Source organism: Symphodus melops (genome assembly GCF_947650265.1).
Source record: "Symphodus melops genome assembly, chromosome: 1".
Lineage (NCBI taxonomy): Eukaryota > Metazoa > Chordata > Actinopteri > Labriformes > Labridae > Symphodus > Symphodus melops.
This window is the reverse complement of record NC_136691.1, coordinates 2,425,782-2,486,729: the sequence shown is the minus strand read 5'-3', so window position 1 is coordinate 2,486,729 and position 60,948 is coordinate 2,425,782. Positions and strand designations below refer to the sequence as shown.

General features: G+C 41.3%; 3 protein-coding genes and 1 long non-coding RNA gene across 4 annotated transcripts; all 4 read right to left on the bottom strand.

Moving 5' to 3' along the window:
* Nucleotides 1-1,140: 1,140 nt before the first annotated feature.
* On the bottom strand, nt 1,141-8,504 carry smpdl3a (sphingomyelin phosphodiesterase acid like 3A). The gene is made up of 8 exons (XM_079369661.1): nt 8,292-8,504; nt 7,535-7,748; nt 5,367-5,511; nt 4,752-4,848; nt 3,841-4,004; nt 3,569-3,749; nt 2,897-3,021; nt 1,141-1,816 (listed from the first exon to the last, which is right to left on the bottom strand). The coding sequence occupies exons 1-8, from the start codon at nt 8,380-8,382 to the stop codon at nt 1,511-1,513; spliced, it is 1,323 nt and encodes a 440-aa protein (XP_079225787.1). The 5' UTR covers nt 8,383-8,504; the 3' UTR covers nt 1,141-1,510.
* A 779-nt stretch (nt 8,505-9,283) lies between these two features.
* On the bottom strand, nt 9,284-11,492 carry LOC306832283 (fatty acid-binding protein, brain). Its single transcript, XM_079356842.1, has 4 exons — nt 11,346-11,492; nt 10,988-11,160; nt 10,442-10,543; nt 9,284-9,572 (listed from the first exon to the last, which is right to left on the bottom strand). The coding sequence occupies exons 1-4, from the start codon at nt 11,416-11,418 to the stop codon at nt 9,522-9,524; spliced, it is 399 nt and encodes a 132-aa protein (XP_079212968.1). The 5' UTR covers nt 11,419-11,492; the 3' UTR covers nt 9,284-9,521.
* A 17,638-nt stretch (nt 11,493-29,130) lies between these two features.
* LOC306831712 lies at nt 29,131-30,277 on the bottom strand. The gene is made up of 3 exons (XR_013780111.1): nt 30,176-30,277; nt 30,056-30,084; nt 29,131-29,960 (listed from the first exon to the last, which is right to left on the bottom strand). It is a non-coding gene; the product is annotated as an uncharacterized lncRNA (long non-coding RNA).
* A 25,566-nt stretch (nt 30,278-55,843) lies between these two features.
* On the bottom strand, nt 55,844-59,147 carry LOC306833383 (uncharacterized protein; the record flags this gene model as incomplete). The annotated part of the gene is made up of 6 exons (XM_079358621.1): nt 55,844-56,115; nt 56,225-56,311; nt 56,494-56,586; nt 57,541-57,807; nt 57,892-58,197; nt 59,087-59,147. The coding sequence occupies 6 exons, from the start codon at nt 59,145-59,147 to the stop codon at nt 56,108-56,110; spliced, it is 822 nt and encodes a 273-aa protein (XP_079214747.1). The 3' UTR covers nt 55,844-56,107.
* Nucleotides 59,148-60,948: the final 1,801 nt, after the last annotated feature.

The following is a 60,948-nucleotide window of genomic DNA, read 5'->3' as shown; positions in this document are numbered from 1 at the left end:
GGATGAAGGTGGGAGGGTTGAAGTGAGAGGGTCAGATGAGGTTGTCGTGGTTCCCGTCCCCCTCCTCCTCCTCCTCCTGCAGAGACAAACGAGCCTGCACAGAGTTTCACCCTGGACTCAGAGTCAGATACTCTGAAACAAAGGACGTGGTTTCAACACGTTGACTTAATCGAGATTTTTATTCAGTAGAAAAATAATCTGTAAAAGTCAAACTAAGAGAGCCTCTTTGAGATGCTGCGTCATTTTTGTCCGTGTTCATATTTCTACAACATCTGCAGACAAAACAATTATTGCATGTTACCTCCGCTTGACATTTCTCACGTTTGATGCATACCTCGTAGTTCACAGCAACACTGCAGCAAGATCTGAATCTTATATTCAAAAAATCACTCATGGAAGTCACATTTCATTTAAACTCAACAGAATTCATGAGCTCTACAGACGTGCAAACTTAACAAAGTTGTTAACAAGAAATAAATCACATCATGGAAGACATAGAAGCGACTTCATTATTATTTGGTATTTAGAAAAATGCTGTATAAAAAAAAAAAAAAAAAGACAGACTGATCGACAGCCGACTCAAAGTGAAGCCAAAATATTTAGAGCTCCCCCTGCTGACTGGCTGTGGTATATTAAACAAAAAACAAAAAAAACGCTGGCTGTGCGCAAACAGAGCGCTCGGAGGAAGTTGGTTGAACACTGAGAATAGAAAACGACGCACACGTGCCTCGTCTCCATGACAACGGTCGCTATGGTAACACTCTCTTGACAACGGCCGCAGAGCTTGGTTGTTCCCTGAATGTTTTACATTTGCATCAAACGGTGGGATTACTAGCCATCCTACTTTGATGATGAAAAATACAGACAGCGCCGCCATCATGGCTTCCGGAGAAATGACCACGAGCTGATCAGTAGAGGATTAAAAACATGCGGAAAATCATTGGCTGGTTGAGAAGAGTGCTGATGATGTCAAAAAAAACTGTTTTAGCTGCTCATCCCTCGTACTGACCTGAGGGACCTTTGATGTTTTTTACCTGAATTAAAAATGTTCAAATCTCAAACATGAGTAAAAATTGCACTCAAAGTAATAAATGTCCTCCTGGTCTAAAAGTTATTTCTATATTTGCATAATTAGGAGGTGTGGTCGAGTCGACAGGAAGTCCTGCCTAAGCTCCGCCTCTTTTCCTGCATCTGGACGAGTCCAACATTTGGCTTCACTTTGCCTTTTCAGATACCCAAAATGGATGACGTCCATGTTTTATACAGTCTATGTTCTCAAGCAGAGGTTACAGGTCATTTCCTCTTTATCTCAAGTTCTTATTTCAGGTAGTTCAGTTTATTTATTTTTTGGTCGCGTCTGGATGACTTTGGATACCAGAAAGTAACATTAAAGATAAAAATAAAAGAATTTCAGTCTTTTTATGAAGTCAGCAAAGTGGGAATTAAAAAAACAAAAAAAAACAAAAACAGAATCCTGAGAAAAATCCGACTCCCCTGACATGAAGATGTCCTACCACTCTCCCTGTCCCACACACTCAGAGTAGGACAGCTGGTCCAGGTAGAGCACAGCACACACCTGGCTGAGCTTACAGTCCCCTTCACAGCTGATGCTGCTGTTATATCCCACCATGTAGTGAGTGAAGTACGTATCGAAGGCTTTGCTCTGAGGCAGCCTGAAGCTCAGCCCCAGCTGGAGCAGGCTCAGCGGCCGCAGGTCAGTCAGTCCAAAAGCTTCAGTCATGATGTATTCAAGCCGCCAGTCGGATCTTTGTTTCTCGTTGGCTTCCGTCAGATTCAGATAGTACTGCCAGATATCCTTTAGAGGAGGAGAGGAAAAGCACCAGAGAAGGACGAGAGAGAGAGAGAGAGAAAAGAGTTTTTGAATGGCAGAAAAGCTGTTTTTGTTTCCTGACTGACAGCGTGATTAATCATCAAGAGAGACTTTCTTCTTTCTGTCGCTGATCGGAGTCTGGGCAGAACTTTTTCAGATTGTATTGTGAAAAGTTCCAGGAAGCACTCCTTTTTATTTTTATCTTCTTAAAGATGGAGTCAGTAGCTTTATCTTTAAATATAAACACAGACTTATACGGACGTGAGGTCGTTGAGTCGTGACTGGAGTTTGCTATCTTTTTTTGGGTTTGTTTTGATTGACGCTTCCTCCAGCCAATGAGGATGAGGGATACGATTCAGTAAGTTTTAAGCTAGCAAACATGACGGATGTTGACGAAGCCTCAGAGAAGAGAAAATATAATCACAGTGATGGAAAACGCCATGTGTCGGCTTTCACCCGGGGATGTGGAGTTGGCCTACACTAGCGCTTAGCTTGCGCTAACACGCGTTAGCTTGCTGTGGAGGTACAAGCTTGTAGCCTACATCCTGCAGCGAGTGTGCACTTCAGGAGGCGGGGCCTAGTTTGGATGCGTTTACAAGCTGACTCCACCCTCTTATGTTTATTTATTCTGACAAACTCAAGATCTCCTCAGATGCTAAAAAATCGTGTCCTTAAAATCTGACATTAATTATCCAGAGATTTAACCGACCAGGACACAAACTAAATCTTGTTTCTTCATTTTAAAAAGTTGAACATTTGGGCTTGACATTTTTTTTTTTTTAAATAAAATAAAGTCTATTTTTTGCAGCGTTGTTTTAATCTCCTCTGGCAGGAATTATAGAGAAACTAGACAGAATAATCTCAAAGTCTTCTCTCTGTAAAAATCAGCACGCACACACACACACACACACACACACACACACACACACACACACACACACACACACACACACACACACACACACACACACACACACACACACACACACACACACACACACACACACACACACACACACACACACACACACACACACACACACACACACACACGTCGCTCCTCACCATCACGCCGTAGTCCTCGGGGTCGTACAGGTACACGCGGAAGGCCGGGTTGTTGGAGTACGGCTCCAGGACGTGTTTGATGGGAGTGACAGCCGGAGCCACGAACAGAGAATTCACAGGTTTACCTTCAGGAAGCACAAAACACATGACATCACTCAGACGCACCGATCGACGAGTCCGACTCAGGCACATTTTATACTTTCTCATGTTCTCTTAATGGTTGTTGATCTGCTTTAACTTCTGTGTCCTTCAGATTCTCTTTTCATGAATGAATCGACGATGTTTAGAAACTTGTAGCTCGAAGTCTTTGACATAAAAATGTGATTAATTAGGAAGAGACTTGGGCCAATTTATGGTTATCCATCGATCCATTATCTGCTTTTCATGTTCGGGATCGGAGGGGGGCTGGAGCCAATCCCAGCTGTTATTTGGCGAGGGGGCGGGGCTACACCCTGGACCGTTCGCCTGTCAATCACAGAACTGACACATAGGTGCAGACGACCAGTTAAGATAAGGAGCATGTCTTTGGACTGTAGGAGGCAGCCGGAGCACTCGGAGAGAACCCACACATGCACCCGACATTCATGCTCCCGTCTGACGGGGAGTTGAACCAGCAACCTCCCGGCTGTCATCGTGCTCGACGTGCATCCTTCAGCTGGTTTGGTTTCTTACCTTGGAGGTCCAGCAGCACCATGACGCTATCTCGGTGTGTGTGGCCGTAGAAATGTCCGGCGACGACGTGACTGTACTTCCTGAAGATGGCGACCAGCCATTCGTTGTGGATCTTTCTCATAGCAGTGGTGTTTCTGGCGAAGGCGAGGAAGCCCACAGGAACGTGGGCGATGACGTAAACCTGGATTGGACAAGACAACGACCTGAACGATCAAACATGGCGGCCTGTAACGTCAGGATGTGAGACATAAAGACGGAGACGTGCGAGAGACCTTCTCCAGGTTCTGAGCGGATTTCTCCAGAGTTTTCTCGAGCCACTCAAACTGTCCCGCCGGGTCCGTCATGTTCTCGGTGGCTTTATCAGGACCGTAGTAAAGGATGGTGTTCAGACTCAAGACCCTCAGACCGGGCTTCACCAGCTGGGAGTAAAAACCTCCTGCAGGGAAGGAACAAAGGGAGAGGAGCGTGAGCAGAACATGCTTCAGCTTCAATGTGTCGGTTCTATCGTTTCCCCTTTAAATGCAGCAGGGAAGCAGTTGGCAGCAGGCCCGGTTCTACAGTTCTTACGTTGCACCCTCATGTTAGATTTCTGCACCCTCATCTGACTGGATGCAAATTATATATATATATATATTTATTTATTTATTTTTTTTTTTTTGGGGGGGGGATTATTATCAGTAAAAAAGGCTTTCAAATGACAACAGTGACTCACATCATGTTAGCTACATGCATAATCTGACCCGGGACCACCTGCAGGATCCAGAACACCCAAAGCACCATAAGCCATCTTGTTCTGGAGGGCCGGGGTCTGATCTTCATGTTAGAATAACAACCGACAGTTCCTGTTTGTGCTGCAGAGCTGAGATCATGCAGTGTCTCCGGTTTACACTTTTATTATATCAAAAAAATAAAAGACAACATTAAATATTCACCTGCTAAACATTCAAACAGCAACGTGTGAGGTGAAGATAGAAGAGTTCTGGCGATATGAAACGAGGAGCATGTGACAGAAACAGCGTTTTTAACCCTTTACAGACTGATGCTTTAAAGCTGCTATAAACAACCCTGCTTGTCTTCCAACTGAGTGCTGCACAGGTTAATATGTGATCTCAATTCTGCACAGTCCCCAGTGTGTGTGTGTGTGTGTGTGTGTGTGTGTGTGTGTGTGTGTGTGAGATGCCACCTTGTGAGAGAGTGAGCAGAGCTTCAGGCTGCAGCCAGACTTTCCACAGCTGAGCAGCAGCTTTGTAGATGGCATTGGTGGTGGCCGGCATCTGGTCCTGGAAAAGAAGTCCAAGCAGAAACACAGTGAAAAATACAACAGAGATGAGTGTGTCCGATCATGGACTCCCAGCTACACGGCCTACAGGGATCATGTTACCTCCCTCCTCCAGACAGCAGTCTGCAGAATTAAAGACCCACTACTAGCATTACATGTCTCGAATGAAAATACAGCCGTTCAACCGGGGAAGGAAGATCGATCAACGCTCCTTAACGGGGAGGTTCCACATCTGCTGTTAGCAGTTCAGCTCCTGATGTTCCAGAATCATCAGTGAAGCCTGATGACCCTGCGTCCTGCACGATGGACCCAGCTACCTGAGCTCACATCTCACAGCTCATCTCAGCATTAGATGAAAAATGCTCTTTGATCTGAGATGATGTTGACATCATGTCGTGTCTTTCACTCTTATTCTGAAGTCTATTGTTGCAGTTTCACATATCACATCATCATATTCTTCCCTCGTCGTGTTTTTTTATAACTTCTTACAAACTTCGAGGGCGGAGAATAAAAAGTTACCTGAGGCCAGAAGTCGTGGTTTCCCAGCGCGGGATAGACGGTGAGGTTGGGGAAGTTCTGTCTGATGCTCAGGGTCATGTTACTGATCAGCTGGATCACCAGCTCTGTGGACAGCTCGCCTGCAGGGACATGAGGGGGGCTGTCTCTGTAACACACGGGAAAGAAAACAACGCTGTCAGACTCTCAGACATCCCATCATCGTCTCTGGATAGACAGACGACTTCCACGTCACCATGCTCGTGTGCTGAATGTGAGATCTTGATGTGTTTACATCGAAGGCAGAGTCATGAGTTACAGTCACTGGAGAAGTCCAGGAAAACCCTTCTGTTCTCATGTCAGAGTTTCTGTTACGTTGCAGAAATGAAGCTAATTCCAGTCTATGATGGATTTCCCCTTTTGGTTGGAAAAGCAAACCGGTGCTACAAAGAACCCTGAACAAAGTACAGATCTGCTCGCACACTGACTTAAACACTCCCTGCAGTGAAGGATTAAGTGCTGAGTCGTGCTATGAAGCATTTTTAATTAAACCATGAATTCGGATCCTGTTCTGCTGATTTCCGGTTCAGTAAAAGAGAAACAAACGGGGAAGTGGAACTTTGTAAACTTGCTGACACACACTTCTGTACTTTTACAGGGAAACAAGTTCACATCCAAGCTCGGCCATCATCATGACATTAAAGGGGACATTTTCTCCCCCCGTCTCAAACAGCCCCCCCCCCTGTGCTCTAAATGAAACGTGTGTTTCTGTGCTTTGGTCCAAATATAACATGAGTCAAGCAGCAGAGGAGGTTTGTGAGCCTGTAGAAACCAGCTCTCTCAGAACGCTCCGTTTTGGTGTGTGTCTCTTTAAATGCAATAAGCCCCGCCCCCCCGAGTTTTCCCAGCAGACATCACTCTCTCCTCTGTAGAGACAGGAGTCATGTCCCTGACATTTCCCAGTGAAGATGAGACGCCACAGAGGCGTGAACGTCACGTCTGGAACGGCCAATCAGAAACAACATTCATCCGTTGTCATAAAACCAGAGGGAGAGACAACACAACAACAACACGCACACAGTGTTAAACAACACAGAGACCGACAGTCAAACGCAAGTTCTTCTTCTACGCTGCCACTTTTGGTAGAAAACAAACAAACATGTTTTGCAAAAGCTTCTCAAAGGTCAAAACTATGCTAACAGCAGCGACAGGAGATAGTCTGTGTCCGAGCTGCGTTTTCAGATCACACTCAATGTTTAATAGAACTAGAATTAGCACTACGGGTGAAAATTAGCAATTGTGCTAACTCCGGCATTTTTTACATTTCTGCTTTATGCTGACATGTTAGTGAATATGCAAAGTCCTAATTCAAATAAATAAAAAAAATATATAAAAAATAAAAGTTTGATTTGTCATTGTGTTGACTATCTTTGTAAATTCACCCAAACTGTTGTCCAACTGTTTCAGCCCGCTCGGACCGAGTCGCCCCCCACAAACACCGGCGTCCTCATGCATGCACGCCGTGCTCCGACCTCCACCTCAGCAGAGAGGAAGCGTGGACAGCAGGACCGTGAGGAACACAGAGGAGAAATCCATCCTGCAGATAATCCCCATGTGATCTTTCTGTTTTGGTGCTTTAAAAATAATGATTAATTGATTGATTGATTTTCGGCCTGCTGCTGTGTGTGCGTGGACATGCGTGTCTAATTTGTGTAAATTGTGCATGGTAAAAAAATATGCTGTGTAAAGCACTTTGAGTCGGCCGTTGTCTGAAAGGTGCGATACAAATAAACTCGCCTTTGCCTGAACTGTAAAAGTCTGGTGTTGCTACATGATACGAGGCGGTTTCTACAAGTTCATCCAAAACATCCTGTGGTGAAGTGTTATCACTGCTTTAACAGCTTGTTTTCAGTGCGGCTGAACCACAAAGTACTTACAGGAGGAAGTGGGGAAGATTCAAGAGGGGACACTTCCTCATTCTTGTGTGGTTTGATGATGATATATAAAAACATTCACACTTACGCAATAAGAGTTTACAAGTTTTCACGTCCGCTTAAAGAACAGGAAATGAAACGGTAACAGTGACACCAAGTTTACTGCCCAACTGAGCTCACCAGATGCATGATCAATTACATGCAACAAATTGTAAATGATTCTGTGTTTGGACTCAACACCACCATTAGCATACTGACCCGGTCCAGATGATGAAGTCGTCTTGCTGTGTGAGCGGAGCCATGTGAGAGAAGGCTGACTGGATTAGGCGGTAGGGAGAGTCACACAGAAAGTCTCCGTACACGCCGGCCTTGGTAGTGGGGACTCCTTTGGAGGAGAAGCACACCTTGGTGGGGTCTGGGTTCAGGTGGTAGGTGGGGTCCAGGTGGAGGTCGGTGATGTGCCAGAACCGGCCTGAATACACGGAGGGAAAGAAAATAATATGTCACCATTAAAGGTCACATATTCTCCTCCTCTTTCTAGTTGTTGTTACTAACATTAGTCATGCTTGTTTGTATATTTTCTTGAATAAATTTAAATACTACCTCTCTACTAATGATGATGTAAAGAAACTACTCTACTTTCTTTGAAGAAAAAAAAGAAAAACTCATAAACAGCGTGTGAGGCCGAACTCTGTCTGAAATACTCTAAATTTACTTTTTTATATATAATTTACAGCACATTGTAACTTTAAAAGGTTCACTATTTAACTTAATATTAATTCTCTTTATCTGAAGGTTAATTCGGCCAATAATAAAACCACAAACACGAATAACATTCATGAAAATATCGATTTAAACATCTGTATCTCAAAGCATGTTTCACGATATTCAGACTGATTATGACGTTTAGAGGATGAAGCGGACCTCCCCGGTGTGTTAAAGCGAGTCTTTTGCAGAGGATAGACACACGGTGGGTTGTGAATGTCAGCTGTCATCAGCGGGAGTTTGTACTCACCTGTACCCGGCAGGTAGCTTCTTCCAGCGGGAGCCGCGTGCAGGAGAGCCGCTCCGAGCAGCAGAAACAACAAACTCACAAGTGTTTCCATGTCTGACTGTTAAAATAATGTGCTGTATCACACAGCCAAGATATGAAGTAAAGCTCAAACCACTGGGTGTCATTCCCCTCTGATGTAAACAGGAAGTGTTTGAGGTGATTACGTAAGCACAGGAGGGGGAGGGGCTTAACAGATCAAAGTATTTTGGAGGAAGCCGGCGACTGTAGTTTATTTTAACACAAAGAGCCTGCTTAAATTTAGTATTCAAAGTTCAAGCAGTTGTATAGCTTACTCATAATCAATTAATTGACCAAACAATAACACATAAACAGGCTTTTATGTACTTATTTTTTATCAATGTAATATTTTGACTGTCTTTATTCAATTTGAGTTTTACCTGTGGACTCCAACGGAAGCCCTGAGTGGACATACCATGTTACTTTTCACTCAACTTGTCTGTAGTGATAATTCTGTTACACTGTACATAACTATTTTTATTCTTGTCTGTTACTTTCTGACGTTTGTTTTGTTCTTTCTGTGCACTTTGGATGTAAAGTGCTTTATAAATAAAGTTGAGTTCTTGCATGGTGGACGTCTCGGTCTGCTGCTGAAGGAGCTGCTCAGTGCGGTAAAAGATATCTAATGACCTCTTTAAGAACTTTAGTAATGGAGCAAATGAGGACTGCAGAAGTCCTTACAACTATGTCAGGGGTAGGGTGGGTACAATTTGTGACCTTTCGTTTGTTTCCATGGTGATAGAGAATAAGAGGAGTGGGTCATTTTAAGGTCACATGCAGAGAGAGTTAATGTCGCCCTCCTTTCGTAAGGTCAGAGGTCGGACCAGATAGACTAGACAAGACTTTTAAATGGTCTCAGCTGTGTATCTCTTCTCCACCATGATGAATGACGGAGTAGTTATAACGTATGAGAAACACCAGAAACGAGACAAGTGTTTACTCTGTGTTTTTTTTTATTTTATTTCATGTTTTCACACAAAGTATCAAAGATGATCCATCCATCACGACAGAAATGCTTTCATGTAAAAAAAAAAAATCTTACAAAACATTTGCAGCCTGCAGGGGGCGCACATGTGGAGGATGATGAAGTGCAAAGAGGAAGCATACAGTCAAATAATTAATTATAAAATCAACACTTCTTGGCCGGTTTTTGGACGCCATCAGTCAGAGCTCTCATGCCTTCTCGTAGCTACGCACCGCGTGGATGTCTTCAAAGGTCAGATTCTGCAGAGGAGAGGAGACGGTTACCATGGCAGCGAGGAAAGGATTCACAAACATGCTTACTTTTGGAACAAATAGCTAACTTTTACAACCAACAGGGTTCCCCTGAGCACTGCGGCAGGCCTGCAGATCATCTGAAGTGACGGCCTGTGTTTTGGACTTTGCATCATTTTTTTTGCATTTGTAGCAAATTTCATGTAATGGCAATTTTTTTGCAGCATTATTTTCTATTTGATATTATTATTGTTACTTTTTTGGGGGGTGGGGGCGGGGTTATATACTTTATCAATAGGGAGGTAAAAGAAGGTTGGTTATCCTTGTCGGTCAACTTGTTATAATCTGTACATTAGTAATTATAGATAATCTATTTTGACTGTTAAATTGTAGAAAATAATACGTGGTAAGAAAATAGAGTCAAACTGATTCTATCTGGCTACTATAAGAGCTATAAGAAAATCGGCCTTGAGTTGTTTTTTTGTCCCAAAAGAGACCGTATAAAAAAAAAGGTTTCTAAATAGAATTGAAGTCGTGAAGGGAATTGAAAAAAGAGAGGAAATAATACATTTTCCCCCACGGCATACAGAAACAGATTTTTTTCTTCACAACAACACTTTTATATTTTGGACTCACCATGATATTTGAGAAGGAAAAAAAAGTTGTATTAAACATTAAAAGAGCTCCTCAAATTGTCAAAATGAGGATTTAATCTGCTGTATTTTTTGTTCAGGGTCAAGTTGTAAGATTATGTATATATTTGTATTTATTCTATTGATTTTAAATCACGCATATTGCTCAAACTAAACAGAAGTCAGAGAATCGTGTGAGTGTGTTTGTGTGTGTGTGTTTGTGTGATCTGAGTGCATTCGTCTCACCATGACCATTTTGCCGTCCTTGATCTCTCTGACGAACTTGGTCTCTTTGCCGTCCCACTTCTGGACGTGGACCAGCTTGTCTCCGTCCATTGTGACTGTGGACTGAGAGACAAAAGAAAAGCGTATTTTTATTTCGACCAAGCGAGGTGGAAAATTTGCGCGTAATGAGGCTGCCAAACGCTGGTTCCATTTCCGGAGATCGTGAAGATGCCAAATCCTGTCAATGACCCCAATAATGGAAACAAAGAAACACCCCCGAACAATCAGACGGCAGGTTTGTGCAAAAACCTCATTCAGAAAAATGTGCTTCTAAAATTACAATCTGCTACAGTATAAACACAAACTTTACATTTTAATGAGTTTAATGAAACTGAAGTTTAACATTAAAGCAAACTTTAGCAGCAGATGATCCCCAAACTGGTCTGTGACAGATCTTGTAGTTACATCAAACATGTAAATGCTTTGTTTGGTCTCTCCTTCTTCTGCGTCAGTGATCTTTTTTTAATGAGAAACAAACTAGAATAAAGGCTTCAGGTGTCCTCTTACTTTGCAGTTCCTGTCATCGGCGGTGGTTTCGTCAAACTCCTCTCCCAGCTTGAAGGAGATCTCTGTGTTTTTGAAGGTGCTCTGGGTGCGGACCACCACCTTGTCGCCCTCCTGGCTGATGATCACGGTGGGCTTGGTTACATTTCCAACCTGTCGGGTGGCGAAACCAACACCTGGTGCAAAAAAATATAAAATAAAAAACATGGGTGAAAAAAAAGTTGGTTGTTATTGACCAGAATCTCTGAACATCTCAAGAAAGCGTCTTCAGGGTTGGACATGAAGAGTTCAGCCTGGATTTATTGTCTTTACAGGTCAATTTAAAGAAAAACAGAAAAAGAAATGAAATGTTTTTACTCACCGAGAGCTTTCATGTACTCATCAAAGTTCTCGCTGTCGATCAGTTTCCAAGTGGCACAGAAGGCGTCGACCATGGTGGCGGTTTGCAGAGAGGCAGAGTAATGTCCAAAGTGAAGTGAGCAGGCTGCAGCTTCTGCAAGTGTCCCCCCCTGGAGTTATTATTCTCTTGCTTATTAGTATGCATCAAAGGTGGGCGGAGCCATGCAGTCCATTGGCTCAGGAGATTCTCTCTGAGTTTTAATTGGAGGTTTGAACTGGGTCACGGTCTTAGGGACCCCTTTAGAGAAAAGACTTAAATTAGCTCATTTGTGGGAGTAATGATGTAATTACTCTGCTTTACGGGTGTCACTCGGGTTTGTAAGGGATGAAGTTTGGAGTTTGTAAGACAAAGAAAATTCACTTTTATGAGCTTCATAAATGTTCCTTTAATAAATCTCACCTTTGCATTTTGTTTAGTTGTGTTTTAAACACATTTAATTTTAGGCACTTAATGTGTGTGTTTCTGTGTCTTTAAAATTTAAGTTCTTTTTTGTAATTTACAGAGTTGTAGGAATAAAAATGTCACTAAAAAAACAGATCATTAAATAAATAAATGTAAAAAGATTCAGATGACAGAGGGAATGAATAAAACGTAGGATATTTATGAACAAATGTGTAAATATAAAGAGATTTTAAAGGCTTGACTGATTTCATTTGAGTTTAAAATTCAACAAATTACAAAAATGATTGCAAATCAAAAAACGTAAAAAATACAACATTTAGTCCTGACTGAGCGTTCTGATTGGATGAAAGGCTTTCCCAGAGTGACAGCACACAGAACTATACTGTACAGGACTTTTAAATACAATCATCACAGCAGTTTGTCTTTAAAAATAAATAAACTAGTTTGGTAGTTGAACTGTTGTCAGATCAGCTCGAGATGTTGTTCTAAATCATTCATCATCATCAATCATCATTTTTGGACTTTTTGATGCCGTTGTTGGAGTCACAGGACCGAAATCAGGGAGAGAGAGAGATAGAGAGAGAGAGCGCACAAACTATCCACATGTCTTGATTTTAATGTATTTTTACTCACATGTCGAGCACCTTGACCAACATAGTGCTCGTAATGATAACACCGATAACGCAGCTTTCCCTCATACTGTACGATATCAAAGGTTTAATCAATATTTATCAGAAACAAAAGGATTTAAAACGACAGAAAGAGCAGGAGCTACTACTAAAGGAGCTTGAAGTTGGCTTTTTTATTCCTTACAACAGTCAGGAAAGTTTTTTTTCAGTGACAGCAGGAGCTTATTAATGTGTGTGTTTTAGTAACTTTTTAATCCTCTGTCAGCGACGGGCCGAGCGTCTGCTGTGAGGAATGTGTCCTGTAGGGAGCGTCAGTGAAGCAGAATCACTTTGTTTGACAGCTCTTTGTCCTGAACATGCATTAACAACCCCCTCCTATACTGCAATTCCTTCATGCTCAACACACACACTAATTAACAAATGTGTGTGTGTGTTTCTCACACAGGGTAAATGTATAGTGGAAGTGTCATGCCTGACCTCGAGCTTTCTATAGAGGAACGTTTGTTCTGTTGTCATTAAAGGAAGCAGAAGTTTACGTTGCTCTATTAGACCACTTGCATCCGTTGCTGTAGACCATGTCGTCTTTTGCAGGTGATTTAAAGAGACAGTACCTATTTGTAAAACACCTTGAAGTCACTCATTAGCATCGACTTGACTTGATTCTTTGGGGGGTTCATGCAAAAGTGTTTTCTCTTGTGCTTTCAGGCACATTCGCAGGATTTTCGACAGGTGTCATTTTTATGTTCTCATGTTTGGACCCTTCGGGGGCTACTGTCACTTTTCTTATGGACACATGGACCACTAAAATGTAGTTGAACAAGTATATAACTAGAGGATTTCCCCGACCAAACAATTATATGCTGTATTTTCTGAACGTTATTTAGAGGTTAAAAATGGCTCTCTGGACTCTGTCTGGAGCTATAAATAAAAAAGCAACCAGGAGAGTTATGGCTTCACTGAACTTCTCGTATCTTCAAACAGTGTTTCATTGACGAAATGTTCCTCTGAGGACAGTTTGTGTTTACAGTTATAAACATTTACCACAGAATCTGTACACTTCTCCAACTTTCACATTCCTCTCCAAAAACTCCTGAGTGCATCTAAAAAGCGTCTTAACTTTTGAGTTAAAGTCAAATTTTACAGTGTCAGTAGGAAACCTCTGTAAGGTGGCCCCACCTGACAGTACCTGCTGAACATCACATGAAATCATTAGAAAATATTCAAATTCGAACAGGTATAATAAAGTAAAACTACGCCCACTGCAAATGATATTAAACCCATATAAGGAGGGAAGCATTAAATAATCACCAGAGGTAAAATACACATCATGACTCCTACAGTGAGATTAATTTTCTGTTTTACTGTCCCGTCTGAGATGATATAAGAGATGCACGTTTAAGTCAAATGTCTTCCATTAACATTGAGTTTGATAAACTTGACTCAGGCTTCAGAAGAGGAACTTTCTGCAACGTGAGAAAAAAAAGGAAAGATATACTTCCATTAGCTTCTGAATTTTTAAATGAAGTAATATTGGTTTATTATCTGTCTCAGTTCTCTGTCTGAAAATTTTATGCTGCTGTCTCTTTTCAGGACTCTCTTTACAAAGAGATCTTTCATCTCCTTCATCTTTTTTCCTGGTACATCCAAAAGGGTTCTGTATTTTGTGTGCATGACAGTCAATCAAATTCTTATGTTAAACTATGTAAGAGTTATCCAAAAAATAATGATCTGAGTGCTTGTTGCCTGGAAGATATGTCATGAAGATAGTCAAGAAGCATGAATACATGGAGTGAGCTCATTGTGCTGTGAAGGATCTCTGCTGCCCCCCTCTGGAGACAAGCAGAAAATAGCAACACTGTGCATAAATTTTTTTCTGTTTCTTGGAGGCTGTTGCTTCATCTGATGATCTCCCTGTTTTTTTTAATCTCATGACAGAAATTAAAGTTGTCATTTTTATTATGCAAGCTGATTCATGTTTTTTTTTATAAAAAAAAATTAGTTACAACTCTGCTTTTAAAGGGCACATATTCTCCTCCTCTTCATCTAGTGTAAAAAAGTCTCAGAGCTCATCTATTTCAGCCCTGCTCAGAACAGGCTGTTTCTGTGTCTATAGCTTTAAATATGTAAATGAGCTGTGTCTGACCACGCCCCAAGTTTCGGCGGTCTGAAAACACCTTGAATGACGTTAACACAAACATTTTATGTCATTTGACTTTATTAAGCAGTGAGCTCTTTAAACATTTATCCGAAAGCTTTCCAGAGAGATGAAGAGTTAATTTGACAAAACCTCAGTAAGATCTAAAACTTGTCATTAATTGATTCTGTTCAACAATAAAGGAAGAAGGTGTGACTTTTTAAACCAGTAGATGTCGCCCTTGAGCACCAGCATGAAACCAAAACAAAGTTCTGTTTGGCCACGCCTCCTCCATACCGAAGCGTACCGAAGGCATGATGGAGTTAAGTGTAAGCAGACCAAATTGTTGTGTTAGCAAGCTAATGTTTGCACGCTAACGTGACGTTTAAATAATCAGTGAGTATGTTCTTCTTCTTGACTAAAACAGCTTTTGTACACAAGGGGAGGAGCCGGCTGTCCCGTCCATGTAAACACAGCTCTGACAACAACACAGCCAGCAGGACTCCAGCTTCGTCCTCACTGTAGACAGTCAGGACAGTCACACATTCTTCCTTTACTCTTACAGGTAAATGACGCTCATCATTCACATTAATGCAAACACAAAATATCTTTTTAAAGGAAACACATCATTAGATTAACAACACAAACGTAGCTGCCTCGATATGTTCCAGGATTTAAACGTTAACAAACATGTATATTTCACTTCGTAAGTTGAACGCAATGAGCTGCACACAACAAGTCTTATTATAAAAGTCAGACTAACTGTGTTTAAGGAAAAAGAACGGATAAATAAAATGAAGCTTATATGGTAATATTTGAGAGAAAGAAAACAATTCAACAATTGAACCCTCATGTCTGTCTGCGCTGTCTTATTCTAAGCGTCTAACCCGGAGCTGCATCATCAGACTTGTGAAATGGCCACTACTGTTAGGGAGGTCCCTGTGTGTGTGTGTGTGTGTGTGTGTGTGTGTGTGTGTGTGTGTGTGTGTGTAGCATGTTATCTCCCTGCCTATGTACCTGGAGTGTGGACCTAATTAGCCAGGGATACACAGGTGTGTAAGGGGGCGGAGCAGAGGTGAACAAAGGGAGAGGGGGAAATGTTTGCTGGTGATTTTTTTTTGTTTGGGGTGAGCAGTGGACTGTGTGGCTGGAGAGAGATGGTTTTTCCCAGATGAAGATGATGGAATACGTTTTTTTGGAAGGTGCGGTGTTTCCTCCTGGACAGGGTTTTTTTGGAGTTTGGAGGACCGGATGTCGCAAAAGAGACCTGATTCTCCCGGGGTATGCCAAGACGTAAGTAGGCCGCCAGACCAGTGAGTGCCAAACGAATGGCCATTTTCTGTTTCCTTTTTTTGTGGATTTTTTTTTTTTTTTCCCCTTCCGGATTTGTTTCAGCGGACTTGGACATTTTTCTGGCATGTTAAAGGGGGACTTTTCTGTGGCAATGACACTTGGTTTGTTTTTTTGTTAAAGATGGAGTAAAGTCTGTATTTAATTTCCTCCAGAGCTCTTTTGATTTATTTTGAGAAATTAAGGTCCTAACCCAGTGACACTATTGAGACACAGTAGGCTTTGAATAAAATATTTAACTGTGACCCTAAAAATATTAAGGGGATTGTTATAGACGTGTTCCTGAACTTCCCTTAATTAGTGAAGTGTATATCTCTCATGGTGTTTAGCAATCTTCTTTTTTTAAACACAACAAACACTTGTTGCTTTAATGCAGGCAGACCACATCTGTTTTCTGGTTCCTCCTTCCTTTATCTGTCATGAAGTTCACACACTGTCGATTTAGCTATTTTTGGGTTTCTGCAGACTCTTGGATGTGACTCAGTCGAGCTGATCAGAACATGCAGAATGATGAGCAGAGATAGCGATGTTTAAATGAACAACAGGTACAGAAAAGGTGTACAAACCTTTAACTACATATGAACACATGCACATCAAAGTGCCTACAGCGTATATAAACTGGTTTTGAAGCTGGTTTATACGGCGCACCTGAAGTCTGAAAAGGTATAAAAATATCTTGTGCACTTGCTATTTAACTTGTGTGTACAAGAGGCTATGTTGTGCACACAAGATATTAACTGGATTTATTTAGATTTTTGGGACTTTGGGATCTCCATAGATTTACATTACATGTAGAGGTACAGTATAATGCTGGGTCTTTGTGCTACTAGGAAACCTACAGCGCCCTCTTTTGAAAGAAAAATAAGCATCTTATAACTATTGAAAGTAAACAACAGAAAGTCTCATACAGATACATCCACATGTACCTGTTTTCTACTGAGCCCTGCAAGGCTCAGATAAGACAAAAAGCTGTCCTTCATTAAAACAAATCTTTGCTCCCTGATTTGCAATGCGTTTAAAAAAGGCTTTTTATTTTGTCCAACCTGAGCCTTGTGGGGCTCCGTAGTGTTCAGTATAAAAAGCTGAAAAGACTTTACTTTGTGTTCTTATTTCTTCGGTTTGTTGATGTAGAGGCCGCTGGGATCAGCGGAGGCTCCGGCGGCAGCAGCAGAAGAAGCAGATGCAGGTTTCACAGAGGCATAGGTCACTGAACCATCGTCGTCACCACAAACCTGGAGATAAATCACAGAGCATTAAATACTACAAAATAATGTCGTGAAATGCAGATTTCAGTCCGGATTAGGGTTGCAAATTGTAATTTTCCAGTAAATTTTCAGAAACTTTCCGAGGACGTTAAGCTTGGGAATTTTGGGAATATTTAAAATCGGAAACTTTCCTTGGAAATTATGAGGATTTATGGGAATTGACTGGAAATTGAGGGTAATTTCTTCTAACTGTATCATATCCAAGCATAAATATAACAGTTATAATTAAAAAACATATTAACAGATTAGCATCACATTTTTAAAATATATTTTCCCAAAATATCATCAAAACTGACTTCCCCTTATGTAGTCCACCCGCTAAAACATCCAATAATCTGTGGGCTCAAAGTGTGGACCAGGGTTCTAGAAACCCTCCGTGCATGTGATGGAGGAGTGCACAGTGCATGTAGGGGGCGTGGCATGAAGGGGGCGTGGCCTCACAGTGTGCAGTGTGCTCTCTGATTGAGGAAAAACATATTCAAGTGTACATGCATGAAATCTGGTGGTTATAATCAATATTAAACAAAAACATATTTTCCCCATCTCTATGTAGGTTCCCTGTTCAGGGCCAACCTTCAAATTTGTAAATTCCTGAATTATCTTCCTTTTAATTCCCACAAATTCCCAGTGGTTCCTGTTAATTCCCATGGAAAGTTTCCAACTTTGAAAATTCCTGAAATTTTGCAAGCCTAGTCAGGATTCGTGTTTTGTAATTCACATCCATTATGACTTTGATTTATCAGACAGCTTACCTGAGCTTTACTTCTTCCCTTCTTGTTGTATCTGATGGAGGCGTAGGAAACCCCGCCTTCAGGATCCGCCTACACAGAGAAGACAACAAATCAGCTGTTTCATCATGACCCGTGGCTTTTGATTGGAGCAAATTCTGTCACAGCTCTGAAGTGGCATCACCATCAGACTTCCCTTTTTTTCGTTGTCACGCTCTGAAGACTGAAGGGCGATTTATCACACTGAGCTTTTTTTGTTTTTCACACTTGAATCTTAAAACAACCCTTCAGGTCGGATTGTTGAATCTAATATGGTGACGTGTAGCGAGCAAAGAGGGTAAAAGGTGTGAGCTCACCGTGTCCTGACTGGTCCCTGCAGCAGACCGAGACCCTGCAGGGTCAGAGGTCAGCTCCTGGAGACAAAACACATCACATCATGGATTCAGTGCAAGCATTTCTTAGGGAGAAAAATACAATTAATGCATGCTTCAAAATCTTAGAATCCAGAGTCTGCCTGCAGGGGCGTGTCCAGACTCTCCTGACCTGGGGGGCCCAGCTGTGGACCTGACTTATGCAGGGTGGCATGCAAGGTCTCCAACACACGTCTGAATATTTATACGGCTACAAACTTGTGTGCACGTCGGCGACTTTGTAACAAATGTTTTTTTTGTGCATTTTTTGTTCAGCAGCCAGTGAGAAGAAACATCATCATCAAACGTTTTAGGACTTACAACATCGTCACTCGTCTGCGTTCTGTTTCCTGCAGAGACACACAAACAGCTGGACTTTAACTTCAAAACAAGAAACATTGATCATCCAAACTTCTACATGTTCAAATGTTCTGCATGAAAATGTCATCGTCGCTCTCACCCTTCCGTCTGACTTTCATGATGACCACTAACAGCGCTGTGAAAACCACGACAGGCACGAGGACGGACAACCATTTCAGGCCTGAGAGAGAAATGAAAATATGTGAAGCATGTCGGCTGCAGACTTCTGTCATTAATCAGAATCAAACACAGAGAGGAGAAGACAACAGGAGACTCTACCTCCTGCAGGAGCAGGAGATAGTGTTGGTGGTTGTCTTCTTGTTGGTGGTCTTGTTGTTGGTGGTCTTGTTGTTGGTGGTCTTGTTGTTGGTGGTCCTGTTGGTGGTCTTGTTGTTGGTGGTCTTGTTGTTGGTGGTCTTGTTGGTGGTCTTGGTGGTGGTCCTGTGTCCTCACCTGAAGTCAAGATAAACACAACTCTACAAACTGTTCAGCACAAAACTTGTGTTTTAATATAAAAATTAAACTTCATAACCCATAAAAAGTTTAAATATTTTCAGTCCAAAGTGAGGATGGAGAAATTATCAGAGAAACACAACAAGAGACAAATGAACTTCATCAGAGTCTTTATAATTATTCTAATGTTTCAGTTTATTGTTTGAATTAGAAAAGATCATGATTGAAATACTTACTCTCTCTAACAAGTAGACGAACTACAGAGTCCTCGCCTATCTTTGGTCCACCTTTTCCTTTGTATTGTTGACAGACATAACGTCCATCATCCTCCTCTGTGATCTTCTTTACAACCAGAGAACAGTCCTCTGTAACTCTCAGTCTGTCTGATCGAATGTCAGGCGAGTTTTTAACCTGACCAAGTGCAACCAGCTCTTCTGCTTTGTTTCTTGAATCAACAAAGTTCCAAGTCGTATTTTCACACTTCTGTTGATCTTGTATCACAGCTTCACAAGGCAGCGTGGCGTCCTCTCCGACTCTGAATGTGACGTCTTTATATCGAGCTGCTGCTGTTGAGAAAATGACAAAGAATAAAGTCCATCAAGAAAAAGTCGATTATATTGACAATTAGTTTGAGAGTAATTCTTCATCTGTGGTTTCTCAGAGTTCATTAAATCCATCATGTTAAAAAAAGGTTCAATATGTGATATAAATGTTCTTACCAGCAAACTGAAGCAGCGCTGTGAGAAGTAAAGAACTGTGAATCCATTTGAGCTGGTTCATCCTGATTCTGCGTCTCTATCCTCCCGTTGTCACGCTCCAAACTGTCTGACTTTCTTCAGTAGGGCTTTTTTACAGAGACGCTGCATCTACTTCCCTTTCATAGTGTGATGTCACTTCCTCATTCGTACTCGAAGCCTGCTTTAAGCGTTCATTTCTATGAAAGTTGTGAAATCCTGTTAAACTGTCATCAGGGTTTGAAGAGGATAAAAAAGTCTCTTGTGTTTATTTCTGAGGCGGTCGAATGAAGGGTAGAAAAGTCTGTCTTAAACATTAAAAGTAAATGGACTTGAGCTTGTACATTTCTACTGAAAGCTTTTTCACACCGCAGGTCAAACCCACACGTTCACACATTGATGGTCGAGGCTGCTCTGAGGAGAGGAAGTCAAATGTGATGGTTTCAGATAAACGTTCAGATGGTGTACTCAGGTTTAATAATAACGTCTGACTCCACTCTGAGGTTTCTAACTCTACCACAGTGTTTCCTGAATCAAAGATCCAACTCGTATATTCACACTGCTGACACGAGGCATCCTCTCCAACTCAAAGAGTGGGCCTTCGAATGTCTGTCGTGAGAACAGAGCTCTGATGTCATTTTAGTGGTGGGAGATGTGTTGACACCTTATTCTGAGTTTTTTCTGAGAAGTGAAGGGGAAGTTAGTTGGTGAGGTCGTTGGTTTTCCGTGAGTGAGACGAGCTGCAGCAAACATTGAAGAGCGTTCTGACTGACGCTTGTGTCATGACAACACTCCTAACTACTAATTATGAAGTAATTATTGAAATGTTGGAAAGAGTTGAGTAATTGCTGGATTTATTTTACTGTTTTTATAATCTATTTATTATTTGTGGTGGAAGTAGCTCAGTCCGTATAGGGACTTCGGTTGGGAACCGGAAGGTCGCCGGTTCGAGTCCTGGTGAGGACCCAAAAAATCTGGAAATTGGTCTGGTAGCTGAAGAGATGCCAGACCACTTCCTGGGCACTGCTGAGGTGCCCTTGAGCAAGGCACTGACACCCAAGCCCCCTTCAACCAGCTCAGTAGCGCCTGCTGCCCCCTCACTCTGACGTCTCTACATCAGTGCATGTCCACAGGATGCTGTTTGTGCAGGTGTACTGTATGTATCAGCCTCTGTGTGTTACATGATTTCACAGTGTAAAAACCTAATATGACTTCAATCAAGTAAATCTTCTTCTTTCTTTTTTTTTATCCATATAACATGTAATCATAGCTGCATTCATTAGGTGCCTGTGAGAGAAGCTTCATGCATCACATCCTGAGCAAAACCATGTGTGAGTGACGCCTCAGGTTGATTTTTTTTTTTTTTTTTAAAGGTGATGCAACTTTACGTGCTCTTGTGACTTCAGTGAACTCTGATGGCACCTCGGTGGCTGCAACACACACACACACAAACACACACACACACACACGCACACGCACACGCACACAGATTCACAATAAAAACTCTTAGTCTTTTGGGCTCTTGCTAACTGACACTTTTGAAAAAAATGTAGAGTTCACGCACTTGCTTTTAAACTTTTGACATCTTATTTTTAACTTTTATTTCTCCTTTTATATTTTTTACTTTACTGATTTATATTAGGGCTTTAAAAATATCTTGTTAGAATTGTTTACCATTTTATTTACTTTCCTGATGTCTGTTGGAGTTTGAAATTTTTTTGTCTGATTTTTGTGGACCTTTTTTGAATTTTCAATAAATTTAATAACATCTTCTAAAATCATCCCTTTTTTGATTGACCCTCTTCACAACGCCCCGTGAGCCTCGGAGGTAAGCATTGAGCAACCACACTACACGCTATACGGCACACAAAACTGACACTTCACACCTCATACCACCAAGCATCCGAGTTCAGGAGGGTCACCGTTAAGGGATTTTACTTAAACTTTATTTTCCAAGGAAACGCATTTAAGGCAGTAAATCCTGGAGGCGGTCAGATGGACCGTTCCTACTGGACTGGGTGTCAGATAATTTTATCATGAGCTTCATCTGCTGGGAAATAGTCTCTTGGTTGATAATAAAGGTAGCCTGGTCCATGTCTTGGATGTGCAACATTACTCAGGCAGTTTAATAAGAAAGGAGAACAGATAATTTATTCAGATGATTGAGCTGATTGCTCTGCGATCTGTTGGTAATGCCTCTGGGCTCCAGTAGTGGGCGATCAAAACTCTGCTTCCTTTTCTTTATCCTCTTTATGATGATTCATATTTAAAGGTACAACACCTGAAATATTAGACTCAGTGTGATTTAATGGAGTCACAAAAAGCGTAAAGGAGAATTAAGCGATTAAAGTTTATTTATATGCAGATAACACTTTAATATGATTTAATAAAGACGTGATTATTACAGACTGAAAAACATTAAAAGAGGTCTATAATGCTGATCCATATTTAAGTACATACATATCATGTTACCATGTTGGATGTCCATACTAAACCTGGTCAAAGTATTTTTAAACACAAGATACTCAGATGTTGGTGTAATCCCCAGACAGGGTTTCCTGCTGCTCTGAACGAGACGTTGTGAGACTTCAGTCGATGTTTTAAAGTCAAACAAGGAGCAAAGCAGAAGGACACGCCCATCCTGCCAGCTCTTTTCAGGACACGCCCACTTTGAAGCTCATTGGTTCTGCCCTCAAAAAGTCATTTTTTTTGGATCTTTTGGTTTCTTGAGGTTCATCTTTTCTTCTCAGGTAGTTTTAGGGGGAGGGGACATAACGACGTCTCCAGCCCCTTTTGTTTCTTTGTTCTCTTATATACTCAACAAAAATATAAACGCAACACTTTTGTTTTTGCTCCCATTTGTCATGAGATGGACTCAAAGATCTAAAATTCATTCCAGATACACAATATTACCATTTCTCTCAAACATTGTTCATAAATCTGTCTAAATGTGTGATAGTGAGCACTTTTGCTTTGCTGAGACAATCCATCCCACCTCACAGGTGTGCCACATCAAGATGCTCATCAGACACCATGATTAGTGCATAGGTGTACCTTAGACTGTCCACAATAAAAGGCCACCCTGAAATGTGCAGTTTTTGCTTTATTGAGGGTCTGGGGACTCAGAACCAGTCAGTATCTGGTGTGACCACCATTTGCCTCATGCAGTGCAACACATCTTCTTCGCATAGAGTTTATCAGATTGTCAATTGTGGCCTGTGGAATGTTGGTCCACTCCTCTTCAATGGCTGTGCGAAGTTGCTGGATATTAGTGGGAACTGGTACGCGCTGTCGTATACGCCGGTCAAGCACATCCCAAACATGCTCAATGGGTGACATGTCCGGTGAGTATGCTGGCCATGCAAGAACTGGGACATTTTCAGCTTCCAAGAATTGTGTACAGATCCTTGCAACATGGGGCCGTGCATTATCTTGCTGAAACATGAGGTGATGTTCATGGATGTATGGCACAACAATGGGCCTCAGGATCTCATCACGGTATCTCTGTGCATTCAAAATGCCATCAATAAAATGCACCTGTGTTCTTCGTCCATAACAGATGCCTGCCCATACCATAACCCCACCACCACCATGGGCCACTCGATCCACAACATTGACATCAGCAAAGCGCTCACCCACACGACGCCACACACGCTGTCTGCCATCTGCCCTGAACAATGTAAACCGAGATTCATCCGTGAAGAGAACACCTCTCCAACGTGCCAGACGCCATCGAATGTGAGCATTTGCCCACTCAAGTCTGTTACGGCGACGATCTGGAGTCAGGTTAAGACCCCGATGAGGACGACGAGCATGCAGTTGAGCTTCCCTGAGACGGTTTCTGACAGTTTGTGCAGAAATTCTTTGGTTATGCAAACCAATTGTTTCAGCAGCTGTCTGAGTAGCTGGTCTCAGACGATCTTGGAGGTGAACCTGCTGGATGTGGAGGTCCTGGGCTGGTGTGGTTACACGTGGTCTGCGGTTGTGAGGCCGGTTGGATGTACTGCCATATTCTCTGAAACGCCTTTGGAGACGGCTTATGGTGGAGAAATGAACATTCAATGCCCGAGCAACAGATCTGGTTGACATTCCTGCTGTCAGCATGCCAATTGCACGCTCCCTCAATGCTTGCGCCATCTGTGGCATTTTGCTGTGAGACAAAACTGCACATTTCAGAGTGGCCTTTTATTGTGGGCAGTATAAGGTACACCTGTGCACTAATCATGGTGTCTGATGAGCATCTTGATGTGGCACACCTGTGAGGTGGGATGGATTATCTCAGCAAAGCAAAAGTGCTCACTATCACACATTTAGACAGATTTGTGAACAATGTTTGAGAGAAATGGTAATATTGTGTATCTGGAATGAATTTTAGATCTTTGAGTCCATCTCATGACAAATGGGAGCAAAAACAAAAGTGTTGCGTTTATATTTTTGTTGAGTGTATATCTTTAAATACTTTGTAGGGAGGCGGGTATTTACAAATAATAAAGCTCAGGTTGCATTTTAAATCTGTGAGGCGTCCTTGTAAGTTTTGAGCCTTGGTTTAAGCAGTAACGAAAATCAACTTCATATTTCAGCACATAAAATCAAATCCTCACTCAGGATCTCAAATGAAATGTGGATCCATGTCTTTAAGCTCAAGAGTACGATATAGCAATGTGTGAAAGCGGTGGTTAATGTGTGTGCTGAGTGGATGTTTGTGTGGAAGTTGTTGATCAGCGGAGTCTGACAGAAGCAGAAGGTTCTCCATCATTTCCAAAGTACACTGAGCCTTCACCTACATCTTCATACACCTGTGAAAACATGAAAACATAGAGTTAAAATGGAGGTCAGAAATGTTTGTTTTCAACATAAAGACTGTTCATATGAGGCTTTATTTCCAGCTCACAGTGTTGTCATCAGGTGGTCTCTGGTTCCCTGAAAAATAAAGCACACAGAAACATTTCAGTTCTGACTTTAAGGTTGGTGGTGATCGCTGTGAATAAAAGTTGGTGTGAGTGTTTCTCACCTCGAGCTCTGAAGAGAAGAACAGCGATCACAGTGATCAGGAGGAGTTCAGCCACACGCAGAGCCAACATGACCAAGTCCAAACCAGAAGAACCTGAACAATCTGAACAACCTGAAGAAACTGAAGAACAGGAACCAGAGGTTCATCAAATGTTTCACCGTGGTAAAAAAAAAGACAATTAAAAAACGTCATTTTCCAATGACAATAGATTAGCGTACTTAAGAGGCCATGATGAATTTAAAAAACTCAAGATAACACGTCTGTATTAATCGAGTGCTTTAAAACTTTAAAAATTAGTCACATTTCAAATTCATTTTTTTTATAAAAAAAAAAAAACGTTTTTTCTCACAATTTTATTTTATACTTCTGTAACTTAACAACAGAAAAAAGGAAAAAAGGTTCAGAATCGGAACATAAATGAAGAGTTAAAGAGGACGGTAGTAATGTGAAATGTTTGACGTCATTTGGTGGATTTTCCTTTCGATCAGTCATCTGAGCCATCTGGGAATTCGTTAAAGTGAAGATCGACCTGTAAATCCAGAACCTCGCCTTTCAACTTAGCTCCTTCTTCGGATCGCAGAACGGAGGTGAACTCCTCTACATGGGGCAAGGACTCCCCTCTCCGGATCCTCCTCTCCAATACCCTGGAATAGACTTTCCCAGGGAGGCTGAGGAGTGTGATTCCCCGGTAGTTGGAACACACCATCCAATCCCCCTTCTGGAAAAGAAGAACCACCACCCCGGTTTGCCAGTCATGCTCCAAACATGACAGCCCCTGTACATCCAGAGACTCACAGGCAGATCTCATCCATCCCCGGTGCCTTGCCACCAAGGAGCTTGCCAACCACCTCGGTGACTTTGGCTTGGGTGATGGACGAGTCTACCTCTGAGAACTCGGCCTCTGCTTCCTCAGTGGAAGACGTGACGATGGGATTGAGGAGATCCTCGAAGTATTCCTTCCACCACTCGACTACAGTTGACCCCAGTTGCGGTCAGCAGCTCTCCACCTCCACTGTAGACAGTGTTTGTGAAGCACTGCTTCCCCCTCCTGAGGCGACGGACGGTTTGCCAGAATTTCCTGGAGACCGACCAAAAGTCCTTCTCCAAGGCCCCCCCGAACTCCTCCCAGGCCTGGGTTTTTGCCTCAATGACAGGCCGGGCTGCGGAACACCTGGCCTGTCAGTACCCGTCAGCTGCCTCAGGAGTCCTGAGCTGAAAACACCCGATAGTCCAGAGACCCTGCGACCACAGCTCTCGCCACAGACCTCGCTAACAAAAGGTTCTGCCAGACGCTCCCAGCAGACCATCAGAACTTCACCAGAGTCTTTAAAATGATTCTAATGTTTCAGTTATTGTTTGAATTAGAAAAACTTTGAAAAGATCATGATTGAAACACTTACTCTTGATGAGAGACAGAAGAACTCGAGAGTAGTCTGTTCCTTGTGCTGGATTGTCCAGTCGACAGACATAACGTCCAGCATCCTCCTCTGTGATCTTCTTTATAACCAGAGAACAGTTCTCTGTAACTCTCAGTCTGTCTGATTGAACTCCAGAGTTTCCAACCTGCCCGAGTTTAACCAGCTCTACTGCTTTGTTTCTTGAATCACAGGTCCAAGTCGTCTTTTCACACTTCTGTTGACCTCGTCCTACAACTTCACAAGGCAGCGTGGCGTCCTCTCCAACTCTGAATGTGACTACTTTATATCGAGCTGCTGCTGTTGAGAAAATGACAAAGAATAAAGGGTAAATAGACTTGAGCTTGTATAGTGTGATACTCACAAAATTTTGAATGATAGAAGTTAACTGGTGAGAGATTACAGACAATGACATGCTGTTTCACAAAATGGACACAGGGTGGCAGCACCCTCCAGCAGCGTCACTCAGGGACCTTTAGCAACGCGCAGAGCAAGGAGAGCTCATAATCCGGTGAATGGAGAATGAGCAACGGTTGTCCAGCGTCACTGATTCCCTTGTAATATTTCCAATATTTACAGGACTCCTTTCCGAGGATTATCTATATATCTGCCAGTGGAGACCTAGCCGGGACCCGCTACAATAGCGCTTTTTGCCTTTCGCAATTCGGGGTTGAGTGTCTTGCCCACACATCGGACATATTGCTCGAATCCTCGACCTTCCCATTGAGAGACCACAACTCTACCAACTGAGCCACAGCCGCCCCCATCTACCCCACAGCCCATGAAGTCAATCATGAAAAAGTCGATTATATTGACAACCAGTTTGAGAGTAATTCTTCATCTGTGGTTTCTCAGAGTTCATTAAATCCATCATGTTAAAAAAAAAGGTTCAATATGTGATATAAATGTTCTTACCAGCAAACTGAAGCAGCGCTGTGAGAAGCAAAGAAGTTTGAATCCATTTGAGCTGGTTCATCCTGATTCTGCGTCTCTGTCCTCCCGTTGTCACGCTCCGAACTGTCTGGACTTTCTTCAGTAGTGCTTTTTTAGAGAGATGCTGCATCTACTTCCCTTTCATAGTGCAATGTCACTTCCTCATTTGGACTCGACGCCTGCTTTTTAGTGTTAATTTCTATGAGTGCGTCAAAGTTGTAAAATCCTGTTAAACTGTCTTCAGGGTTTAAAGAGGACAAAAAAGTCTCTTGTGTTTATGTCTGAGGCGGTCGAATGAAGGGTAGAAAAGTCTGTCTCAAAATTAAAAGTAAATGGACTTGAGCTTGTAAATTTCTTTCTTTAGTCTTCTGACGACTGAAAGCTTTTTCACGACGGAACTCAAACCCATACATTCACACACTTATCGTAGAGGCTGCTCTTTACTGAGACCATCAGTATTAACTAATGCCATGTATACACATTCACACACCATGGACGAAGTTGTCAGGGTTGAAGTCTTGCCTAAGGACACATCTGACATGTTGCTGATGAAGAGGATGGAGGAAGTTAACTGGGTGAAGATCGTGAGTTGAGATAAATGTCCGAGAAGAGAAACGTTCCTCTTTAGATAGTGTTCATGAGAACACAGTGAGGTTTCATCACTACGTCTAAAAGCAAAACAGAGAACAACAAAGGCAGGGCTTCTGAATGAACAGACACATACAGTATGTTTATGTTAGTGTGCCGTCGTATGACAGACTTCAGTCAGGACGCTCTTTAGTGTTTAAACGTTAGCTTCAAATCGTCTCACTGACCAAAAACCAATGACTTTTCAACGTGTCAAAACCTTCACATGGTGACGTTTGTTTTGACTGGAGCTCTCAGCTGATGATGATACCCACTTTCTCACCAACTAACTTCCCCTTCAGTTCTCAGGAAAGACTCAGAATTAGGTGTCCACACATCTACAACCACTACAATAACATCCGATCTCTGTTATCACGACAGACATTCAGAGGCCCTCCCTTTGTTGTTCTCTTTTTTTGCTGTTAGACGTAGTGATGAAACCTCACTGTGTTCTGATGAACACTATCAAAAGAGGAACGTTTCTCTTCTCGGACATTTATCTACAATCTTCACCCAGTGAACTTCCTCTGTCCTCTTCATCTGCTTGGGCAGCTGTGGCTGGTTGTCTCTCCTTGAGCAATATGTCCGATGTGTCCTTGGGCAAGACACTTCAACCCTGAATTTCAACAACAACTTTGTTTGTAGTGTATCAATAAATGTTAATGCTGATTAATTAATGCCGGACTTTTAGGTATACGGCCTGAAAGCAGTTCAGGTGGGCGGCCGGGAAACCGACCAAACAAGGGGAAACAGTCCAGAGAGGCAGCCAGGTGTCTGACCAACCACAGGGATCAGGAATCGGCCAGACCACCAAGGGAAAGTCAGGAATCGGCTGGACCGCAGAGGAGACGTCGGGGGTTGGCCGGACCAACGACAGAGAAACAGGATTGAACCCCCCCATCCAAAACGGGATGGAAGACGTTCAACAGGCCCGGAACACGGATGCAGTCCAGCAGATCCCGGATCCCTTGGCCAGAACAGGGACAGGAGGCCGAGGCCTAGACTGGGGCTTGAGCTGAGGCATGACCCCTTCTCCTCCCGCCACGAGAACCAGGAAAAGATGCGAGCCATGTCCCATCCCAGGGAGAAGGCTCGCAAATACAAGAAAAAATCTGCTTGGTTCATTGTTGGTCGGTTCATTCTATTATAACTGGGGTTGAAAAATCAAGGAGTAGGACCCAATTACAGAAAAACCTAAATATTTATTAAATAAAAGGCTAAAACAAAAACTTATTTAAAACCTAATAAAACACAAGAAAACCGGGAACAGAGAAACAAGAAACATCCGACGAGGGAAATTCAAAATTCAAAACCCAAGCTGGGGCCTGTACAATGAAGCCAGATCCACATATCCAGGGTCTTTTTGGGTGATCTGGCTTCACGAACCCTGACATAGAAGATCGTGCTGAACAGTCCTACGAAGCTGATTATCGACCTGGTCAACCCAGAGTTCCCAACACCGCTTTCAAATATGAGGGCGGAGTAATCGTCATTTAACCTATCACAATCACCACTACGTCTGCCGTCAGCAGATCATCAAATCTACAAACTCTGATCAATTTACTGTATATTAACAAAAATAATTAGTTTAAGACAAACTGGCTCCCAAAGACTAAAGTTACACAGCTGCTGCAAGAAAAGGGACAAAAGATCATAAAAAAACAAAAATCAGCGAGTATTAATGTGACAACTGCAGCTTACTATATTTTTTCCTACGTTTGGTCATTTAGAACTAACAGTAATTACTCCTTATTCTTCTCTGAACTGAATGTGCTGTTCTGATTCTTTAAAGTGGCAAGTAGGCTTATAACACATTGAGAAGTTACATTACAGCTGCAGCTCTGACCATCACAAAGAGAGAAATTAAACACGACACCCAAGCATGGAGCAACGATGTCGGACACGCCCACATGGAAGCTTAGTGGTCCTCCCAAAGGAAGCTTCCAAAAAGCTGGCCAATCAGCACATGCAAGCTCAAGAGTATGATATGTGTGAAAGCGGGGGATTAATGTGTGTGCTGAGTGGATGTTTGTGTGGAAGTTGTTGATCAGCGGAGTCTGACAGAAGCAGAAGGTTCTCCATCATTTCCAAAGTACACTGAGCCTTCAGCTACATCTTCATACTCCTGTGAAAACATGAAAACATAGAGTTAAAATGGAGGTCAGAAATGTTTGTTTTCCACATGAAGACGGTTCATATGAGGCTTTATTTCCAGCTCACAGTGTTGTCATCAGGTGGTCTCTGGTTCCCTGAAAAATAAAGCACACAGAAACATTTCAGCTGTGACTTTAAGGTTGGTGGTGATCGCTGTGAATAAAAGTTGGTCTGAGTGTTTCTCACCTCGAGCTCTGAAGAGAAGAACTGTGATCACAGTGATCAGGAGGAGTTCAGCCACACGCAGAGCCAACATGACCAAGTCCAGACCAGAAGAACCTGAAGAACAGGAACCAGAGGTTCATCACATACTTCACTTTGGTGAAAATGGATTTTTCAAAAAACATACAAAAATTCCACTGACAATAAATTCGAGTTCTTGAGAGGCTATGATGAATTCATAAAACTTAACATTACACGACTGTATTTAGCATCGCGTGCTGTAAAACTGTTACATTCAGGTTATCAGGATTAGTCACATTTCAAACTGGTTAAGGATGAAAACATAAATGAAGAGTTAAAGAGGACGGTAGTAATGTGAAATGTTTGAGGTCATTTGGTGGATTTTACTTTTGACTCGTCATCTGAGCCGTCTGGGAGTTTGTTAAAGTGAAACGAGACATTCAAAGACACAGAGGTGTCGTTGTTTTCCATCACTGAGTCTACACGGAGACACTGCTGTCACTGTGGTGGTTCAGTTACTGTGGGACTGAAGGGATCAGATATGGATCAATGCGTCCAACAAGCATGTTGGCTGCAGACTTCTGTCCTGAATCAGAATCAAACAGAGAGAGGAGAAGACATCAGGAGACTCTACCTCGTTCATTCAGAGCAGCTTTTTCTGCAGTCGTTGAGCTGATGGTTCCTAAAGTCACTTTGTTTACAGGTCTTGGTGGTGGTCGTCTTGTTGGTGGTCTTGTTGTTGTTGGTCGTCTTGTTGGTGGTCTTGTTGTTGGTGGTCTTGGTGGTGGTCTTGTTGTTGGTCGTCTTGTTGGTGGTCTTGTTGGTGGTCCTGTGACCTCACCTGAAGTTGAGATAAACACAACTCAACAAACTGTTCAGCACAAAACTTGTGTTTTATTATAAAAATTAAACTTCTTCACCCAAATATTTTTTTAAATATGTTCAGTCCAAAGTGAGGATGGAGAAATTTTCAGAGAAACACAACAAGAGACAAATGAACTTCATCAGAGTCTTTATAATTATTCTAATGTTTCAGTTTGTTGTTTGAATTAGAAAAGATCATGATTGAAATACTTACTCTCTCTAACAAATACGCGAACTCTAGAGTCCTCGCCTATCTTTGGTCCACCTTTTCCTTTGAACTGTCGACAGGCATAACGTCCATCATCCTCCTCTGTGATCTTCTTTCTAACCAGAGAACAGTCCTCTGTAACTCTCAGTTTGTCTGATCGAACGTCAGGCGAGTTTCCAACCTGCCCGAGTTTAACCAGCTCTACTACTGGGTATCTTGAATCAAAGATCCAAGTCGTATTTTCACACTTCTGTTGATCTTGTATCACAGCTTCACAAGGCAGCGTGGCGTCCTCTCCAACTCTGAATGTGACTCCTTTAACTTGAGCTGCTGCTGTTGAGAAAAAGACAAAGAATAAAGTCAATCATGAAAAAGTCGATTTATTGACAATCAGTTCTTCATCTGTGGTTTCTCAGAGTTCATTAAATCCATTATGTTAAAAAAAGGTTCAATATGTGATATAAATGTTTATACCAGCAAACTGAAGCAGCGCTGTGAGAAGTAAAGAAGTTTGAATCCATTTGAGCTGGTTCATCCTGATTCTGCGTCTCTGTCCTCCCGTTGTCACGCTCCGAACTGTCTGACTTTCTTCAGTAGTGCTTTTTTAGACAGACGCTGCATCTACTTCCCTTTCATAGGATGATGTCACTTCCTCATTTGGACTCAACGCTGGCCTTATATGTTCATTTCTATGAATGTGTCATAGTTATTAAAACATGATGTAACATGTTTAAGTTATCATAAAGTGATGATCATGGAGACGAGCTGCATCGATCAGTAAAGGACAAAAATAGATGAAGAGGATGGAGGAAGTCAAAGGTGTGAAGATTGTGAGTTCACATAAATGTGTGAAAGTGCAACGCTCCTCTTTTGATGTTATTTCTGATAAAAGAATTTTTTTTTTAAACTTGGAGGGTCAAACTCGTCATCCTCCTGAATACAACTCTGAATGTCCGTCGTGTTTGAGGCGACAGAGATCAGATTCATTTTGTGGTGTGAGATGTGTTGACACCTATATCTGAGTCTTTTCTGAGAACTGAAAGGGAAGTCGTTTACTGAGAATGTGGGCATCGTCGTCAGTAGAAGCACCCTGGTTAAAAAAAAAAAAAAAAACACCTAACCAACCAAGTGTTGATTAAAAATATTTCAGACAGTTTACTTTAGGACATAACCCAGTTTTCTTTACCTCTGCTCACAGAAACGTCATGAAAAAGTCTGAATGTGCTCGAAAATAAAAGTTTACTTGCAACACACAAAAAAATATCCATAATTAAAAACAAATTAAGTTGAGCAAAAAGTTGTGACGAGCCCCGCCCACCTCTTCAGTTTACTATGCAAACCTAAATATAGACAGCTGCCTTTAATGTCCAATCACAGCAGTGTTTAAGCCTCTCCTGCACAATCACTCCCACTCCTCTTTGAAATGTGTCCACTAAATCTCTGACAGGTTCCTGACATATTAGACTCAGTTCATCTTTGGTGCATTTCTCTGTATTTGGACTCATTCTAGTTATCTGGTTAGAAAAGAGCTTTTTAACCCACAGAGGGAGAAACAACTCGAGAATGACGGACACCCCAAAAATAAAGGAAGGAGAGAAAATGTTCTTTATATGCAGATGACATTTTAATATGATTTACTAAAGACATGATTATTACAGACTGAAAAACATTAAAAGAGATCTATAATGCTGATCCATATTTAAATATATATCATGTTACCATGTTGGATGTCCATACTAAACCTGGTCAAAGTGTTTTTAAACACAACATACTCAGATGTTGGTGTAATCCCCAGACGTGGTTTCCTGCTGCTCTGAACGAGACGTTGTGAGACTTCAGTCGATGTTTTAAAGTCAAACAAGGAGCAAAGCTGAAGGACATGCCCATCCTGCCAGCTCTGTTCAGGACACGCCCACTTTGAAGCTCATTGGTTCTGCCCTCAGAAAGCTTCCAAAAAGCTGACCAATCAGAGAAAAGGGGGCACATGTGGGGAGGGGAGTTCTTAAAGAGACAGCAGCTGATATGAACCGTTTCACACAGAGGCTGATATGAGGGATTTTTACTGACATAAAGGAGGTTTTTTGAGCTCCACCTCTCACAGTGCTGCTCAACAGGTGTCCCAGACTGACATGATTAATGGAGAAAGTCAGGATAATAGATCTCCTTTAAGTAAAACATACACATCCAATCAAATATATTGAAGCAACAATCAGACATGAAAGTTAATTTGACAGACAGATTATATTTTGGTCATACTAACATTTAAAGGCACTCAAAAATATGCAAACGTTTATAAAAATGAAGCCATCTACAAAACATTGTTTCTGTCATTTTGACAAAAACTGAAGATTTACCAAAGCGACGCTCTCTCTCTCTCTCTCTATCTCTCCCTCTCTCTCTCTCTTCTCTCTCTCTCTCTCTCTCTATCTCTCTCTCTCTCTCTCTCTCTCTCTCTCTCTCTCTCTCTCTCTCTCTCTCTCTCTCTCTCTCTCTCTCTCTCTCTCACTCCTTGATTGTCCCTCCTCCTTCACCTGCTGCACACCTGAGTTCTTTGATTACTTGAAAGCGTGAAAGCGGTGGATTTTGTGCTGAGTGGATGTTTGTGTGGAAGTTGTTGATCAGCGGAGTCTGACAGAAGCAGAAGTTTCTTCATCATTTTCATAGTACACTGAGCCTTCAGCTACATCATCATACTCCTGTGAAAACATGAAAACATAGAGTTAAAATGGAGGTCAGAAATGTTTGTTTTCTACATGAAGATGGTTCATATGAGGCTTTATTTCCAGCTCACAGTGTTGTCATCAGGTGGTCTCTGGTTCCCTGAAAAATAAAGCACACAGAAACATTTCAGCTGTGACTTTAAGGTTGGTGGTGATCGCTGTGAATAAAAGTTGGTGTGAGTGTTTCTCACCACGAGCTCTGAAGAGAAGAACAGTGATCACAGTGATCAGGAGGAGTTCAGCCACACGCAGAGCCAACATGACCAAGTCCAGACCAGAAGAACCTGCACAACCTGAAGAACAGGAACCAGAGGTTCATCACATACTTAACTTTGGTAACAATGGAGTTTTCAAAAAACATACAAAATCTTCCACTGACAATAGATTCGAGTTCGTGAGAGGCCATGATGAATTCATAAAACTTAACATTTCTCGTCTGTATTGAACAGTGAGTGCTGTAAAACTGTTACATTCAGGTTATCAGGATTAGTCACATTTCAAACTGGTTAAGGATGAAAACATAAATGAAGAGTTAAAGAGGACGGTAGTAATGTGAAATGTTTGAGGTCATTTGGTGGATTTTACTTTAAAGATTTATTTTGGGCCTTTTTTATGCCTTTATTATAGAGGGAGGAAAGTGGATAGAGTCGGAAATCAGGGAGAGAGAGTGGGGAGAGACATGCGGGAAATGGGCCACAGGCCGGACGCGAACCTGGGCCGACCGCGCGAGGACTATAGCCTCAATACATGGGATCGCGCGCACTGCCGCTGCGCCACCGGCGATCCCGTGGATTTTACTTTAGACTCGTCATCTGAGTCGTCTGGGAGTTTGTTAAAGTGAAACGAGACATTCAAAGACACAGAGGTGTCGTTCTTTTCCATCACTGAGTCTACACGGAGACACTGCTGTCACTGTGGTGGTTCAGTTACTGTGGGACTGAAGGGATCAGATATGGATCAATGCGTCCAACAAGCATGTTGGCTGCAGACTTCTGTCCTGAATCAGAATCAAACAGAGAGAGGAGAAGACATCAGGAGACTCTACCTCCTGCAGGAATTGTTGTTGGTGGTCTTGTGACCTCACCTGAAGTTGAGATAAACACAACTCAACAAACTGTTCAACACAAAACTTGTGTTTTAATATAAAAATTAAACTTCATAACCCATAAAAAGTTTAAATATATTCAGTTCAAAGTGAGGATGGAGAAATTATCAGAGAAACACAACAAGAGACAAATGAACTTCATCAGAGTCTTTATAATTATTCTAATGTTTCAGTTTATTGTTTGAATTAGAAAAGATCATGATTGAAATACTTACTCTCTGTAACAAATAGATGAACTGTAGAGTCCTCGATTGTCTTTGCTCCACCTTTTCCTTTGAACTGTCGACAGTCATAAAGTCCATCATCCTCCTCTGTGATCTTCTTTATAACCAGAGAACAGTCCTCTGTAACTCTCAGTCTGTCTGATCGAATGTCAGGCGAGTTTCTAACCTGACCACTTGTAACCAGCTCTACTGCTGTGTATATTGAAGTAAAGATCCAAGTCGTATATTCACACTTCTGTTGATCTTGTATCACAGCTTCACAAGGCAGCGTGGCGTCCTCTCCAACTCTGAATGTGACTCTTTTATATCGAGCTGCTGGTGTTGAGAAAATGACAAAGAATAAAGTCCATCATGAAAAAGTCGATTATATTGACCATCAGTTTGAGAGTAATTCTTCATCTGTGGTTTCTCAGAGTTCATTAAATCCATCATGTTCAATATGTGACATAAATGTTCTTACCAGCAAGCTGAAGCAGCGCTGTGAGAAGTAAAGAAGTTTGAATCCATTTGAGCTGGTTCATCCTGATTCTGCGTCTCTGTCCTCCCGTTGTCACGCTCCGAACTGTCTGACTTTCTTCAGTAGTGCTTTTTTAGACAGACGCTGCATCTACTTCCCTTTCATAGTGTGATGTCACTTCCTCATTTGGACTCAACGCTGGCCTTATATGTTCATTTCTATGAATGTGTCATAGTTATTAAAACATGATGTAATATGTTTAAGTTATCATAAACTGATTATCATGAAGACGAGCTGCATCGATCAGTAAAGGATAAAAATAGATGAAGAGGACGGAGGAAGTCAAAGGTGTGAAGATTGTGAGTTCAGATAAATGTCTGAAAGTGCAACGCTCCTCTTTAGATGTTATTTCTGATAAAATTATTTTTTTTAAAAACTTGGAGGGTCAAACTCGTCGTCCTCCTGAATACAACTCTGAATGTCCGTCGTGTTTGAGGCGACAGAGATCAGATTCATTTTGTGGTGTGAGATGTGTTGACACCTATGTCTGAGTCTTTTCTGAGAACTGAAGGGAAGTCGTTTACTGAGAATGTGGGCATCGTCATCAGTAGAAGCACCCTGGTTAAAAAAAAAAAAAACCTAACCACGCAAAGGTCTTTGATATATTTATAGTTGATGATTTTTGGTCAGAGAGACGAGCTGCAGCAAATATTTTAACATTAAAGAGTCTCAGACTGAAGTCTGTTTCTAGAATTTTCAAGTGTTGATTAAAAATATTTTACACAGTTTACTTTGGGACATAACCCAGTTTTTTTTCCTCTGCTCACAGAAACGTCATGGAAAAAGTCTGAACGTGCTTGAAACAAAAAAAAACATCCATGATTAAAGATGAATTAATTTGAGCTAAAAAGTTGTGACCAGCCCCGCCCACCTCTTCAGTTTACGATGCAAACCTAAATATAGACAGCTGCTTTTAATGTCCAATCACAGCAGTGTTTAAGCCTCTCCTGCACAATCACTCCCACTCCTCTTTGAAATGTGTCCACTAAACCTCTGACAGGTTCCTGACATATTCGACTCAGTTCATCTTTGGTGCATTTCTCTGTATTTGGACTCATTCTAGTTCTCTGGTTAGAAAAGAGCTTTTTAACCCACCAGAGGGAGAAACAACTCAAGAATGACGGATACCCCAAAAATAAAGGAAGGAGAGAAAATGTTCTTTATATGCAGATGACATTTTAATATGATTTAATAAAGACATGATTATTACAGACTGAAAAACATGAAAAGAGATCTATAATGCTGATCCATATTTAAATACATGTTACCATGTTGGATGTCCATACTAAACCTGGTCAAAGTGTATTTAAACACAACATACTCAGATGTTGGTGTAATCCCCAGACGTGGTTTCCTGCTGCTCTGAACGAGACGTTGTGAGACTTCAGTCGATGTTTTAAAGTCAAACAAGGAGCAAAGCTGAAGGACATGCCCATCCTGCCAGCTCTTTTCAGGACACGCCCACTTTGAAGCTCATTGGTTCTGCTCTCAGAAAGCTTCCAAAAAGCTGACCAATCAGAGAAAAGGGGGCACATGTGGGGAGGGGAGTTCTTAAAGAGACAGGAGCTGAAATGAACCGTTTCACACAGAGACTGATATGAGGGATTTTTACTGACATAAAGGAGGTTTTTTGAGCTCCACCTCTCACAGTGCTGCTCAACAGGTGTCCCAGACTGACATGATTAATGGTGAAAGTCAGGATAATAGATCTCATTTCAGTAAAACATACACATCCAATCACATATATTGAAGCAACATTTAGACATGAAAGTTAAATTGACAGACAGATTATATTCTGGTCATACTAAAATTATGCAAAACTTTATAAAAATGAAGCTATCTATAAAACATTTTTGCTGTCATTTTGACAAAAACTGAAGATTTACCAAAGCGATGTGATGCTCTCTCTCTCTCTCTCTCTCTCTCTATCCCTCTCCCTCCCTCTCTCTCTCTCTCTCTCTCTCTCTCGCTCTCTCTCTCTCCTTGATTGTCCCTCCTCCTTCACCTGCTGCACACCTGAGTTCTTTGATTACTTGAAAGCGTGAAAGCGGTGGATTAATGTGTGTGCTGAGTGGATGTTTGTGTGGAAGTTGTTGATCAGCGGAGTCTGACAGAAGCAGAAGGTTCTCCATCATTTTCATAGTACACTGAGGCTTCAGCTACATCATCATACTCCTGTGAAAACATGAAAACATAGAGTTAAAATGGAGGTCAGAAATGTTTGTTTTCTACATGAAGACGGTTCATATGACGCTTTATTTCCAGCTCACAGTGTTGTCATCAGGTGGTCTCTGGTTCCCTGAAAAATAAAGCACACAGAAACATTTCAGCTGTGACTTTAAGGTTGGTGGTGATCGCTGTGAATAAAAGTTGGTGTGAGTGTTTCTCACCTCGAGCTCTGAAGAGAAGAACAGTGATCACAGTGATCAGGAGGAGTTCAGCCACACGCAGAGCCAACATGACCAAGTCCAGACCAGAACAACCAGAACAAGCTGAAGAACAGGAACCAGAGGTGGGCAAAGTTCATACTTAAATTAGATCACAGATTTTGATTTTATTCCATTAAAATCACAACATTTCTCTCTGAGGTCTTCTACAGGTGATCATTTTTGAACAACGGAGGGGGGAACACCCATTTATATAGATTTCAACACCAATAGGCTGACAGGCAGTATGATGGGAGGTGTGATCAAAGAGTTTCTTATTGGTACACTGCCTCCATGTTTTGTCTTTGTGCCAATTTAATCAAATAAGACGAGTAAAAAACGCTGACTCACCGCCATGTTGAACTGTTGCATCAGGGATCGTTCCTTCTTTTAGGATGTTGGATGTTGTTGTTGGTGGTGGTCTTGTTGTTGGTGGTGGTCTTGTTGTTGTTGGTGGTGGTCTTGTTGTTGGTGGTGGTCTTGTTTTTGGTGTTGGTGGTCTTGTTGTTGGTGGTCTTGTTGTTGGTGGTGGTCTTGTTTTTGGTGTTGGTGGTCTTGTTGTTGGTGGTCTTGTTGTTGGTGGTGGTCTTGTTGTTGTTGGTGGTGGTCTTGTTGTTGGTGGTGGTCTTGTTGTTGTTGGTGGTAGTCTTGTTTTTGGTGTTGGTGGTCTTGTTGTTGGTGGTGGTCTAGTTTTTGGTGTTGGTGGTCTTGTTGTTGGTGGTCTTGTTGTTGGTGGTCTTGTTGGTGGTTTTGTTGGTGGTCTTGTTGGTGGTCCTGTGACCTCACCTGAAGTTGAGATAAACACAACTCAACAAACTGTTCAGCACAAAACTTAAAATTAAAAAAATTAAACTTCTTAACCCATAAAAAGTTTAAATATTTTCATTCCAAAGTGAGGATGGAGAAATTATCAGAGAAACACAACAAGAGACAAATGAACTTCATCAGAGTCTTTATAATTATTCTAATGTTTCAGTTTATTGTTTGAATTAGAAAAGATCATGATTGAAATACTTACTCTCTGTAACAAATAGATGAATTGTAAAGTCCTTGCCTGTCTTTACTACAGTTTTTACTTTGTACTGTCGACAGGCAAAACGTCCACCATCCTTCTTTGTGATCTTCTTTATAACCAGAGAACAGTCCTCTGTAACTCTCAGTCTGTCTGATCGAACGTCAGACGAGTTTCTAACCTGACCACTTCTAACCAGCTCGACTGTGTTTCTTGAAGCAAAAGCGTACCAAGTCGTATATTCACACTTCTGTTTGTCTTGTATCACATTATGACAAGGCAGCGTGGCGTCCTCTCCAACTCTAAATATGACTCTTTTAATTCGAGCTGCTACATTTGAGAAAAAGACAAAGAATAAAGTAAATCGTGAAAAAGTCGATTATATTGACAATCAGTTTGAAAGTAATTCTTCATCTGTGTTTTCTCAGAGTTCATTAAATCCATCATGTTAAAAAAAGGTTCAATATGTGATATAAATGTTCTTACCAGCAAACTGAAGCAGCGCTGTGAGAAGTAAAGAAGTTTGAATCCATTTGAGCTGGTTCATCCTGATTCTGCGTCTCTGTCCTCCCGTTGTCACGCTCCGAACTGTCTGACTTTCTTCAGTAGTGCTTTTTTACAGAGACGCTGCATCTACTTCCCTTTCATAGGATGATGTCACTTCCTCATTTGGACTCGAGCCCTGCTTTAAGTGTTCATTTCTATGAATGTATCAAAGTTATTAAAACATGATGTAACATGTATAAATGATCATAAACTGATGATCATGAAGACGAGCTGCATCGATCAGTAAAGAAAAAAAATAGATGAGGACGGAGGAAGTCAAATGTGTGAAGTTTGTGAGTTTCGATAAATGTCTGAAAGTGCAACAAGAAAATTGCCTGTGTGATTTTAAAAAACAGTCAGGTTTCATAATTGTGTTTGATTGTTATGAAGGGAACAAAACCTGGAGGGTCAAACTCGTCGTCCTCCTGGATACAGCTCTGAATGTCCGTCATGTTTGAGACGACAGAGATCAGATTATTTTAGTGGTCTGAGATGTGTTGATACCTGAGTCTTTTCTGAGAACTGAAGGGGAATTCGTTTGGTGAGGATGTGGGCATCATTATCAGCAGTATGGCGAAAAACAAACTTTCCCTCCTCATCTCCCACGTCTTCAAACTCCTCTGCACGCTGCAGCAACATGGCCGAACTCTGTACAATCCTTCCAACATGGACCAATTCATCCATTTTCATCACTCGACTAACACACTTTGTTCTCTTCTGTCTGCTCAAGCATCTTCTAAAACATACCTACTGTATATAAGTCTCTCCTGCTCTGTCACCCTCACTCCTCTTTGAAATATGTCCACCAATAATCTATGTGAAATAATCTCATCCTACTCATATTAGGCTTCACAAAGGGTTCAGCTGAATTCAAAACCTGTGACAGTTGTCTGACATATTCGACTTTTTAACCCAACAGAGGGAGAATTCACTCACTAAAAATGAAGGAAGGAGAGAAGAAGACTCTTTAATATGACACTTTAATATGATTTAATAAAGACATGATTATTACAGTCCTGATGATTCAGAGAAAAGCCAATAAGCAGCAGAAACCTCCAAGTCAGGAAAAATGAAGACGATGTGGAAATGCAAAATCCTGCAGTTCATCGAGTGTGCGTTTGACGCTGACTCCAGGAACACAGGAAGTCACCAGAAAAAAACTAAAAAATAAAATACATGTTTACAGCCTGGTACAGAAAACTAAATAGGTTTGATTAGTGGCTAAGCTTTATAAAATATAGGAATGCACAATTTTCATGGGGCCTAAAACACCCTATAAACCCTTACAATATAGAAATACCCAATGAAATGTGGATCCATGTTTTTAAGCTCAAGAGTACGATATAGTAATGTGTAAAAGTGGTGGATTAATGTGTGTGCTGAGTGGATGTTTGTGTGGAAGCTGTTGATCAGCGGAGTCTGACAGAAGCACAAGGTTCTCCATCATTTTCATAGGATGATGTCACTTCCTCATTTGGACTCAAAACCTGCATTAAGTCAAAATATGATTAAAAGTTGTTTCTTCTCTTTCAAAGTGTCGAACAGTGATCATAAAGTGATGATCATGAAGACGAGCTGCATCGATCAGTAAAGATGTCAGAGGTCGCAGCAGAGTGTGAGGACTTTAAAGTTCAGATCTTTGGTGCGGTCTTTACAGAGACGTGTTACGAAACAATAAATGAAGAGGACGGAGGAAGTCAAAGGTGTGAAGATTGTGAGTTCAAATACAGTGCATTGCACAAGTGTTCATCCCCCTTTGCTTTTTACATATTTTGTTAAATTACAACCTGTTTATTTAATATTTTTAGCCTGAATTTTATTTGATTGATCTGCACCAAATAGTATAAGTTGGTGAAGTAAAATGAGAAAAATATGTTTTTGTCTTTATTTTCTTCAATGAAAAAGTGCAAATTAGTGAGTGCATAAGTAATCACCCCAAAGGTTCTGGTGCAACCAATTACCATCAGGAGTCACATAATTAGTGGAATTGAGTCCACCTGTGTGCAATCTAAGTGTCACATGATCTGTCAGTACAGTATATGAACACCTTTTCTGAGAGGACCCAGAGACTACAACGCCACTAAGCAAGAGGCACAACTAAAACAAACAAACAACAACATGAAGACCAAGGAGCTCTCCAAACAAGTCAGGGACAACTTTGTTGAAAAGCACAAGTCAGGATGGGGTTACAAAAAAATATTCAAATCTTTGATGATCCCTGGAACCCCATCAAATCAATCCATCATTATCGAATGGAAAGAACATGGGACCAAAACAAACCTGCCAATAAACCTACCAACGCTCACAGACCGAGCATGGAGGGCATTAATCAGAGAGGCAACACAGAGATCAAAGGTAACCCTAAAGGAGCTGCAGAGTTCCACAGCAGAGACTGGAGTGTCTGTCCATAACATCACAATAAGACGTACACTCCACAGAGCTGGGCTTTATGGAAGAGTGGCCAGAAAAAAAGATGAACAGAAGAACGTTTTTGAGTTTGTCAAAAGGCACATGGGAGACTCCCCAAATGTATGGAGCAAGGTGCTTTGAGTCTGATGAAGCTAAAATTCAACTTTTTGGCCACCAAGGAAAACGTTACATCTGCACAGCTTTTCACCCCAAGAACACCGTCCTCACAGTGAAACATGGTGGTGGCAGCATCATGCTGTGGGGGGTGTTTTTCAGCAGCAGGGACTGGGAGACTGGTCAGAATAGAGGGAAAGATGGATGCTGCTAAATACAGAGACATTCTGGAGCAAAACCTGTTTCAGTCTGCCAGTGATTTGAGACTATAGGATGGAGGTTTACCTTCCAGCAGGACAGTGACCCTGAGCATACTGCTAAAGCCACACTGGAGTGGTTTAAAGGGGAACATTTGAAGGCGTTGGAATGGCCTGGTCAAAGGCCAGACCTTCATCCGATTGAGAATCTGTGGTCAGACTTGAAGATCGTCACCAGAATCGTCCAATTTAAAGGAGCTGGAGCAGTTCATGCCTTGAGGACTGGACAACAATCTGTGCGACTCGATGTGGCAAGCTCATAGAGGCTTATCCAAAGCGACTGGCAGCTGTTATTGCTGCAAAAGGTGGCTCCACAAAGTACTGACTTCAGGGGGGTGAATGGCTTTACTCTTAGTCACATAGGGGCTGCTAAATCTTGTTTGGGGGATTATTGTATACAGAGAGGAGGGGGGACAGCCGGTGTGTATTGTAACCAATGTCTTGTGTCCTACCTGTCTGTATACTGCTACTGGATGCCCTGAATTTCCCTCGGGATCAATAAAGTATCTATCTATCTATCTATCTATCTATCTATCTATCTATCTATCTATCTATCTATCTATCTATCTATCTATCTATCTATCTATCTATCTATCTATCTATCTATCTATCTATCTATCTATCTATCTATCTATCTATCTATCTATCTATCTATCTATCTATCTATCTATCTATCTATCTATCTATCTATCTGGTTATGCACGTTGAAGTTTTCATCCATTGTAATGTATTATGAGTCCTACAGTACCACGTATATCCCAGCTTACCTTAACTAGAGTCACTTTTTATATTCTGTTTTTAACTGTGTGCACTTTCAGGTGAAGCCAAGTAATCTGTGTTCAATAATGACAATAGAGGCATTCTATTCTATTCATTTTCACTTGTTAATGTAAGTAAGTGGATGTTGTTAAGGCCACTCAGGCAGTTTAATAAGAAAGGAATATAGACCGTTTATTAAGATGCTTGCATGAGTAAGTTGATTGATTCAAAACTGACCTTTGAGAAAAACTGTCTGCAAGAAGAGGAATCAATGTTTGTTTTGTCTGAGGAAACTTTACAGATTTCATGTCGACAAACCCTTGATGATTTAGTTTTTACACAGAAGTTATTGAATCAGTCCTGTCTTTTTCTCGTGTTTCAGGGTTTTTGGAAACATGACTCTCAAAAACAAAAACGCTCTCGATCAAATTGATCAAGTGGGCGAGCAAACTCATAGGAGAGTTTCAATCCAACCTGATGGATCTGTGTTCTGTACAGCTGCAGCTCTCATCCTTCGAACGGGGAGTTTCAGCTTCTCCCTGCGATAAGTGTAAGGAAATAAATTCATGCAGAAATATATAAAGACATCGAGTGATTGAAAACAGATTCAGTCTGGAGGATTTAAAACATTTTAAAAATATATTTTTGTCAAAAACCTTTAAAATGTGCAGATATGTCTGCCAATATTTATGAATCTGTCATCTACATGTAATGTCTATCAAAAGATAATGTATGTGATAGACTGGTTATACCTGTTGAGGCCTGAAGGGGGAGCTCTCAGCCTCATTCTGCATGAAGCTGACGGAGGGAGCATCGTGTCTGGAGTCCTTTCAGTCATTTGACCATTTTTCAGGTAAAAAGATAAAATATATATCTGCTTCTCTACAAAATATGTTTCTAGAGAATTTTTTTTGTTTATTTTTAGAAACCTAAAGAAAGTTTGAAACTTCCAGGTCAGTTCTTGTATGTCATGTTGGCGTGTGTGTGTCTGGATGTGTGTGCATATTAAGATGAAGAATTTGAAAAGTGTTTTATAAGAATAGTCATGGTTGAGTTTAATCGTGCCAGTGAGCAAATACTTTTTATGTTACGAACAAATTGTTCAACAGAAGAACGATAAATTAAAGACAGACATGTGAAGCGAAGTGGGAGACAGGATATATTCGTTTGGATTTTCGACACAGTTTATTTTATTGTACTTACCTGTTATGGTTAATATTTGCCTGTGAAAAAAAATGTTAAAATAAAGAACCATAGTGACTATATGGATTATTTTGAAAATATCAATTATATTATATATTAAAACTTCAGAATGGCGGATACCCCAAAAATAAAGGAAGGAGAGAAAATGTTCTTTATATGCAGATGACATTTTAATATGATTTTATAAAGACATTATTACAGACTGAAAAACATTAAAAGAGATCTATAATGCTGATCCACATTTAAATCCATACATATCATGTTACCATGTTGGATGTCCATACTAAACCTGGTCAAAGTATTTTTAAACACAAGATACTCAGATGTTGGTGTAATCCCCAGACGTGGTTTCCTGCTGCTCTGAACGAGACGTTGTGAGACTTCAGTCGATGTTTTAAAGTCAAACAAGGAGCAAAGCTGAAGGACATGCCCATCCTGCCAGCTCTTTTCATTCATTTTGGTCATACTAACATTTAAAGGCACTCAAAAATTTGCAAAACTTTATAAAAATGAAGCTATCTACAAAACATTGTTTCTGTCTATTTGACAAAAACTGAAGATTTACCAAAGCGATGCTCTCTCTCTCTCTCTCTCTCTCTCTCTCTCTCTCTCTCTCTCTCTCTCTCTCTCTCTCTCTTTCTCTCTCTCTCTCTCTCTCTCTCTCTCTCTCTCTCTCTCTCTCTCTCTCTCCTTGATTGTACCTCCTCCTTCACCTGCTGCACACCTGAGTTCTTTGATTACTTGAAAGCGTGAAAGCGGTGGATTAATGTGTGTGCTGAGTGGATGTTTGTGTGGAAGTTGTTGATCAGCGGAGTCTGACAGAAGCAGAAGGTTCTCCATCATTTTCATAGTACACTGAGGCTTCACCGACATCTTCATACTCCTGTGAAAACATGAAAACATAGAGTTAAAATGGAGGTCAGAAATGTTTGTTTTCGACATGAAGACGGTTCATATGAGGCTTTATTTCCAGCTCACAGTGTTGTCATCAGGTGGTCTCTGGTTCCCTGAAAAATAAAGCACACAGAAACATTTCAGCTGTGACTTTAAGGTTGGTGATGATCGCTGTGAATAAAAGTTGGTGTGAGTGTTTCTCACCTCGAGCTCTGAAGAGAAGAACAGTGATCACAGTGATCAGGAGGAGTTCAGCCACACGCAGAGCCAACATGACCAAGTCCAGACCAGAACAAACAGAACAAGCTGAAGAACAGGAACCAGAGGTGGGCAAAGTTCATACTTAAATTAGATCACAGATTTTGATTTTATTCCATTAAAATCACAACATTTCTCTCTGAGGTCTTCTACAGGTGATCATTTTTGAACAACGGAGGGGGGAACACCCATTTATATAGATTTCAACACCAGTAGGCTGATAGGCAGTATGATGGGAGGTGTGATCAAAGAGTTTCTTATTGGTACACTGCCTCCATGTTTTGTCTTTGTGCCAATTTAATCAAATAAGACGAGTAAAAAACGCTGACTCACCGCCATGTTGAACTGTTGCATCAGGGATCGTTCCTTCTTTTAGGATGTTGGATGTTGTTGTTGGTGGTGGTCTTGTTGTTGGTGGTGGTCTTGTTGTTGGTGATTGTGGTCTCGTTGTTGTTGGTGGCGGTCTTGTTGGTGGTGGTGGTCTTGTTGTTGTTGGTGGTGGTCTTGTTGTTGTTGGTGGTGGTCTTGTTGTTGTTGGTGGTGGTCTTGTTGTTGGTGTTGGTGGTCTTGTTGTTGGTGGTGGTCTTGTTGGTGTTGGTGGTCTTGTTGTTGGTGGTCTTGTTGTTGGTGGACTTGTTGTTGGTGGTCTTGTTGTTGGTGGACTTGTTGTTGGTGGTCTTGTTGGTGGTGGTCTTGTTGTTGGTGGACTTGTTGTTGGTGGTCTTGTTGGTGGTCTTGTTGTTGGTGGTCTTGTTGTTGGTGGTCTTGTTGGTGGTCTTGGTGGTGGTCTTGTTGTTGTTGGTGGTGGTCTTGTTGTTGGTGTTGGTGGTCTTGTTGTTGGTGTTGGTCTTGTTGGTGTTGGTGGTCTTGTTGTTGGTGGTCTTGTTGTTGGTGGACTTGTTGTTGGTGGTCTTGTTGGTGGTCTTGTTGTTGGTGGTCTTGTTGTTGGTGGTCTTGTTGGTGGTCTTGGTGGTGGTCTTGTTGTTGGTGGTCTTGGTGGTGGTCTTGAGTCCTCACCTGAAGTTGAAATAAACACAACTCAACAAACTGTTCAGCACAAAACTTGTGTTTTAATATAAAAATTAAACTTCATAACCCATAAAAAGTTTAAATATTTTCAGTCCAAAGTGAGGATGGAGAAATTATCAGAGAAACACAACAAGAGACAAATGAACTTCATCAGAGTCTTTATAATTATTCTAATGTTTCAGTTTATTGTTTGAATTAGAACAGATCGTGATTGAAATACTTACTCTCTGTAACAAATAGATGAATTGTAACGTCCTTGCCTGTCTTTACTACAGTTTTTCCTTTGTACTGTCGACAGGCATAACCACCAGTATCCTTCTTTGTGATCTTCTTTATAACCAGAGAACAGTCCTCTGTAACTCTCAGTCTGTCTGATCGAACGTCAGACGAGTTTCTAACCTGACCACTTCTAACCAGCTCGACTGCTGTGTTTCTTGAAGTAAAAGCGTACCAAGTCGTATATTCACACTTCTGTTTGTCTTGTATCACATTATGACAAGGCAGCGTGGCGTCCTCTCCAACTCTGAGCCTTTTAATTCGAGATGCTGCTGTAGAGAAAAAGACAAAGAATAAAGTAAATCGTGAAAAAGTCGATTGTATTGACAATCAGTTTGAGAGTAATTCTTCATCTGTGGTTTCTCAGAGTTCATTAAATCCATCATGTTAAAAAAAGGTTCAATATGTGATATAAATGTTCTTACCAGCAGACTGAAGCAGCGCTGTGAGAAGTAAAGAAGTTTGAATCCATTTGAGCTGGTTCATCCTGATTCTGCGTCTCTGTCCTCCCGTTGTCACGCTCCTAACTGTCTGACTTTCTTCAGTAGTGCTTTTTTAGACAGACGCTGCATCTACTTCCCTTTCATAGTGTGATGTCACTTCCTCATTTGGACTCGACGCCTGCTTTAAGTGTTCATTTCTATGAATGTATCAAAGTTATTAAAACATGATTTACCATGTATAAATGATCATAAACTGATGATCATGAAGACGAGCTGCATCGATCAGTAAAGAAAAAAAATAGATGAAGAGGACGGAGGAAGTCAAATGTGTGAAGTTTGTGAGTTTTGATAAATGTCTGAAAGTTCAACAAGAAAATTGTCTGTTTGATTTTAAAAAACAGTCAGGTTTCATAATTTTGTTTGATTGTTATGAAGGGAACAAAACCTGGAGGGTCAAACTCGTCGTCCTCCTGGATACAGCTCTGAATGTCCGTCATGTTTGAGACGACAGAGATCAGATTATTTTCGTGCTCTGAGATGTGTTGATACCTGAGTCTTTTCTGAGAACTGAAGGGGAATTCGTTTGGTGAGGATGTGGGCATCATTATCAGCAGTATGGCGAAAAACAAACTTTCCCTCCTCATCTCCCACGTCTTCAAACTCCTCTGCATGCTGCAGCAACATGGCCGAACTCTGTACAATCCTTCCAACATGGACCAATTCATCCCTTTTCATCACTCGACTAACACACTTTGTTCTCTTCTGTCTGCTCAAGCATCTTCTAAAACATACCTACTGTATATAAGTCTCTCCTATTCTGTCACCCTCACTCCTCTTTGAAATATGTCCACCAATAATCTATGTGAAATAATCTCATCCTACTCATATTAGGCTTCACAAAGGGTTCAGCTGAATTCAAAACCTGTGACAGTTGTCTGACATATTCGACTTTTTAACCCAACAGAGGGAGAATTGACTTCCAAAAAAAAAAGGAAGGAGAGAAGAAGACTCTTTAATATGACACTTTAATATGATTTAATAAAGACATGATTATTACAGTCCTGATGATTCAGAGAAAAGCCAATAAGCAGCAGAAACCTCCAAGTCAGGAAAAATGAAGACGATGTGGAAATGCAAAGTCCTGCAGTTCATCGAGTGTGCGTTTGACGCTGACTCCAGGAACACAGGAAGTCACCAGAAAAAAATAAAAAAATAAAATACATGTTTACAGCCTGGTACAGAAAACTAAATAGGTTTGATTAGTGGGTAAGCTTTATAAAATATAGGAATGCACAATTTTCATGCAGCCTAAAACACCCTGTAAACCCTTACAATATAGAAATACCCAATGAAATGTGGATCCATGTTTTTAAGCTCAAGAATACGATATAGCAATGTGTGAAAGCGGTGGATTAATGTGTGTGCTGAGTGGATGTTTGTGTGGAAGTTGTTGATTAGCGGAGTCTGACAGAAGCAGAAGGTTCTCCATCATTTTCATAGTACACTGAGCCTTCAGCTACATCATAATACTCCTGTGAAAACATGAAAACATAGAGTTAAAATGGAGGTCAGAAATGTTTTTTTTTCTACATGAAGACGGTTCATATGAGGCTTTATTTCCAGCTCACAGTGTTGTCATCAGGTGGTCTCTGGTTCCCTGAAAAATAAAGCACACAGAAACATTTCAGCTCTGACTTTAAGGTTGGTGGTGATCGCTGTGAATAAAAGTTGGTGTGAGTGTTTCTCACCTCGAGCTCTGAAGAGAAGAACAGTGATCACAGTGGTCAGGAGGAGTTCAGCCACACGCAGAGCCAACATGACCAAGTCCAGACCAGAAGAACCTATGGGGTCTACAACAGAGATAAATCAGACGCCAGTATGGGTCTGTTGAGCCTAAAGTCAGGAGGGGTTTTTTTTCGTGTCACAGAGCTCTCTTTGAAGCTGTATAGATCACCATGTGGTTACCAGTATATAGCTGGGCGAGGAGGAAACGGGGGAACAGGTTTGTGCACAGATTCTGCATCAGGACAAATGATTGTGTTTTGCATTGTTGGAGAAAGCAGGAAGAGAAACAGGACAGAGTTCCTACAGGGAGCAAAGCAAAGCATGCAGCCGTCACCATCTCCAGGTGTTCTCGTGGATTCAGTCGCTGTTTTTGTTCTCGGTTCTGTTGTCGATCTCGTGTTCTCTGTTGAAACACAGGAACAGAAACAAAGATCCGTCCTCTAAACACGTGAAGTCGAAGGGATTTTGAGTTTATATCCACGCCGATGATCCTCACCTGGAGGCGGAAGTCTGAGGGGAAACACCTGCACTCGCTTATCGGCGCTCACTTCACACTGCAGGGAGGTAAATCTTGATTTGTACATGATGAGATCCGTCGGTAAGGACACGGAGACATGACAGGGAGACTGACACAACGTCACACCTTCTTGGCGTCCATCCACAGATTCACCCTTATAGAGCCACTTCACCGTGTGCCTGCATCGCTCACGAGTTGACACGGAGCAGTGCAATGCTGAGTAGTCGCTGCTCTTGTGTTCGGTCACTGGTGAACATGGAGACATGATGAAAGAGACAATAAGAGAATGAATCCTTCCATAAGTCTGTTTACGTGAACTTCAGTATCCAGGTTAAATAACTAATCATTATGTACACCATCCACGGTTCAGTTCACTGGTGAATTTCATTTATTTTTTATTTTTTTTTCTGTTTTTTTTTTATTTTTTGTACGACAAGCTGCCATGTTTTTTAATTCTGTCTGAATTGGTTTTTGTTTGTGTGTACCTGTGAGTCTGCATGTTGGGATGAGGAAACTCCCAGCCCAAAGTTAAAGGGCTTTTACAGGGTTTTTGAACATGTATTTAGGTGACCTGAGTGTCTATCAACCCTCAAAATTTGAAATAAATCCATCCAGTCTTTTGTTTGTGATCTGTTTAAGTCTTACCACAAAGAGAAAAACGCTCTGTTTCAAATTTTCTCGGTTTGTGACATCACAAGTTCGATTCCCTCCCCTGGTATCTCCTCTCTTAGACTCCACCTCCAGCTTAGAGAAAAACTTTAGCACAGGTCTGCCATTTTTATTCTCACTAAAGAGGAGTGACGTCTACAGGGAAAACTCAGGGGGCGGGGCTTATTGCATTTAAAGAGACACACACCAAAACAGAGCATTCAGAGAGAGCTGGTTTCTGCTGCTTGATTCATGTTATATTTGGACTAAAACACAGAAACACTGATGTTTCATTTAGAGCACAGGGGGGAGTGTTTGAAAAGGTGGAAAAAAGGATTTAATATGTCTCCTTTAATATCCAATCAATGGCGAGAGGTCATATGTGGTTACAGTTTAGTCACTGAATTGTTGGTCAGGTCGTAATGTTTCTTCAGCATGTTGGGAAACTCCGTTTCTTTGTTGCCCTCTTTGCATCCGACACGTTCGTATATCTGAATCATCGCTTGGCTGTCAGGCGTAAACATGCCACAGCGTCTATTTCTCAGTAGCAAAATCGATTTCTGACATGTGGATGTTGGACACTGACATGCACAGAGACAGAAACGGGATACTTAAGTGCACGTGAACGCACTCAACGTGATCATAGTTCTTCCATATTGTTGACAGTTTGATAACATGTGATGATCTGAATACTCACTGGTGAGAAGAGAAAGGTGAACACGAGCATCTGGAAGCTGCTTCCTCCCTGATTTGTGCTGCTCGCAGACATAACAACCGACAGCGGCATGAGTGACCTTCTTTATGACCAGAGAACAGTTGGCTGTGACGCTCAGTCCGTCTGATAAAGGTCCAAGGTTTTCTTCAATCTTTCCTTTTGTAACCAGCGGTAATGAATGGTTTTCTAAAAGACTGAAAACCCATGTGGTGCTGCCACAGTCACTCTGAGCTTTGATTGCGTTTTCACAAGGCAAAATGGCGTCTTCTCCATCTCTGACAATGACAGTGTCTGTTGAATAAATGAGAGAAATAATGAGAAAAAAAACTGAAGTGTCTCTCATGTTCATCGAACCATAAGATGGAGAAGACTTGTCTTCCTCTGTCATTCTGTAGCTTCATCAAGCTCTTTGTGTTGAAGACTGATTTGTTTCATTTGGTCAATAAAAACTAAAAGGAAGCGCCTTTATGATGTCTTTCTTTAAGTGTGTGACTTTTAAAAATATATTAATATTCTTACCTGTAAGCTGCAGCAGAACTGAGAGAAAACAAGCAGTTTGAAACCATTTGAATTGATCCATCCCGAGTCCGTCTTCGTCTAACTCTGTCACGCTCACACTGTCCGAGTTTCAAAAGTTGGGCTGTCTTTTTTTTTTTTTTACTTCCCATTCTTGGCATGATGTCATTTCCTCAAATTTACCCTGAGTGTGTTTTGAGTCTTCTCTTCAAGTTTCCCAAAGGTGTCAAAAAAAAAGTAAACTATCATTTAAAGTACTTTTTATTTCTTGAATGTTTCTTTACTCTCGCACTGTGACTTGCAGCGATCATAAATTGAAGCTCATTAAGAAGTTTCTGCAGGTAGCCTTGTGATTCGGCTGTCATCCTCCAAGCGTGCATCCTTGGTTCAACTCTGTGGCTCCTTTCCTGTATGTCGTTCCTCTCTCTCTCTCTCTCTCGCTCTCTCTCTCTCTCTCTCTCTCTCTCTCTCTCTCTCTCTCTCTCTCTCTCTCTCTCTCTCTCTCTCTCTCTCTCTCTCTCTCTCTCTCACTCTATTTCAGGGCCTTTTCAGTTTTATTGGATAGGACAGCCGAAGAAAGACAGGAAACGTTGGAAGCAGAGAGTAGGCGATGACATTCAGCGAAGGGCAAAAAAAAAAAAACACGAAGAAGAGGATGAAAAGGCCCTCAGTGCACATGCATACAGATTGAGTGTTTGTGAGCCAAATGATCCTAATTAACCTGACGTTTTATACTGTATGCACTCTTGAGCGGTGTTTCAAAGAGAAGACGTTAAAGCTGGAAGATAGTGAATTTGCAGTTTGTGTCTTTAGATGATGTTTCTTGTTATTAGAGATGTCCGGCAGCGAACCAGGACAAAGAAGTGACGAGTGAATCTGCTCAAAGTCCAGACTGCAAAGAACAGAAGACGTGCAGTCTGACCTTTGACCTTTTTCGATCCAAAGGTGACTTTGAACCAAGTGCAGCTTCCTTTGAATCAAGCTTTAATTTACCATGACGACCTGGACGACACAGACAAACAACAGAGATAAGGTGATTTTATTAGTCAGAAGTTGGTTGGTACAGCGTGTCTGCCCTTCCTGAGAACTGAAGGGGAAGTCTTTTCGTAAGAACGTGTGAACAGATGCAGCAGAGCGCTGGTCAAAACCAATTCAACCACATGAGGGTTTTTCATGTGTGAGAACAGAGTCAGTGGAGGGGGTGGGGGGGGGGGGCGCTCCTCTCAGCTCGGTAGTTCCTGTCTGTCACCAGTGATACCATCACACCGTCTCACACGTCTCCTTCATGGTTTGTCTCACCCCGATCTTCCACCTGATATGAGTCTGCTACAGCTCCGAGCACCCTCGTTTCTCAACTCCCACCGGGCTGCGTTCTCCCTCCACAGCACGGAGAGCAGGGCTGGAAACTAAACCAATCTTTATTTGTATAGAGTCAATTCAAAAAGCAGGTAGAGGACCTTACTTATGGCTATATTACAAGAGTCCATCTTAACCCGTCATAGTGTGGCAAGAAAAAAACTTCCCTTTAACAGGCAGAAATCTTGAAGGCTCATGATGAAACAGCCATCTGCTAAACTGTGCTGGGCTTGAAATGGGATGGAGGAGATGGGACAAGATGCAGAAAGAAGGGTAGGATAGGATAGGATAGGATGGGGGCGTTTGTGTGGGCAGGCCTCTTAGGTTCCCGAGGAACCTAAGAGAGCTCAGGAGCTCCCGGAAAAGGAGAGGTGAGTCAGTGAGGAGAAGGATTTTAAATTCTATTTATCAGGAGACAGATAAGTTCCTGCTGTAAGTTTACAGATTCACATCTGACAGTGTGAGATGATGCGATGTATGTAGTTAAAAAAACAACTCTATATGAACCTTACAAACACACATAAGGTGATTTTTCTGAACCCTGTTTTATTCTGGAAATAAATCAGTCAGTGGATTTTGTATTTATTTTATTGACAGAGTGGACGGAGCGGGGCGATCTGCATTGACTTTAAATGGGAGGTAGAGAGCTCTGTGTGTCAACACGAATAGTCACGTATCTGTCTGCAGGATCTCAGGTGTTATTCTGCACACCGCTCACCCAGGAGGGTCAGTCTCGTCTGGAGTTATGGCGTCAAAGTGTCGTCTTGTCTTTTTGGCTGAAATAAACAGGATGGCGAGTAGAAGAAATAACATGCACACAAGAAGTTTTAAAAGTTTAACTTTGAGGCCACAGAACTGAAGCTGTGCAGCATATCAGCAGATCAAACTGTTTGTATCCTGTCACAGGAACCTGCATGCACTCAGTTAGTAACACACACACACACACACACACACACACACACACACACACACACACATCTGAGAGTCCTGCAGGCCATCCATCCATTTTCTTCGGCTAGTCTGAGGTCAGTGTCGCAGCAGCAGGTGAAGTAAGTCAAACCAGACTTCTCCAGTATCCCCAAAAACATCAAAACCAAAAACATACAGATTATAAATCCAGGAGAATAAGTCAACTCTGTACTGAATGTGTTTTCCAATGTGTTCAGAGTGAGATCAGGATGTGCAGCATTAAACCCGTCACTTGTTCCAGTCTGATGGTGATCATCAGATGAGGAGGCAAGTGATGCTGGTAGATTACCAATAAGTGCTCTATAAATAAACAACACGTCTGAGTGTCTGAGTGTCTATGACCGACTTTATCAAACAGATGAAATGATGAGTGGAAGATTTGTCTCCTGTGAATCTGAATCAGAGGGCAGAATGATGAACTGGGACCGATGACTTTAAAGTTCAGTTAGCCACAAACAAACTAAAGAGACAGCACATAACCTCAGACAGCCTGGTGAATCATGGATTTAAATAAATGGTTGCATATAAACTTACGATTGTTGTTTTCTTTTAAAGCACTTATTTATTATCTCTTTGTGATGTTTTAATTAATTTAAACTAAGCACTTAATATATGCTTCATTTGTTTAGAGAGCTTTAGTTCATCCAATGCAGAGCACTTTTAAGACTTTTCTTTTTATAAAATATCATGATTGCTTTTCACTTCACTGGTCCCCCTTTTATCCTAAGCGTATCACTCTGTCTTCGAGGGCATTTATAGAACTCTTTTGTGTGTTTTTAAGGAGGTTTTTAAGAACTTCTTGATACCCTTTGTCCCCTGAGAATGCTGCACCCTTCATCCAACCTAACTCCTAACCTATAATTATCGCTATGGCAATATATTTACACATTTGTGCTCTTCTGTGCTTATTGAATTGTATTGCAATGAAAGGAGCATTATCGTTCCTGTTGGTTGTAAACAATAAGAACATTGGAAGTGATCCCTTAACCTCATTTTAATTCAGATCAGGCAAAACAAACCAACATTTGACCTGTTAAAAACCTTTTTTTTCCTTCCACTGTTACTGACACCTGGTTCCCCTGAGCACACGTGTTTGGTGAGGTGCCCACTGCCCCCTAGTGTTTATAAAGACAAACTAAAGTAAATGCTTAATAACAAAGAACAAAAAGCTCCAACAGAGCATGGACAGTATTTAGTCTTTTCTGAATTCACTGTTTCAAGTCAAAGAGTGCATTTTGTACTTTGTGAAGAACTTGTTGTAACAGCTGCCTCTCCAGCTCTCCATCGCAAATGTTCTGCAGAAAAATGCAAAGCCCAACTGACTTGTTCTTCTCAGATAATAATCATGTTTATTCATTTGAATGCAAAACACAAATCTCCAGTTTTTAAATTTCATTTTTAGGTGTTTTTTTTACACATATTCCAGCAGTGAAAACAGCATACATAGCTTTTAAAATGTTTATTCTGTCCATTATTCGAAACATTTGCCCTAAATAGATGAGATGAAGCCACATCAGATCAACAAAGATCCTGCAAGTCTTGTCCTGATAACAGCAAATTAATAGTAGAGGGTTTTCTGCATATACCAGAGCTAATCTCATGGCGTGACATTAAAACTACAGAATGAACAATCCAATGGTTTCACCGTGAAGTTTCCGACATCCAGCAAAGAATAAAAACAAAACTTGGACGTTGACAAAGTGCGAATTGTGACGCAGGTTAAAGTTTGCAAACCTTTTGTTGTTGATCAGACTACAGAGACGATCTCTGACAGTAAACATGAACAAACGTGTGAGTATAGTCAAACGCCTCGACCGCCACAATTGTTCTGAGGTCTGTCATGCGGGATTTTTCTGGGAAATGAACAGGAAGTATTTCACTCCAAGTGTGGTTTAAACAGCAACAGCTCTGTTGGAATCCAAAGTTCACCACTTGAAGTTTTTAGGTCAGTGAGTTTGTTACAGCAAACATTTAAACATTGCTTAGCACCCGCACAGAACAACTGTCACCATTTTATGAATCCCCTTTCATTAATGCACCACGTGAACATACATGACCCCGATGATGTTAGACCTGTTCTTCCACTTCAAAATCCACTTCAAGTCATACGGTGACGCTGATGACTTCTGCAGAGGATCTGATGCTTTCACGGCTCATCATTAACGTCATCCACCTGTGGGGAAAAAAAAAACCAGAACAACACAACGAATCAACAAGTTGAAACAGTCGCACAGACGACGTCACCGTGCAGAAAACGCAGGTCGTTCTGTGAAGGTTCTCACCTTTAATTCTTGCCCACACGTTGACCGCCACGACAGCTATTACGAGGGCCGACAAACCCGCAGACACAACGATCAACCTCCACTGGGCTGCAGAGAGAATAGACAGTATGACTACTGTTGTTATTTAGTGTAAAAGCTCAAATTCAAACAACAGTCATTGTCTTGGCAGCGTCAATAAAGAACAAGTGGAGTTCAGTGATTTCAGCTGTCAGCACACGCTGTTTTTTTTTTTTTAAATGTGAGTATTTAGATGACGGTATCGCCATTACCTGCTTTAATAGTGCTCATCGATGTTCTTTTAAATCCCCTTCTAGGTGTTGTTGTTGTTGTTGACTTATTTGGCGTCATTCTCTCTTCCTCACCTGAAACCAGATTAACACATAATCCATTCAGCATCAAATGTGTTTGGTAATCTCTCAGTCCAACTTCAAACAACAACATTAAACAGCTTATATTTTTAACTGTATATAAATATGGACAGCCTGCTTCCCTTTTACCAAAATGAAGCCAAAAACCCTCCCGTTTTAGACGCTGACTGAGGAAAAGGAAAGGTTCAACAGCTGTATTTATAGTTTTTATTAACTTTTTATCTCCACTTTTCTCTGCTGATCCGGTAAAGCGAGCTGAAGCCAATTTCATCTGATCTTTTGAGCGTTGCGTAACCTTATAAAAAGAAGCGACGCAGTCACTTCAGTATACATGAAAAGATTGTAATATCAGACGTGAGCAAACTAGCGCTGGTGTTAGCATGGCTAGCTGGACACACACACTCTCCCACTCCGACGACGAGCCGAGGCGCGTGAATGGACAACTTTGTAAACGAAATGGTCACTTGAAGAGGGCGAGAAAATGTTTGCTTTTTCATGCTCGTGACAGGCGTAAGGCTACGTTTTGCGTTTCCAAGCGGATGAAGATGTTTTTGAGAATTTAACGAGGAGACAGAATTATATTTCAAAACAGAGGAGGAGAACCTTCGTTTAATAAATATCCGCCTTCGTGTGGACGAGGCCTGAATTTCCCTGTGTGTATTTTCCGAGTGTCGTCTTTTAAAGTTTCTTGTCTTACTTCCTCCTTGTGTCTGTCTAACCTTCCCCGTGTTCCTATGTTGATTTTCCTCGCCATTTTGACTTTGATTTTGGACTTTCGCAGGACTGAAAAGAAACCCTAATTTTGCCTTTTTTTTTTGTTTGTTTTCTGCGGTTGAGTTTCAGGCTTTTTTCCCACTTTGATCCAATGAGACACTTTTGGCTTCACTACCAGGCGACAGCTTCTCTGTCCATCTTTATAAACAGTCTCTGAGCTGAACATTTTCTCACCTGAGCGCCCACGTCTGAAGGGAAACAGCTGCACTTTGTCACCGTCAGTCACTTCACACTGCAGCGACTCATATCTTGATTTGTACATGTAATGATTAGTCTCTAATACAAAGAAAGCATAGCAGCGAAACCGAAATAATGCTGTACTTTCCAGGTGTTTATTCACATTAATACCCTGATACAGCCAGTTCACTCTGTACCTACATTGTTCATACGTCGCCACCGAGCAGCGTAAGTTCCAAGAATCTGTTTTCCTCTCTTCGGTCACTGCAGAGTGAAAGAGACGACGACAGTTTAACAGTTTCATGTTACTACTTTAAAACAAAAAGGCATGAAAATGTAAATACTCACTGGTCACAACCGACAGAGAAACCAGAGGGTTCAGAGGTCGTCTGTCTTCTGACGTCAAACGGTGACAGACGTAATGACCAACGTCCTCGTGTGTGACGTTCCGTATGACCAGAGAGCAGTGGCGCTCCGTGACGCTCAGTCTGTCGGATTCAGCGTTTTCACTCATCCGTCCCGTCGTGATGGTCAAACCGTTGAAGTCCCAAGAAGTTCCGTCGCATTCCTGCCGACCGTCGATCGCGTTCCCGCAAGGCAGAGCCACTTCGTCTCCGCTTCCGACGGTGAGGAAGAGGGTTTGATTTTCACCCGCTGCAACGAAACGATTCATTTTGAATTTCAAGGACTCTGACCGCACTCACTGTCTGTGCCCTGTGTTCACTGAAGTTTGTAAATGAAAGTCAAGAGAGAGAATTAAAAAAGGAATCTGTTGGGAAAAAGAGGAATATATGTGTCGGGACACATGATGATCCTTTGATAGATATTTTGCCTGGATTCCAACAGACTCTTGAATCGCTGACCACCACACGTGTAAGGAGGCCCACATGATTTATTTTTATTTATTTGCACCAAAAAAGACAGTTACACAAAAACAGAAAACATTAAACAAGAATAATAAGTGCGGGAGAGCTTAAAAAAAAAACAATATGAGGAAATATAGAAAATAAATCAACAATAACCATAAGAGAAAGCAAGAAAAAAATATAATAATAAAAGAAAGCAATGCATTTTAAGAGAGCCATTTTAATAGCACACACTTAAGTCAGAAATAAAAACGTGAGTGTGTATAAATGTAAAATAATGAAATTTAAATGAGTGAATGAGCATGTAAGGAGATTTGATTTAGCAGGTTAGCATTTAGTCTTCATTCAAAAGTATTGAGTAAACAAAAGAGACAAAGAGGGGGATGAAGTTCATCAGTGTGTCTTGTATTGTGACTGACGACTGAGCAATGTTACTTTGTGCAAGTTCATCGTTTATATTTAAGGAAAAAGCTCGCTTTGAAAAATTAGAAATTCGTCAAACATAATTCTGCGATTGTCACTTAAGGTTGTAAAGCCATCACCTCTTACTTTCTGCCTTTAATTTTACCTCCTGGTACGTTTTTGCCGACTTGATTATCTTATCTTTAAACTGTGACCTCCAAAAGTTCAGTAAAGTCGACGAGGTAAAACACACACCTAGACGTGTGAGATCTTACCTGCAAAGTGAAGCAGCGCAGTGAGAAACAAAGAAAATGTAATCCGTCTCAGCTCACTCATCGTAACTCTTCACTCTCTTCTTCTTCTTCTTCTTCTTCTTCTTCTATTCTCAAGCTCGGTGTGACTTCTTGAAGTTTTCTGTTCTCTGTTTTTATTGAGAGACGCTGCTTCTGCTTCCTGTGTGACCTTGTTGCATAATTCAGGGCAGCGATTCAGTTTGAAATGTCATGAAGACATGAACGCTGTCAAAGCTCGAATTTTCCATTTCCTCCCCACAGCGACCGACAGAGACCAGAAACTGCTGATCAGCAGTGATTGTTTTTCACCCCTGAGATGCAGAAGAAGAAGAAGAAGTGCGTAGAGGAAGTTTAAATATTGCAAGTTTGCAGGTAATTTTAATTTAACCAGGAAATAACACGCAATGAGATAAAAAAAAAAAAGAAGCTCATTTTCAAGAGTGTCAAGAGACGATTTACAAACAATAAGTGAAGGGCAGACAACAATTATAAATACAGGAAGACTCAACCAGTGTACGTACAGTTTATACATTCACACCTTCAAGGATGGCCGATCAGATTTAGAGTTCAGTGATGAGGAAGGCCTCTTCGTTCTGTTTCCTGCCGACTTCACCTTTTAACCTCGAGGCCGATCTGAGCTTTCAAAGACAGCTCACAAGAAAAACCCAACTTTAAACTTCTGACAAGCTCGATTTGATAGTTGTAACTTGGTGTCTTGACGTGTTGTTTAGCAGATAATCGAAGGGATGTTTGACAGCACACACGAACAGACGTATTGGTCGAACATCTGGAGGGTTTTTTTGTTTTTTCATGTTTTCTGAGAACTGAAGGGGAACGTTGGCTAACAGCAGCCGAGCTAACCGAGGCCTTTGAAGTTTTTAGGTCATTGAGTCCTCGCTGAGCGTCGAGCTTTAAACACTCAGAACACACTACAGGTGTGCTGATTTTAAAGATTTTAAGGTTTAATTTAAAACACATTAATGTTCAAACTACTCGACCAGGTCCGGCGTGTGCTCGTGGCTAACTTTGTAAAAATCGCTTCACATGTGGTTTTAAGGTTTCGCATGTTGTAAACACGACGAGTTGACCTTTATGCACTTCCTGCCACGCTTCTGAGTGACTTATGATTGGTGGTTATCGAGGGGACTTTCATAAAGGACAAAGGGCAATCAAAAGCCCACACATGCTTTGTTTCAACAGAATATATTTCAGATGACCTGCAGAAGGAAGAAGGATGGTTTTTTTCTTACTTCTGCTTCTTACTTTATTAACGCCAAGTTGCGAGCTCGAATCCCGTTGAGGACTTTAACAGACGTGTGGACTTTAAGAGTTGTTGTTGTTGTTTGTCTGCACTTTCATAGCACCAGAATCATTCACATATAAAAACACACAAAGTCTGCTTTTTAAATGTTTAATTGAAAAACGTGTTTTCAAAGCGACACTAAGAGATCGTAGATTAACATCAGCAGCATCCAGCTGTACAACAAATCAAACAAGACATTAAGATTCAAATTTAACATGACAGGCCAAACATACACGGGTTACGGTCCCTGAAAGTGGACGGCCTGGGTTTGAATCCTTCCTCACTCTTTCTCTCTCCCTGATTTCTGACTGAAAATAGCCCAATAAAAAGCTTTACAAATTAAATTAAAAAGATTATTTGTCCAAAGTAAACAAAGGGACAATAAAAAAAAAGCTTCTTTGTGAGCTTAAATCCAGCTGTTGAATTTAACTGATAACAAAAGTATTTACAACTGAATTATTTTTATAAATTATTCAAGATTCAAGGTTTACTTTTATTGTCAATTATATGTCGTGTCCCCCCTCCCCACGGTGCTAAAAAA

Coding starts and splice junctions, on each gene's coding strand:
- smpdl3a (XM_079369661.1), bottom strand. CDS start 8,382: ATGGAAACACTTGTGAGTTTGTTGTTTCTGCTGCTCGGAGCGGCTCTC. Junction 3,750..3,840: donor CCGCTCAGAACCTGGAGAAG/GTCTCTCGCACG, acceptor TGTCCAATCCAG/GTTTACGTCATCGCCCACGT. Junction 3,022..3,568: donor GGTGCTGCTGGACCTCCAAG/GTAAGAAACCAA, acceptor TGCTTCCTGAAG/GTAAACCTGTGAATTCTCTG.
- LOC306832283 (XM_079356842.1), bottom strand. CDS start 11,418: ATGGTCGACGCCTTCTGTGCCACTTGGAAACTGATCGACAGCGAGAAC. Junction 11,161..11,345: donor TGAGTACATGAAAGCTCTCG/GTGAGTAAAAAC, acceptor TTTTTGCACCAG/GTGTTGGTTTCGCCACCCGA. Junction 10,544..10,987: donor CCGATGACAGGAACTGCAAA/GTAAGAGGACAC, acceptor TTTGTCTCTCAG/TCCACAGTCACAATGGACGG.